Genomic DNA, 60,948 nt, shown 5'->3' with positions numbered 1-60,948 from the left:
CGGGCGGGGAAAGCAGCCCCAGCGCAGCGGGGCGCGGCGGCGCTGCCTGGGCAGGCGGGGCGGAGGGCGGGGCGGTGCCGGGCTCAGGGCCGCTGCCTTGCCGGAGCAGGGGCGCTGCCGGGCCGGGGAGTGGGGGGAGCGCGGGGGGCCGGTCACTCGCAGCGTCAGCCCTGGGCAGGGCGACACAAAGGCTCCGTAACGCGGTTGCCAGAGCGCCGCCGGTCGCCTGGTAACCGCCCGCTGCCGCTTTATCCGGGGGCGTCTCCTGGCTGGGGGCGGGGTGGAGCTGGAGTCTCTGCGGGTGCTTGCCCGTCGTGTCCCGGGGCTCTTCTCGGCTCCGCTCCCGCTCCTATGCGGGCTGCGGCCGCTGCGCTCGCAGCACCCTGGGCCCTGGCGGGCGGCCCCTCCGGCCGGTGGGTCGCGTCCCTCCGAGCGCGCCCCGGCCCCGCCGGCGCTGCTCCGGAGCGCCATGAGCTCGGAGCCGCCCCGCGCCTCGATACTCCGGGCCCTCTTTAAGATGGAGCCGGCGGCGGCCGCCTCCGAAGTGCTTTTGGGAGCCTCGGAGTTCGTGAAAGGTGAGAGCGGGGCGGGAGCCACCCCATCCCCTGCCCGCGGGGTCCCGGAGCCTCCCCCAGCGAGGAAACTCGCTGGCTTCTCTACCGCCCTCCCCCGGCTTCGCTGCCTGCCCGGCTCGGCCCCGGCCCGTTTGCCCGGCGGGTTTCGCGGGCTGCCCCCCCAGGCTGCCGCGGGCACCCCGGCGCTGCTTTCCCCGCGCTCCCGGGCGAGGCGCGGGGCCGGCACCTGTTGCTGCGCGCTGCTCGCTGGCTCGGAGCCGCTGCCGAGGGGCTCCCGGCAGCGCGGGGGGCCCGGCAGGGGCAGGGCCCGCGGGCGGAGCGCTCCGGGCGCTCCCGCCGCCGCTCACGCAGCAGAAAAAGGAGCGGCGGAGCCTCTTCCGCCCCGCGGTGACAGGCGTGCCCCGAGGCGGCGGCCGGCTGCCTTCGCTGTCCGACACTGTGCCTCTAATCTGTCTTTCAGATCGCTTGTACTTCGCTACTTTACGAGCTAAACCGAAAAGTACCGTAAATACCCACTACTTCTGTACCGATGAGGAACTAGTGTATGAAAAGTAAGTGTTGTGGTTTGCGTATTTAAAGTGATCACCTGAGAGTCTCCCCAACACGCTTCCATATATTCTGTAGAATATTTTTGCCCCGTTGGGTTACTTGCATAGAATATGAGCATGAAGTTAGTCCAAATGTATTTATTTATTAGCTGAAACTAGTTTAATAAGGTGATGCTTTAAAAAAAGACCCATAAAAACAACTGCAAGGCCAGTTAAGTGGCTTAAATCATGGTTGAGCTCGAAGAAGGATATCTGAGCCTTGTAAGATTTGTTTAGAACATGGAGGTCTATTTGGACTAATCACACTTTATTGAGTGGTGTCTTAAATAGAAGACTTATTTGGCATGAATAGATAAACAGTAGTTTGTTTTATATTTCCTGTAGTTTCCTGTATAGAGAGTATGAAGTTTACAGAATCATAAGAATGCAATGTTTAGATGTACTCTGGAAGAGCGTCTGCAACTTCTTTTATAACTGGTTTTATTAGAGGATTTTGAGATAGCACTTCTTGATGGCTTTTGTGTCTTTAGAACAGCAGAAAAAAATATTTTCTGTGTAGTAAAAGGTTCATGTTTGTAAGACACTGACTTCACATAGAAGGTAAAAAATAAAACTGGTTATAGTTGTGAATACTATTTAAGAACATAAAAAACATTAAACAAATAAAGTAATCACTCTGTGCTGTGGCTAAAAAGTTGGTGCTTTGGACTGCATTTCAAGACCAGCTGTTTCCTGTGTGATGATATATCTCTACCTGCTTGACCTGGAGTTGGCTGCAGCAGAAGTGAAACAAAAAGTGTGTTCCTATTTCAAGCATAACTTGCTTTCCAAATGATTTGAAGCAATTGTGAACAATAACCATTCTTCCCTCCTTTCTCCAGTGACCAGCACTGCTTCTGTGAAGATGTAAACCAATATTCCTTGGTTTTTAGCTTATTTTCTTTGCACAGCTTGTAGTTTCAGGGTATCTTTTCTAGAGTTTTCTTATCTTAAGCTGTGTGTTTTCTACTGGAGTTCCCAATGGTTCATTCTGAAAGCTGACTTTTGTAATGGGCTGCTTGGGTTGGGAGTAAGTTCTTTAATGATCATTAAGGAATTTTGATTGGAAGGGACCTTTGGAGTATCCCAAGGGAGGGTTGGCCTAATATTGAAAGCAGAACTCAATTGGGGAAGGTTCTGTGCAATTTGTGTGGTATGAAAGTGTTACATTTGCTTTAAGAAAGGAAACTTGTATCTCTTCCAGACTTCACTATTATGTTTTATTTCTTAATGTGCTTTTAGGAAGTGTGAAGGACTCTTAACGTGTCATTTGATGTTGTGGGTAGGAAGAGGGAGCAGTTCTGTACTGTTAGTTACAGATGGCTGTACTGACCAAGGCCTGTAACTGAGGTATTTGTGTAAGGACAGTGTCATATTTTTAAAAAAAAGTACTGAGAAATTTGAGAGGGTGTGGGGGAGAAAGTAATTTTCTTTAACTTGCAGAGGAAATTCTGTAGGTATATTCCTTACCCAGTGTTAACCACCTATGAAGGTGTAACCTGATACCAGATATAATTACTGGGTAATGGAAGGAAGCAAAGTTTCCTCTATTTTCTAGGGCACAACTAAAGACTTTGAACACGTAACTCCTGGTGTAGGTTCTGAATTGATGGTTCCTAATCTGTTTGGCCCATTTTAAAGTTGTTGTCCTGTATCTGATCCCATAAAGATATTCTCCCTTTTGTGCTCATAAAATGCTGAAATGTGATATGAAAATAAGTTACCAGGTAAGACAGTTACCAGGTGGTACCAAGGAATTGTGTAATGACCTTTTGCATATCATTGCTAAACTTTCCCCTGGTATTTGTATTGCAGCACCTCTCCCTATCAGTGTCTGCAATATTTGGTAATGGCTGATCTTTTTTTTTTTTTTTGCCCTCTCATATCTAAGGAGATTTATATGGTCTCAGGGAAGTAAAAAAAAGTGTTGGTAGGGTTACCATGTTATGTATATTTTTAGTATCTTTCTGTATTTGGAAGGCTAGGGGTAAGTTGAGGAATAGAATGCAAGACTCAGTTCTTGGGGAAGTGCTGATTTTACTATAGCTTCCCTTATGCTCATCACCAAGCTTGACATCAGTCCCTTGTGTTTCCCAGGCTGCACACAAAGTGGGGGGCCTGACAGGACTTGTCTGCAAGTAGTAGTGGAGTGTAACTTTAGTGCAACAGATCACAGGGTCTCCTCATTTCCTCAAAAGTGCAGTCTTCTTTCTGAGAAAGTGATTAGAAGTATTTGTTGCATGATAGCAAAGTAGATATTTGGAAGTGAGTTTCGAAATGCTGTAGCTCAGAACAGTGGTTTGCAGAATCTTCATGGAAATGGCCTCCTTGGGTGGTTCTTGTGGTCAGAATTCCACAGCCACTTATCCTTTTCAATCAAATTACTTGTTCAGAGGGTTCTCAGGAGGGGGATAGAAGATGTCTGCTCAGGCATGAAATCCTCAGCACCTGTGAGATGTGTAAGTAATTACATTAACAAAAATTGTTTATTGATTTAACTTTGCTTAGATGCATCATTGTAATGACAAGATAAAGATTCTTCATTGTACTTGGAAGTAAACTGCTTTTCTCTCAGCTCTTTCTCTGTTTAAATTGCTTTTCTTTGGGCTTCTATTCTGTTAGCTTGTTACAGAATTTTATTTGGCTGACTTTACAGAGGTGTCAGTTAGCTTTACTGAAGCAGTATCTGATCTGAAAACCTCATGAATATGTAGGGTTGGAGTTTCCTGATTACAGAGAACCTGTTACTGGATCACATAGTACTTAAAAACTCACTATCTCGCTTCCCAATTTTTTCCCCACTCTTGAAGAGACATAAGGAAGTAATTTTTATATTAGTACTATACCCTATTTATTAAACAGAAGAGCTGTAGTGCTAGATTTGATGGTTTGGGAAGTTTGGGGTTGACTTGCTCCTGTACCTTGTCACATGATTTATCACTAAATTATACACAAAGTGGGGTTATGTAATCTTGAGCACTTTAGCCTTCAGTTCTCACTTGAAGTTTTCAACGGTTCTAATGACTTCATAATGCTGTCTAACTTAAACATTCACACTAAAAAGATAATAAAGATGCTCTTAAAACCATTTAAGCCTATCTTAAATGCTAGCAGACTAGGAACTTGCTACTAGAACTGTCACTGTTTTAGTTAAATGTGCTGCAATTTAACCTTGAACCTATTATGCCAGAGAAATTATATACAAATGCCTCAGTTAAAAGAACAAGAAACCTGAATGGAACGATGCAATTCTGAAATCTCTTCTTTAATAGTTCTGTTCTGTAAGATTTTCTCAGAGTTTTTCTGAAACTTGAGGTTTTTCCTGAGAAAGTCTGCACTACTTCTTATAAGGGAACACAGTCTTTCAGGATAGTGTAGTACACGTAACTATTGCTTCAGAAAAATGAAGTTAATGAGAAACAATCCATCTTGATGAAGATTGTCATTTGGCAAATAGACAAACCTTGCCTTGGCAAGACCTCAGTTAATGAGTTAGGCACTAGTAAGAAGCTTTTTATTCTCTAAGAATAGCATCTTTCACGTTTCACCTTCCAGTAAACAGATCTGGGTTGAGAATACTACACTTGATTGGTTCACTTGGCTTTCACATAGTTTTATCAAAGCAACTTTTAATGTCCTTTTTATTTCTGAGTAGTTTTCTCAAACAAAGTCAGAATTTAAATACTGTGAAACAGGAATCTCATACTGATGATTTATAATGGCCTTCATAAATCATAATGGTTTTATTCAGTCATTTGTTCTGACTTTGGATCTCTTGTATAAACAGCTTTTGCAGCTCTAATCTCTGACATGGTATGAGCAGCAATAGAAGTAGTAAATATGATAGTCTCTGGAAATCATGCTTTTCACTGAAACATTCTTTCACAGTATGGTATGTTACTTGCCCATTTCACGGCAGTCTTCATGAGAGCTACTTCAGTTATGTAGCAACAGAGCAAAGACTCTCAAGTGCTTAGCGACAACAATATTAAATGAGTACTGTTTCTTCTACTGCGAGTGTATATGCAAAGAAACAGTTTGTCTTTCTTGTGACAAAAGTAAGGGTTAGCCTATCTGCTTTGGCTTTGGTTAAATGCTGCTTTTCTGTGGCTCTCCAGTAACAGTACTTGCAAAGGAAACCTGAACTTCTCCATCTTTCTGTGGCTTAAATCATTGGAAAGGAAAAGAAAACTTAAACTTAGCCTTGTTACAGTAATCAGAGCTGTCACTTCACACAGAAAGCCAGTCACATCAGTAATTTTGAAAACTTGACCTTGACTATTAGACAACCAAGACAACTTAGTAAGATAAAGTCCAAAATTTAAACAAGGAAATTTCCCAGCTTAATTTTATACATTATCATATCTGTGTTTGCTTTTTCATAAGTGCAAGATAAAAACATTTGCCAGTAGTACTGAGTTTTTCTTTTGTTTGCAGTAGAAGGGACCAGAATAAAACAGCAGCTTTCTAAGCTCCAGTTTTATGTTGGATGGGAATCTAGCTTGTCTAGGAAATCCCTTATGTGCATCTTGGCCTCTGTCAAGATGACTTTTTTTCCAAAGGGACTAGGCTTCTGATATGACTTGTAGGTTCTACAGGGCAACTTTTTATGGGAGAAACTCTTCATTGTTAATTTGTTTTTGATATCAAGGAGCACTGGATTAAAAAAACGTGTATCTGGAATAATTATTTTTATTATCTATTACTTAGATCTGTGAGTTGTTGGATTTTGAAGAGTCAGGATCTTGAGAGGATTTTGAACTTCCAAGATGAAATGGACTTAATACCTGGGGGTTTTTGCATAATCCAGGGCCTCTGCACTATTCCTGCCTTCAGCTATTTCCAGGGTTCTTTTTGCTGTATCATCCTTGGTCTGTTGAGAAGCACGCAATCCCTAAGCAGCATTAAGCGTTAGGAATTCTGCCTCGGCCCAATTAAGGAAGCTCCTAACAATCCACGTGTTACTGGCATCAGTGGATGAGAGGACAAAAAGTGCTCACCTTTTTTCATATGCTTGGGAAGTGGGGAGGAGAAACACACTTCAGGAAACTGGAGTTGGAGAAAAAAGCCTGAATAGGCAAGATTTCCCAAGCAGCAGTTAGGTTGTAATGAATGTGCAGATTGATCCTCTCTCATCCAGAGAATTTGTTGCATGTGAGAAGTGTTCAGCTTATGATTTGAAGAGGAAGTAGCTGAATAGTCAGGTGGCCACTTCTGCAGCAGCTGGGCCTCGTGCTGTTAAATAGCCAGGCTCAGAACAGATGCAGTAGGGCCCTTGGAGGGTCATAACCTGAATGTTCCTGTGTAGCAAAGAAGGAGGGAGGAGCAAGGGAAGAATGAATCACAATAAAAGAAATAGTCTCATTGCTCAGTTTTAATAGAAGCTGGACATTTGTAAAATGCTGAAAAATTAGCCAATTTTTGCAGTTAGGGAGCTGTATTTTTGTTATTTCACCAGGTTCTTGGGTTTTATCTTTTGATTTACGTAATTGCGAGCTAGGGGGGCTCCTGTTTTGGCAAGAAAGTGGCTTTATATGATTGCAAGTCTTCAAGAAGGCAAACTTCATACTTTAACGAGTGTGCTGTTACTTTGTGCTCCACTTCTGGGATAGGTACTCCAGAAAATGATTGCAGTTATTAAATGGTGCCTCTGTTTTCAAGTTACTAAACCAATGACTGAATAAGATGGCAAACAAGAAACATCATGCCCTGATGGGAAGTGAGTGGCAGTATAAAAGTACTGCTCTGTAGGGAAAAAGTATCAGGCATCTGGAGTAAAGTATAAGTAATACATTTTATTTTTGAAAGATGATATCCTGGCCTGATAGATTGACAGATGTTAATATGGACCTTAACAGATTAGGGTGATGGACAATCACCAACTGTATGAAATTCAGCAAGGGCAGGTGCCAGATTCTGCACCTGGAATGGGACAACCCTGGATGTAGAGGCAGACTGGGGAATGAGAGGCCAGAGAGCAACGTCACAGAAAGGGACCTCAGCATACTCCATGATTCTGTGAGGTTATCAATTCAGTTAAAAATCTGCTAGGCTATAATATTCCTTCGGTGAATGGCACCATTTTCTCCAGCACAAGGGTCAGAGATATTCAAATGCTTAGTAAAAAAGTGGTGTTAGCTTTCAGAAGTGCTGGTTCCGGCTTGAACTGACTCGTGGCACCTTCGTGTGGCATCCCCTGGAACTGCAGTTGGAGATTACTTGTTACTAAAGGGGTGTGGGCTGCATTTCCTTCACCATTAAATTCCCTGGAAGAATTTACAGTAGCTGTTAGTGTGACAGAGTAGAGCAATGGGCTGGCCTTTCTATGGGGATGACCATTCCTATGATACAGTACAGCAAATGCCTCAGATATAATACTGCAACAAATTACAGATAGGAAGAAAGGGTTCCAGGAGTTTTCTCCAAGGAGAAAACAGATACCAGAAACTTATGCTACTGCTTCCAAGTGGCATCATGATAGTGTTTTTGAAGTAGAGTATTTAAATGTTCAGCTAGTATGTTCTAGGGTTTTTCTACTTGGTTTGAGAAGCATTAGGATAGCAAATCCCCATGGGATGAGGGGGGAGAATAACTTAAGGTATCATCTAGGTACTTGATTAAAACAAAATATAATTAAATGTAATTAATACCATACCTGCCTTTCTGTTCCTCTGGTTTCCACCTCTGTTGTAAATAACTGTCTCTCTTAACTAGATTAAGCTTCAGAGGCATTCCAGTTTCTCTTACTGTTTTTCAGTGCTTTGTTATAACATCTAGATGTAAAAGAGGTGGAAGTAAAATAATATTGGATGAATTGTTATCAGTGACTATTTGCCTTTTCTTATGTTGATCTTCAGTTTTTGCCAAATGAAATTCTTTATTCAGCTGGTGACTTGGTGTGTCATTTCATCCCCATTCTCTATACCCTGCCCATTTCCCATGTTCCACTTACATTTACTTAAGATTCTGGTCTTGAGATGAAAATCCTTTGGGTGAAGCAGGATCAAATGTCACTAATTCAAGTATAAAAATGGCCTTTTGTAGAAAAAGTAATGAGGGTGCATAGGATTAAATCCCTCTGCTTAAACATGTCAGAAACTGTATTTAAGCCTAGAGATGTAAATTGAAGAAAGATTCTGTAGATCAGAGTTCTCTGACTTCAGTACAGAGCCTTGTATTATCTTCCAAAGAACTCTTTTGATTTGAAGATTTGTAAAGCACTTGTTTCACTTAGTCCCGTCAAAGAAAGGATAATTGACTTACTCCAATTTAAAGGTATAAAATGGAGAAAAGTTATGTTACATGCATTATTTTAACTTTCTGCCTCAGATTTCAACCACAATGTTTTATCAACAAAGGCAATAGCTGGTTTATACTGCCTCTATGGTAGGGAAATAACTTGGGAATTGACAGTGGTTCTGCGTATGGGTGGTAATGCTGATGCAGCAGGGACTGAAAGTGCATTTCCTTTGATTGTGTTTGTATTCTGAGAAATATTTTGTTTCTGCAGCATAGACAAGCAGGGATAGTACCAGAGTCTTAAACTCAGATACTTATACACCTTCTCCACTGTCTTAAGAGAAGCACAGGATTCTTAATGGCAATCAGTTACAGAGAAATAGTCAAAGATTGTGACATCTTTAACTTCAGGGCTGAGAAAAGCTGAATGGCTTCATTTTGTAGAAAGACAATTACTTCCTGGACAGACTCAAATGTATTTTATCCTTATACACACCAAAATAATAATTTGTCTTGTAGATAAATTTCTAAATTTATTTTCATGTACTTTTTCTACACTGCTGTTCAAATTTAATCATGTGAAAAGTAGAAGTGGATATAATTCTTCATATTGATGTACGTCTAGCAAATGAATTGTAATAAATCTTATCAAAAGCATGGCTGTACTTCTTCAGTTCTTTAGATGAACTGTATATTCAGTTATAGCTTTCAGACACTTTGCTCTCAATTTTTTTTTTGGTATTCTGTATTATAATAACTGTTCAATTCCATATTTTTCCACAATACCTTAAAAGAAATTTTTCCCAAAGTAATTTTAATATCATAAGTTTTGCTCTTCCATCCTATATTTAAGTGAAAGAATGCTCTAAAGTTGATGGAGTAAGATAGGGTGAGGGTGTTTGAGTCATGTGTTAGTGCAGCTGCATGGGAGAAGATGTTAGGAAGCCTTCTATATGACTTTCCTAGTAGCTACATTCACTCCAGTGTTGTTAGGACTCCAGTTTTAACTTCTTCTGTGTCTTAACTCATACTTGTCCTTAGAACGTTTTTATTTCATCTCTATGAAAAACTGTATGGAGGATTTTGTTTTAAAAAGAACTATTGACCATATTTGGCAGACTTAGAGAAGATGATGAATTCTGAAGTTAAACCCTACTTTCCTAGGGCTGCAGTTTTCTCTTGGTTTAGTTAACTTCTGTCCTACCTAAAAATTAAGTTCTAGTAGTTGAACAGCTCGGTCAGCTAGTTTTTCCCAGCTAATTAGCTTCTGTAATTAAATCATAATGTTTTGTGCTGAACTGAATCTTAACCAACACTTGTGTTGTTACTTGATATTGTGAAGTAGATGATACTGAATGAAATAACATTGGTGTGGCAGGAAGGCTCCTTGTTTCTTGTCTTAGAGAGTGAGCAAACTAATATGATTGTCTCTTTTTGCACTGGTCTGGGCTTTGTTGTTTGAGAGAATGTGGGGAGGAGGAGGTCAGTGATGTCACAAAAAGATGGAGCACTCCTGATTTGTTTTTGTGTCTGTGCAGAACGGGTGAAGCAGAAGGCGCCTCTGCAGATACATAATGCACCATGGGCTCAAAGCAAGGTTGACAAGAGAAGGTTGTTCAGATCCCTGTACAACCTCTCTGTGCAATTGCTTCCCAGTGTTTGATTGCTCTCAAAGTGGAAGTTTTCTTTTTATGTTCAACAGAAATCTATTTTGTTTTCCTGAAAAATAAACACTTTGTCAGGGGGGAAAAAGCTTGATAGGTACTGCCATCTATTCTGTCATGTAATTTCAGTACCTTTTTACTCCATCAAAGACTGTAAGTCCAGAACAGCTTTTTCCTCTGTGATTCCCCAAATAGAATGCATTCAGATGCCCATGGCTTGTTTTGTTTGTCAGTAGGCAAGAAGCTTCCTGTCTCTTCTATCAAAAAGGCTTAAGGTAGATCAGATTAAAGCAGTTTAAGTAGTAGTCCGTTCTCACTGTAATTCATAATGTGTGCTTCAACAAATTTGCATAGACCATCAAGACTAAGATTTTTATACACAACAGGAGAATTACTGGAGGAAGTCTGCAGGTTAAATTTTGACCAGGTTTGATGGAGAGGATGCTCTAGAAGAGGTTGCTGTAAGTTGCTTGCATAAAGTCTGCTGTTATTTGTATAGGTGCCTGTATAGAGAGCTTGCTAGGAAGAGCACTGTGAATCACTACGAGGAACTCCTGGTGTGCAATAATTTTCCTGTACAGATTACTGCTACTAGGTCTTACCTTAAGGCCAGAGATTGTTGTTCAAAGGTAACACTGTTTAAAAACATAGAAGAGAGAAACGAGAACAATGAGAAGTTGATATTTAGAATATAAAATAGATAATACATTGGAAGAGCAGCCTAGAGGCAAGAGGATTTGCAGGACAAAAAGAAGCATAATTAGATGTAAGGTATGTATGTAATACCTAATCTCTGAAATAGTGAAGAAAGGGATATAAGGAAATGAGCTTAAACTTCAGACAGAGATTAAGACTAGATGTTATTAAATAAATTTTATCACCCATAAGAAATTCTGTTTAGCTTATTCTAGATAGTAGGTAATGATATATTCTCATCTTAAGCAGTTGTTGAATCTTTTGGATGACATCAACATGGTTTAAATGTATATCATGTCTTCAAGTCTTCACTCTGGGGTTTTGGCCAAAACCAGACTGGATATCACAGGATAAAGAAAAATATTCTGTAGTTAGCATGTGTATATAATGGGAAAAGTAGCTACCGGACTATCTTAAACTGATGTTACAAATAAGTTTAAATTAATTGTTACTATTGCCCTTTTAAATTAATCAATAAAGGATTTATCTGTTGTTCCATGTGTATTGGCTACTTAGTATCCTTGATTTTCAGCTTTATCAACAACATGCATATTGAAATTTGCTTAGCTCTTTTGTATAAATAATACTGTTTTGTGGTTTTTTTCCAGTTTCTATGGAGATTTTGGACCATTAAATTTGGCAATGTTATACAGATACTGCTGTAAACTTAATAAGAAATTAAAGGTAAGCTTAGTTTAAAAACAACTTCCTATATTTTTTTATTTTCAAATGGAAATAAAATTAACCAGTTTGAAAGTGGTTGCTAGATGCTCACTAGCTAAGTGGTTATTGCTAAGCTTTAAGGATATTTTGTTCCAAGTTTTTTTTTCCCTCTGAAGAGTGAAAGAAAATATGCCCTCATTTTGGCTTAGGAGATGTGGCAGGTGACTGAAGGCTGTGTTCATCTTTTTGCATAACCTTAACACTTTCAAGACAATAGTAACAAAAGCTCCTGGTTGTGTCACCACAAATTAGGGTTTGCAGCTAATGAGGTGTGTATGCTGGCCTGAATAACTGAAAAAACAGGTACTCAAGGAACAAAACATGGGTCCTGAAATCCCACTGTTTAAAAGAAGTCTCAGTGGAGAAGGGGTTGGGGCAGAGAGAAAAACAGAAGGCCTTGGGACTATGAGAGCACTGCTTGGCAGCAGATAAAACATGGGTGTGCTATCAACACAGTTTTGATGACAAATATAAATCTCAGCATCACACTGGCTGCTGTGCCTAAATCCCAGCTCCATCCCAGCCAGACCCTCTGAGCATATGTACAGCTGCAGACTTCACTTTCTCCAAATACCTGTCAAGAAGTGATTTGCCACATGTATAAAAAATCTGTCAACTGCAAGAAATAAAACAGATGTTTTAATTCCAAAATGCTGATTAATATAACTTGTGGACAAATAATGAGGAGACCCTTCACTAAATATTAAAATCTTTTATCATATAAAATATTCAACCTGTTACTGATAGGAGATGGGACAGCAGATGTGTTTGCTTTGGCCACTGTTCAGAGGATCCCTTTATTGAAAATGACATTATTTCTAGGGTCACAATTGAAACCTTTAGTTAAGTAGATTCATGCTGCCTGCTGCTTTCAGGGGTATCCTGAATTCCATGAGTTCTTAAGTGGAGGTTCTGCAAATTGAAGGACTTGTAGAGTTGCTGCAAATTTCTTGAAAAAAGAAGTGCTTCTAGTGAAAATTTATATTGCTTCTTACTTTAAAAAGATACTTATAAAAAGTTAATCTCTACTGTTTGTAATTTTGAATGCCTGTGCTCATATTGGGGAAGCATTTGATTTGCCAGTTGATAACACCAGCACCTTATAAATACCTTATCATCCCAGTTTGCAGTGCCACTGCCCCATTCAATCACATGACCAATGGTTCTTACTCAGTAGGAATTTTTTTGACCTTAGTTCTGCTGTTTTTGACCTTATATTTGTGTTATTAAAAACTGGAGTGTACTTGCTCTGTGAAGCAGTTACTCCAGAGAAGAACCAGTAATCAACCTACTATTCTAACTTCACCGTGCCCGTGGGAACTAGAGATCAGTTCTGTGTTTTCCAGATTCAGATTGTGACTGTGATCAGTTTGGGACTGTAATACAGTCTCTTCAGTCTTGAACCTAGGTACCAGGAGTTTCACCCAGAAAATAAATAAGCAACTAATAAATATCTCAGGGTTTTTTTCTATGTTTCAGTATTAAACAGGAATGTGTCTGCAGTCTTTATTCTTGTTCTAAGACCATCATCTTGCTCATTGAATGAGGCAAGTGAATCATCAGAAGTGCCTTGGAAACATGGTGATGGAGATTGGATGTTATGATGAGAAAAAAACAAAGGAGCTAAATTAACTCTTTTAATAGGAACTATTAACCCTGATATTTGCAGGGTTGGTTTAGCAAACTGCATTGTCAATCTTAATGTAACTTTTCTGGTTTTTGAGAAGAGTGAATGTACTTGCACTGCAGGGTGAAGGGTACAGCTGGCCAGGACCAGAAGAGAGAGGTCTCCACTGGGACGAAGTGCAGTTTGTTGCTTCTGGCTTGCCAGAGGCTAATTCCAAATAGGTTAAATTAAACTCCTAGTGCCTAAGAGAGAAGGGTAACCTGATAGTGCAACCACTTGAAATTAATACCTGGTATCAAACAACTAAAGCTTGGAGTACTGCCAGTGTGGTTTAGAAATTTACATATGAATGGACTCCAGTCTGGCTGATTGGCACTACCCCTGGGGCAGGCCAGTACTGCTAATGTAAGCTCTGCTCTTCTAGCAGTTCAAATATGTGCCACACTCTCGTAATTTAGATGCCATCTGCAGTGGGTAAGTAGGCTTGTAAGACAGACCCAGGGCTGAAGCATGCCTCTGCATGTGTGTTTACATGCCTCAGAGGAGTGCATCTGCTGGGGACTGCAGGCCTAGCTACAGTGACTGCTGCTCAGCTTCCCTAGGCAAGAATTAGTCACCATTTGTATGCCTCAGCTTCTTGTGTCTGTCCTTCATACATGTCCTCAAGAGGCGTTCTGGGGCCTGAACCAGGGTGTTCACAAGTTTGTGACCTGGGACTTACCTGCCCTACAGCAGCAAAAGTATGGTAATTCTCATGTGGCACCAGGTGCTGTGTAAGCAGCCTGGGATGAATGTTACAGAGATGGGAAGTGCAGATTGGACTAAGGACAGAGCAAGAGCCCTGTTGGGAAGCTGCTGCTTACATACCCTTGCCTTAAGGGTCACACCCTGTGACCTGCTGCAGGAGTTGTTTGATCATGGGAAGTAAAAGAGTCTGCAGATTATCATGCGATGGTTGCTATTGCCATACTGCAACACTTTTGGGACCCTGAAACAATCATAGTGCTTAAGCCCAGATGATTTGGTGTGCTTGGTTGGGTAAGCACTTCATATACTTTTCTTAAGGAAAGAGTCTTCAAGTATGGCACAAAAAAAAATTATTTGCAAACATGAGAGGTTTGGTATGGATATGGTGTGTCAAATTTAAAAATTAGGCTTCTTTAGATAGGAGCAGGACAAATGAAAGTATAAGATCTCATTAAAACTAGAAAGCCCTACGAGCTTCCCTTTCAAATCTTTCAGCTGTATCTCTTTCTCTTTTGGGGGAGAAGTTCAACATGAGGCAGTATTCTGCTTTCCCCTGTCCTTTTGTGGGGGACTGCTGAAGAAGAAGGATGATGGTTTGAAATGTGCTAATGGCAGATCAACATTTTTGAAGTAAACTGTTTTAACTTTATGCTGACTGATTTTATTTTCTTTTTAAACAGTAAATATCTCTATTCAGAAGAGGTAAAGAATTTATTCAGATATCCATTAGCTGAGAAAATTTGAGGCAAAGTCTTGGCTGTGCCTTTTTTTGACCTTGTTGTGTTTGTAATTTTTCAACTGTTGATTGCTGTGAAGATGATTTTCACTATCTAAGTCAGTAGCAAGGAAGAACTTGTCTGTGCTGTTTTCCTTCTTGGTATTTGAATTCTGTTCAGGGCAGAAAACACTTGACTAAGGAATTTGGCTTCATTTATGAATGAAATTATTTTTTTTGTTTTTAAGTCTGATTTAATGAAAACTGCTTTTCATGAAAACCGTTGTGTTTTATCTGTGCATAGCCTTACACATTCGCAATAAATTAAGGAGCGGAAGTAATCAGGGAGTGTTGCTGGTATCGAAGATCAAAGGCAGGAGAGGAAGTGTACTGGCAGGCTTATAAACTATGGGGTTAATTTTTTGTATAGTAACTTTATTGCTGCTGAATCATAGTGGGATTTGGCTTATTTTTTTGTTTTGCTATAAAAAAACTGCTGGGCATACACAGGGAACTATAGTCATTGCAAAGCATCTCATTTAGGACAGCCTGGGTTTTGAGGAAGGGTTGCATGCACATGTTTAAATTAATTGTTTTGTATTAAGTGTGCCAGTCTTGTATTCATGTTACTTACATGGAACTTACTTCTCACTAGCTAGCTTTGCAGTTTAAAATAGTGTTTTAGGTGAACTGTAAACTGCTGCAAAGAACTTTGCTTTAAAATAAGTAGTAGTCAATAAGTTATAATTGAAGTTCTGTCACTGTTGCATAACTACTGTAATCTTATCCCACCTACACATCATGGGTGGAATTGCAGTTAGAGAACACTAAAATTAAAAAATTGAGGAGGGGGAAGAAAGGAGGAATCTTAAAGTACTGGGATTCATTTTGTCAAGTTTTAATAAAAATTGAATGCTTCACTAATTAGGTAATGACTTGTGCTTTGTATGTTTGCATATACACTGAGAGAGATGTTGCTGTTGGCCTTAAGATACAACCTCTTCCAATCAACAGCAAGCAGCTGTTTCAGGAGTTACAGTCCTATTTACACTCACTTGCATTTGCTCTCACTCCTTCCACCTCTGGAAGTTGTGCCTTGTAAGAGCAGACTGGAAGGAACAGTTAGAGCTGCGAGTAAAGGTGCTGTTCTGTGGGGTTGGGAGTGACAAACTCACTGTGCTGCCTGCATCAGCTTTCTCCTGAGTTGATCAGATGGTTGATCTTTTTTGAAAAATTTGATTCTGTGGTTAAAACTGTTGTAAAATTTGCAATAAGTTCACGGACAGGTTTCTGGAAGTGAAGTACAGTTGGCACTACAAATGAAACCCTGTTCTGCAGCAGTTACCTTATCTCCCCTTCCCAAATGTCAGCTGTGTCAAGAGTTAAAAACCTGAAGCTGGCTAACAGCAGCGCTGGTATTTGGGCGTTTTATACAACATGCAACTTTTAAAAACAGAAAAATGCTTCAAATAACCAGAAACAGAATCTAGTGTATCTGTTGATGACTTCCTCAAAACTGTAGGAGTGCTGTAAAAATCGGTCTGCAAAAACATCCAGGGGTGTAGCAGAGTGTAATGAAAGTGTGGCAATTCATGAAGTTTTAAAAATTACTAATGCAGTAAATTGTTCAACTTGCCAATTTTAAGTGACAATATTGTCTCTCTCCGGCTTTAATCAGTTTTGCTGCAGTTTGTCATTATTGTTCTTTTCTGGTGCTTGTTGGTTTTGTTTTCAATGGGAAGTTTGTCCACAGGATTCTGACACAGGCTTCTTTTCTTCATAAAGAAACAGATATGTGAGTGTTTCTAGTTTTGTCTTTGCCTAGCCTTTCCTTCAGGCTTTTCTCTTATACAATCTTTTTTTTTTTTTTTAATCTTTTAAAGTAAATTCTTGCTGTTGAAGGTTTCTCAGTATCTCTGCCACCCCATTTTAAAATTGTATAGATGGAAGTGTTTGACTTAAAAAATTACAGTAAGGTTGATTGCTTGACTTTTTCTTCTGTCTTCTCCACAGAATTGTGTGCTAAAGAGGTTTAACACACAGGATGATGTTTTCAGTTGAAAATTTCAATATCTTTAATCAGTGTTCATAAGCAAGTGTTTCAAATATTTAAACTTGGGGGGAAAAAAATCCAGATTTTTATATTGAAGATTTTGGTTCAGCTCCACTTTTTAGCATGTTTTTGTACAGCTAACCTAGAGATTTGCCCAGAAACAGTGGCTATTTCCCTTCACTATTATTTGTATATGATATGAGAAGATTTTTCAGAGTATCAGTAATTTTTGCTCCTGTAATTTTAAGAACCTCTTGATAAGAATTTTCTCTAACATGTTTTGCAGCTTTGAAAAAGTGATTTTGCTAAAGTATTCTTAAAGCATATTCTTTTCTTAGTAAATATGTTGTTTTGTTTGTTTATTTTCTTTTAAACAGTATTTTAGTCTCTCAAGGAAGAAGATTGTCTACTACACCGGCTTTGACCAGCGGAAGCGAGCTAATGCAGCGTTTTTAATAGGTTCATATGCTGTGAGTATTTTTGATCACATGGCTACTTAAACCTTCCTGAAGAGACTTCTATGTGTAAAATGGTTCTCAAGGGGTGCTCCTTTAGGGAGATGGGCAGATGGTCATTTCATTTGTCTATAAACTGTCTTTGAAAACTCTGGATGAGTTTCTCTAAAACTCAGCTGTCATCCCTAAACTCCATTTATTTTGTTATGTAGGGAATGGCTTTGGCAGATCCCCTGCATGCTTTTCCATAGGATACCATTTCCCTGAATGTTGAAAATCCAAATTGTTTTCCTCTAATTGACCATGTTAGGATGAATTGCTTGTCATGTCAGTAGTGAGATTCAGACTGGAAAAGAGAAAATATTTTCCCAAAGCCTTCTTAAAGTTACTAAACCAGAGGCATAGTGATTATTGAATTTATTTATTTTCTTATTTAACTTTCATAGCCTACCCAGAGTAATAGACAGTGTGCCACAGCTCTACCAGTGTTTGAAAGTTAATTGAGGAGGTTTGGTTTATTTGTCCTGGTTCCTTTTCCTTATAGGAAGCAGATGGACCAGACATATTTCTTTCTCATGATTCCTCTGAGTGTGTATTTTGGTAGTAATATCATTTATAAGATTTCTGTAATGGCAGCGAGAGAAAAAAAGCTCATAAGTTCTTAAGTTTGCAGTTTTTATGCAGCAAATGACCAGGTAATAGTAAACTACTATGGCATGTCCAGTTATTTCCTTGCAGGAGTGTTTTATCCTAATTTAAAAATTTAAATTAGACATCTCAGCCCTACCTGAAACATGAAGGGTTTGTTTACTGGTAATCTAAGCAGCTCTAGAGGGGATCTGTTCTGTATACTTCTAATTTGTAAATGGCAGGTGCAGGTGGGAAAAACACAAGTCCAAATTGCATTTGAAATACTGTGGATAAGTGTTAAGTGGACTTGGAAAATACTGATCTCCTTTTTGTTCTGTAAGCTTTTTAAGAAATATGACATGAGTTTTCTTGACAGCAGGTACATGGGGCCAGTATTGCTACATGTCATGTGCCTGTGTAATGGCATAACTGTGGGGAATTTCAGCCACATCATGACTTAGATGGTTGAAAACATAAAAAAGAAAATGTCAGAGAAAAAAAAAGTTCAGTATTAATTGAATCTGGGTTTTACAAGTAGCAGCGCCACATAGTGAGTGACAGTGGGGAAAGAGAAGAAAACCTTGTCCCTTGTAAAAACAACTGCTCTAAGAGAATAGTTAATATCTATGAAGTAATTTTTAAAGCTTTTACATTGCTTTTTACATATCAAAAAAAGCTTCAGCTTATCCAAACTATTCACACTGGGTTTTTTGTGCTGTTAGGGTTTTTTTTAATTGTGTATGTGGCAGAAGGAAAGCGCTCTGAAGATTCATCATATTAGATTAAAAATGAAGCTAAGTTTTGGTTGCTGACTTTTCATTGGTACAGATGAGTCAGAAAATGTCGCCTTGATTTTTCTTAATGGAATTCATTACTTTTTAGGTTCTGAAGGCATACTGTAATGTTTTCCTCTTCATTTCAATATCTTTCCTCCCTCAATTATTGCATTGCTCTTGACATCCAAGATTCTGTTGATTTTTTCAGGAGCTTGCTCAGTGTTTCTTTCCCTCTCCTCTTTCCTTTTGTGTTCTTAATATCTTTTTTCTGTTTCCTTCTGGTGTCTTTATTACAAGCCTTTATGGGCTGTGTGGACAGACAATGACCAGCATTAAGTTCAAAGTGTCATGCGTGAATGTCTTTGAGCAGACACAGCTTTGGAGGGCCAGAACTTCTGTCAAATAAAACCTGTGGTATTGGGAGAACATGTGGTACAAATTTGCCCTTAATTCGTTGATAAAATGGAAACTCATGTTTTTCCTGAGATTCCTGAACTACCCTCTAAGGATCTTTTGACTACAAGCAAGACTTTAGGCTTTAGATGTAAGCTGTTTTACAGTAACTCATGCAACATTAAAGTCTCTCAGTTGCAGCAGTATGTAACTATTTTTCCAATTTTCTTTTTCTAAAGTATGGGATTGACACAAAATAAAGGTTTTGTTGACTTCTGTTGATAGCTGAATCTTTTCTTTGTGTAGGCATGTCTTTTCTGATCTGTATACGTCACAGGAATTGGTCAGGAAGGAGTATAACAGGCATTCTTACGAATTTAGTGTGCTGGAGGAAGTTCCTCTCGGGTTAAAGACTTTTCAGGCTCAGGGCTGATTTATTTCTTTTCCCTCTTCCCCCATTCCTTTTAGGTTATATACTTGAAGAAAACACCAGAAGAAGCTTACAGGATGCTTTTATCAGGATCTAATGCACCATATCTTCCATTTAGGTATGTGAACACAAGAAATGAGCCTACTTCTGTGTTTTGAAATTTGCTAAAAATTTTGGGGTTTAGATTGCCTCCCAAAAAGGTGTTTCATGTCTGATACAGGTATTGTATGAAAATGACTGATTTCCAGAAAAAATATTTTTTACATCTCATGTAATTACTTGCTGTTTGTGGGAATGATAAATCATTTAGATTTATACAAGTATTAAGTAAGACTTAGTCTAGCAAACTGTCAGGTTTTGAAAATAGTTCTTAACATGTTTGTGATTTAGCACTTAAACCTTTTTTTCATAATGCATTGTTTTACTGTTTGGAATTCATTCAAATATTTGAAATTACCTAGGCCCTAGCTAGTGAGACTTATAGGATTGAAGGGGGTTTTATGCTGTTCTATTTTCTCTGTTTTACAGCACAGGTACTGATACTAAGGTTACAGAATCTTTTCAGTGAATCATAGATAGTTTCTATCAATCTGTCTTTAAACTCTGTACTAAGGTCACATTGAGGCTTGAATCTAAGGAATTTTAGCTATCATGCCTCACTAATAGAGAGACTTCCAAAGATTTTTCATGGTGTGGACTATGAAATGCCCTTATGCTTTATGAATAAGAATACCTCATGGTATTCTTATGCAAACGCTGGCAGTAGAATGCAACTGCAAGAAGGTCAGTATCCTCCCTTTTAGGGGAGTCAGCATTTTGCAAGTAGTGTTCACTGTCAGCCAATGCATTTGCAAATATAGACCTACCTTGTCTATATCAAATTCCTCTGATTCTTCAGCCACTCAGCAAAGGAAGATCAGATTGTCTCTTCTCATACTTTGCACAGAAGCCAGATACAGTATAAACTGCTGGGGTGGTAGATTTTTTTTTTAATGTCAAGACCAGTTTGACTACAAAATCTTAAACCCTCAGCTACATTTAAAGAAAAGGTATTAAATCAGTGGTAGCTTTTATTGAGATAATTTATACACTGATCTGAGCATTGATAGCTCTCCAGAACCCAAGAAGTTTACTGAGCTACTGGTATCCATATTTTTGTTCAGCTAATCATAAAAGATACTTGGTACAATGCATAAAAAACAATCAGTTATTCTAAACATGTTAGTGCTTTTTAACATCTCCAGGTTCTGTATAAGATGCAGGGGTCATGATCTACATTAAACAATGTCTTGTATGTGCCTTAGCATTGCTTCTATGAGGATCTGCTTCATGATCTTCCCAGGCACAGAGGTGGTGCTTACCAGCCTGCAGTTCTTTGGCTCTCCCTTTCTACCCTTTTTAAAAATAGGAGTGATGTTTCCCTTTTTCCAGTCACTGGGGACTGGGCCTGTCTGCCATGACTTTTCAAATATCATGGAGAGTGGCTTTACAACACCAGCCAGTTCCCTCAGGACCCTGAGGATGAATATATCTCATCAGGCCCTATAGCTGAATAGCTGTATCTTGTTGACCAACTAAAGAAATTTACTGTTTGGAATTGTAGTAAATTGATTTGTCTTTAGGATTTTCTCACCCCTGCCAAGGTGAAAATTAAGGTGTGTAGAAGAGAGGTTTTGTCAGAATGAAGAAACTTACTTGTCAGGTACCAAAATGGTAAGACAGAAAACTTGGCAGGAGTAGTATGTTTGCAGAACAGTCTCACAGTATACTGATAGTAGCAGCAATGATAAGAAAATGTTGTTTCTGCTTGACTGGTAAGGACTAATGAAAGTAATTGTCTCTGATTTCTTGTCAGGCTGATTGGAACCACAGTAACAAATTTAATGACACAAAACAATTTCCTGTTAAGTGTTAATTGATTATTCATAGGCAATCCTTGTGAGTTTGAATTAATGAAATTTTATTTCAAAATAGAATAGTTAGCTGCTCTAGAATCATCAAAGGAGGGATCAAAAAACCAGAAGTCACAGCAAGATTTTCTGGGGATAATTTGTGTTTCCCTGGGAAGAGTATACTATCAAAAAACATTGAAGAAGCAAAGTCCAGAAAAGGGAATACTCTCTGGGTTGGCAAAATGATTACAAAAGATTAATTGTTTAATTTCATTTGTCAACTTCAGGAGGAAACAGCAATAAATTTGTGCTTTGCAGTCTTTTTCCAAGTGTTTCAAGCCCTAGGTTGCTGTGAGAGAAATTATTGTCTGAAGCTAAAGTTATGGGGTTTGTGGTGGGCTTTGTCTGGCGTGGGTGGGATCTGGTATGTGTTTGGGCTTTTGTTGCTCTGTTTGGGTTTTTTATGGCAAAGCTTTTGCAATGTTAGAGGGAGGCATTCTTCTTGAGCCTTGCTGTCTCTAGAAGGAATATAGTGTTGGGAGCTTTATCTAGAATAATTAAACATCCTGATTTCTTGAGCATTCTTTCCTGCATGGTGGGGGGCTGGATGTTTCTTTGGGATCTGCCTTGGACTCTGTCAGCTGTTGTCTCTGGATTAGAGCCTGAACAGATTCTGTTACCTGCAGTGTAGTTTGTCCTGCTGGGGAAGATGGCTGTGTAATCTGGCTGTACTGGAGGGAAGACAAAGAGAGGGAGGAAATAAAATGAAGGATTGTGATAAAATAAGAAGCTAGATGAGAAATGGGAAGTCTGACAGGGAGAGGCTATTGGTGTATGGAGTTCACAGGTGGAGGTTGGTATACATGCAAGGATCTCAAGAATTACTGGTGCTGGGAGAAGGGCAGGTACATCTGATGAGAGTCTACAGTGGGACAATCTAGATTAGTTGGGAATAGAAGAAGAAGTAATTTAATCATCCTCCCTGGTGTTTCAAAGCCTTTGAGACATTTCCCCCTGCCCCCCATTCCAAGACATTTGGACCATCTCTGTTGCAAAATGTAGCACAGTACAGAGGCTCAAGCAATTGAACCTGTGCTGGAAGCAGTAGCCTTAGGTAGTGTCTGCTTGGCAGAAACAGGTGGTGCTGTGAGGAAGTTCGCACGCTTTCCTCACCTTTAGTGTCTTGAAAAGGACTAAAATAACTCTTACTCAAAACATAACCAAATGTCTTACCTCTTTACTCATGTTCTAAGATCTATAAAGGAAATAATTTGGAGATCCTAATCATTGCTATTCAGTATTGACTGACTTGAATTCTTGCAGCCTGGAACTTAGATATTATATAACTTCTGAGGTATAGGTCATGTCTGTTTGAATAGTTTGAGTTTGTCAGTGAGCAATGATCAGTTAAGTGTTACAACTGGACTATTTAACAAGTTTGTTAATTTGATACCTGAAGTGTCCTCTATTAAAAAAAAAAAAAAATAGACAAATTTGAATAGGGAGAAGCTGCAGCATTTTCAGATTCTTTGTGGAACACTGAGGTAGGTTTACATGAAGTGAGCACTGAGAAACTGATCTACTTTTATGTAGCTGAGTGACCTCAAAAAGCCCTAATCGGCTTAGGTCTTCAGCTGGTATTTCATTTAAAGACAGCCTCAGCAAATACAGTTCGGGGGTGGAAAAAAATCAGATTGCTCCTCTTACAAAATTAATGGATATTTGTTTTGTTTTGTTTTTTTATAATAGAAAAGCTAAAGATAACTTGGCAGGATAAGGCACTGCTGTCTTTGAAACACTTTTGTCTTATTTTTGGCTGATTCACTGTCACTTGGTGACGCTCTAGTCTCTTGAAGATCTTATGCTGTATCTTCTCACTTACATTTAAAAAACAGTGCTGACACCACTTAAAATTGTCATGAATACCAGTTGCCTACTGAGAAGCAGAGTTTCAGATTTTTACCTCAAACTACTTTGTATTGATGAAAAAACAAATATATTTCAATATTATTGTGTTCAGTCTCTAAATAAGGACATGAATTTCTGAGATGAATTTTGTTTTATAGCTTCTGGGGTTGTTTATTTCTTTATTGGCAAGTGCTAGGGAAACAAATAGTTTTGTTATTGACAGCGTTTAGAGGTTTGGTGAAAGGGAAAGCATTATGCAGTATTGAGGTCAGCTACAGCTGTGAAATCGGATGTGGGATACGCAGCTCTGTAATGCCAGCTCAGATTCTTACTAAATCTGCATCTCCTAGAAATACTCACGTTTTTTCTCATTTTGAAAGTGAAGAGTTCTGTCACTGTTTGAAAAGTAAGGTGGCTATTCATTTGGGCATAAAAGACTCAAGGATACTGTAATGAAACATGTGATCAGTACCTACTTTAATGGTGCACATCAGGAGAAATGAGACATTTGAGACGTGGATGCTGGAGGCAGTCCACGTTAGCAGCCAGCGTCTGTGTGCAGGTCACTGCTAACAGCTGGCTGTGGGAACTGTAGCTGAGGATACTGTACACCTGGAATTGTACATCTAGGTCAGCTTCACCATCCTCCCTCCCTCTTTTGTAGTGTTTCTTATTAATGGATTAGAGATTATGTGGGTTTTCCCCCCAGCATAGTTTTCACGTACAGCACTATCAGATGCCTTATCAAAGACATAATTATATACGTGCTGATAAAATAAAAGTTACATTCTTGTTACAATAAAACAACATATAAAGTAGAACCTGTCTGCTACAACTATTCATGTTTCTCTAAATATTTAATTTTGTGGTTTGCACTTATTGATTTTATTTCTGTCAGCCCTCCAGAAAACTGGTGCAGCTTTTAAACCCTTTCTGCTATGTATGCGTTCCCATTAGGGCCCTTAATTTTTTTGCTCACAAGACTTTTTTGTTTGCTAAAAGAATTTTGTGCTAAAATGATCTGTTAACATGTGATATTCAAAATAATAATGTTAATCCATTATCTGTCAAAAATGTATTGTCTGTAAAATTCAGTATATTAAGTTTTGATATGTTCTGCTTATTCAATATAATGAAAATACTTTATGGCCTCTCATTTTTAAAACTTCTCTGTTGAATTTGGATATGGAAGATTCATACACACTTCAAAGTTCCCATTCCAAAACATAATGGTTAAGTGTGTTTTAATAATCTAGAAATTGGAAAGCATTTTTAGATTGGCCTGCCTGCAATATGACAATACCAAAATAGTAGCTTTTAATTTTCTTAAAACTATTTTCCATGAACACTGCTTGCTCAAAACTGCAAAACTTACTCTGCTCCTAAAGAATAGGAATTTTCTACTCTTAAAGTACTTGAGATTGAAGGAGCATATAAAAAGCTTTGTACTACTTATAGGAAGTTTTATTTTAAAAGGAAAGTTTTCAATGAAAGATTGAAATTTTGAATCAATTATAGATTAAATATGTATCTGTCTGAACCTAAAATTTTACTATTCTGATAAATTGCAGTTCTTAGGACTCTGTCTAAGATAGCAAAGAGAAAAGCTGTAAATGATTCCCCTAATGAGTGATAAGGAAATAATCTGCTCAGACAGAGTTTTGTTAAAATCAAAGTGGTTTGAGGCACACTTCGAAAAGTAGATTTTTATTTTTCCACAATGCTTTTTTTTGGTGGTGTGTGTTTGATGGTGAGTCTTACTTTCTCTTTTACTGACAAGTTGTAATTTTCATGTGGTATACTGAGGTTAAGTAACTTTAATTATATCAGGGTAACTTTTAATCACATCTGTAATGAGGCATCAAAATGGAAGCCTGTAAATTAGTTCCAAGCTATGAGTCTTATTTGCCTGCCCCTGTTAGTGTAAGTGTAACTCAATTAAGACTTGAATATTGGTTAAAGCAAGCTGTGCTTAATTTGCTACTATCTTTGCACAATCCAGAGGGGATGCAAACCTTCCTATTCCAGGATAGCATAAATAATTTTGTAAAGAGCATGTAGTTACCTGATGTAAAATATGCACTTAAAGTAGCTTGCAGTATCTAACTGCATTTAGTCTGAGCTACATCTTGGGTAGGGGAGTACTTTAGCCCGAACAAGCTTCTAAAAAGGTATCTTTGGACTTCAATTTTGAGTTCTCCAAGGGTATTGCATAACTTGAATGTATTCTGTTGTTTTCTGACTTTGCTCTAGTTCTTAAAATAATTCTGTGTATATTAAATTCATTTGTATTAAATCTATAGGGATGCTTCATTTGGGAACACCACATACAATCTTACGGTCTTGGACTGTTTACAGGGAGTAAATAAGGTAATAACATTTTTTCTTAGCAAAACAGGTTTAAATTGATTTTTAAAACATGAAGAAAAATACTGTTTAAATAGATTATGAAACCTGGTTTCAGAGCACATTTGTGAATGAATAGTGATGAAACCTAAGTTACTGAGGAGTGTGTTTGAGTACTGATGGTGGAGCAAGGTTGCACTTTGACTGCCTGGCCTGGCCTTTGACAACTTTTTGAACTTCTCAAGAAGTGGAACATGAAAGTGCATCAGGCCTAGCTGGGGACAGTTCTTCATGCAAGACACTGTGCTGGGTCTGCTGATAGATCATTTATTACCACTGGTGAGAGGGAATGACAGGTTGATGAGGTCAGTGAAACAGATACCTAGGCATCTTAAATCTGTGATTTAACCAGAACAGTTTTTGCACATACTTGGCTCCTGCTTTCCCCAAAACACTTGGTTCAGTGTTTGACACTGATCTTTTCAAAGTTTTTTAAAACCAGTGAAAACTAATGTATCTTACTAGTGGTTTGATGTGTCACTTTAAGTAGTCCTGAGCTATTAAGCTCCAATATTGTTCTCTTAAAAAATTTTACATCAGTTCTTAATTGGGGACCTTTAAATTTTGTTGGTCATTTCTCACTGTTCTTGGTGAAGGGAACAGGCTATAGGAACAGTGCTGTACAGATACTTTATAGACCACTTGTAATTCCTAAAACAAGTGTTTTTTAAAAATTGGAAAAAGAGAGATCAAGCTTAATATTTTTAGTTCTGTGGGGGTGGGAAAGGAGCTGTCAGTTACCAGCAAGACTGTAATTTGTGAGGCACTCTACAGATCTGAAGATCTGAAGTAGTCAGTGCAATCACTGTAATTTATCTGCAGCTAATACATCAAAAGGACGGTGAGAATCAGTTTTTCCTCTTTGTTCTCATAAAATTTATTATTTAATTTTTGTCTAGTTCACCTACTGAGGTAAAAACACTTTGGGCAAAAAACATATGCCTTGATTGAAAGTAGTCTTAGTTTACCTGGATAAATTTGGTGTTTGTATGTATGTATGTCATATACATGTAATTCAGGGGGTCTGCAAATTGTGGAGTGCAGCTGGCTAGCCATGCCTCAATGAAATACATTTTTCAAAATCAGCTGTTCAGACAACTTGTCAGTATCTTAGGTTTCATGACAGGTCCAGTCACTGAGCCTATCTTGTCTATAACAAAGCTATTTTTCATTTGTCCTAAAAAGATGGTCTATATGTAGCAAACAATGGCTGTCTGATTATTGGCTTTAAATCACAGATCTGTGATGTGTTCTTATCACACTTTAAGTCCAGAATTTTGTGCAATACCTATGTTTTTCAAAATGCAGTTGGTTCAGTATAAATATATGCTGCAGAAATGTCTTCCACAAATTTGGAATAAATATTGGCTATGCATTTCATATTTATAGAATTGTTTTCAATATGCAAATCTTTAGTAAAAAAGAGGCATAATTAATAATAATAAAAATAACCAAATACAAAACTTCTTTCAGTCCTGTAATAAATACTGTCTTATGTAGGCTAGTGGACTTTATGGTACCTGTGAAATGTGTATTAAAACAAATAATAAAATACATATTATACATGGGCACTGCATTCTGTATATGCCATTTTGCCGAGGTATTACGGTGGTAAAACCAGAGTATCATACTAAGTGCAGAAAATCAATAAACTCTCAGTGTTCAATGTTTTGTTATGTCCAACTGCATGACAATACATTTGGCATAGGACTCATTAAATGAGTGTATGACAAAAAGGGAATTGCTTTTTAACTTGTCATCTGCCTTACAGAAAAATCCCCACAAGGTGGGGTGTGTAGAACCAATGTTACAATTTAAGTGATATGCAACAGCCTTGTGTCCCATCCTCACGTCTTTGGAGGGGAGGTAATGAGCCTAACATGTTTCAGTGACATTGTTGGAGTTTTTGTTGTCTGTGTTGTTAATCTGTGCAAAATACCATGTTGTCTTAATGTAAAACCTTCAATAAGCCACAACCACAAACATTCAGGGATTTAGTTTTGCTCAAAAAAGTACTGTAAAATGAGATTATATATTGTATTTCAGTGTAAACTGACACCTTGTTGCCTTTTAGGCCTTGCAGCATGGATTTTTTGACTTTAAGACATTTGATGTGGATGAATATGAACACTATGAGGTTTGTACATTTAATAATGCATTGAATGTGTCTGAGTTACCTAAAATAAGAGTATTCAGTATTCCCCAACTTAAAACATACTGGAAACGCACTTTAATTTGAGTAAAACCCAGTGTTCATATATAAGGTATGTACATGGAATCCTATATGCTCTTTTTGAAGAACATGCAGGATTACTGTCCTTGCAATTTCAGTGCATCATATCATAAATCTACTGTTTTCTTGTAGCCTTTCTGACCTCTAGGACCTCTGTCATGCTTTCCCAGCCTTCTGCCAGGATACAATCCAAGTTTCTCAGCTGACCCACAGAATGTTTTCTTTCAGCACTTGTTAGCTCCTTCTTCCATTCCTGTTAGTCCCAAATATATGACAATTTTTTTACAGCCACATAGATTTAAGTAGATTTTGAGGGGTGTTTTAGTAAGGATGCATTATGTGGAATTCTAGTAAAGGAAATACATCCAAAATATTTCCCTAATGAAGTCCCAGAAAGCTAACAGATATATTTCACTGTTCTGCCAACTTTCCTACAACCTAGATATAGGTACTCTGGTTGGCTCTAGATGCTTCTAGGACTTTGTAACATGCACACCTTTATCTGCTGGTAGTAAAAAGTTATCCCAAGCTACATTGCTTTAGAGAAGCTTTAAAATATGCCATGCTGTCAACTGGGCTGTGTGCAGAGGAAATCTCAGGCACAGAAGGTGTATGTACATCTGGTCCAAAAGAGTTGCATGGTCTTTGTCTACCAGGTCTCACTCCAAGGAAGGGAAAAGGTTTTTACTGAAGTCGGTGACAATCATTTAGTTTATTGGACATTGCCTTTGGAACACCTATGAATTCCTGTAGCTGTATTGGTTAAGGAGAAATACATGTAAACTAGAGGTGTACTAAATTTTATTTGATTGTATTTGATTATAAATTGAACTCTCTTTTTAAACTTGTGTTGCTTTACTGTAGCCAATCTTCTTCCACATTATTCCACTCTATTGCAATTTGCAGAAAACTTGGAAGTAATGAGAATAAAGTTGCGAAGTTTGAAAATCTCCATTTTAAAAGCATTTCCTATAGTATTTCCTGTTCCTGTATTTCAAGGACATACTGAAATGCTTCATAAATCTTCAAGAAAGTGAAGAGGAACAAACAGTGGAAAAAGTTAATTGACAGAACATCTATACAGTAGATGTCTGCAGCAGGCAGTCTGTAACACAAATCTGCCCATTTCACTAAGCTTGAAAGCATTTGTAGGAGGATTTCTGTATCCTGCAATGTTCCATAATGATTAAGTTCAAAAATTGGTATAGCCTTTGCAGAATTACCAAAATTAAATGAACAGGAACTAAAATTTAAAATATGAAATTGCTGCTTTTTGCTTACTCCATGTGCAAAAAGAAAAACTTGTTCTAAAAACAAATGGTAATTTGGAGTTCTGTATGTAAAGTAGGTGTTAGTCTGCTTGAAAAAGAGTCTTAAAATAATCGACTAAAGCTATCCCATTATCTTGTTTAAGGCTTAACATTATTTTAGCATGTGCAAAGTACATACATGTGAATGACGTTTATAGTATGCTGTTTGCTGAGTTTAAGAAGTAAGAATTTGGAATCATCTTTAATTTTTTGTCCATTTTTTGGTATGTCGTTTTTTTTTTTTTTTCCCACACATCATGGTCAGCTTTATGTTTAGTTCTGTCCCGTGCTATATTTCAAGGACTTTAAATGTTACAGGTTTTTGCTATGTTAGGTCTTCAAATGTGTGGTTTTGTAGACAAAAGTTGCATACGACTTAAATGGAGCAGGGTAAAAGGAAATTTTGTTTCATGTTTATAATTCTTTCATCTTACTATCTTATCAAGGCAGCTAATTCCCCTTTTGTTGGACTGGAAGTAAATTACTGATTGGGCTTTTTAGTAATAATGATGTTTGCATGTACTGTCGAGCATATGCATACTCACATATACAGAGACACCTGTAGTTCATATTAATAAAAATTGAAATTATTCGCCATGACCCCTGTAACTATAAGGAACTTAATCCACAAATAAAACTGGTGATACAAATACAAAAATATTTTTAGTTTACTAAACAGGACTTTTTCCCTTAAGGGAGTAGGGGTGCTGCAGTGCTGAGATGTCAGTCTGTGATATCTGTGGGGGGCAGGGGTCCTGCCTTGGCACCGAGGTTTGTTCTCTAGTCCTTATGCAACCTGGGTCATTTCCAGGAGTTTCCATTGTGTAGGGACATTGGGAGCAAGCCTAATGGGCTCAGCTAAGCAAACAGTTGCTGAATTGATTACAGTGATGTCCATTATCAGAACCTTTCACTCATTAGGATGTTCTGATGAGCTGAGAGCTAAAAACACAAGCTTAATAATGCAGCTGAACCGAGTGGCATGTCCTTAAAAGTCATGCTGAGAATAACTGCATTGCCAAACAAGGAATGAGCAGTCTTCAATTAAAGAAAGAAAAGAAGGCAGTTTGGAGCTACAGTTCATGTTACGTATTTCCAAAGAAGCTTTCATTTTCAGCAGTGACAGTATTTGAAGAGCCTTTTTAGGTTTTCATTTTAAAGTGAGCATGAAATGCAAAATGTCATAGTTTGAAAGTTTATTAAAATCTACTCTTTATTTAATGTACAGTTTTCTTCTGTGATTACTGGCTCATCAGAGCTTATGCCAATATGTAAATTTTATTTTCTACAGGGAAAGGGTAATTGTTTTGAAGGCTAATTGGTTTTTAATTTGTTTTTTGTGAAGTGGATTTTTTAGCTAGTGTCTCACAAGGAAGCAATTTTCCATAATTTTTGATTAAAACATAGAAGAATGGTGGTGTTTGTCAGTGTTATTAATAGGTGTCCTAAAACACTGAATCCTCTCAAGGAGAACTGTCTTACATAAAGATCTTTCTGCTTTTATTGGAAAACTTAAACACATTTTGTTTATATTTCATTTTATTAAGATCTGAGAAGCAGCTTATGTTTAATTTGTCCTATATAGTTAAGCTAGCTAATTACATTTGAAGTGTCTCATTTTAATGCCACAAGAACACAGTAAAGAGTAAACTAAAATCTTGAGTAATTTTTTTTTACCTTGTATATACAGATATTAAAATGTTTTTCTCTTCTGAAATTTTTGTAGCGAGTGGAAAATGGTGACTTCAACTGGATTATTCCAGGAAAATTTTTGGCTTTTAGTGGACCACACCCGAAAAGCAAACTTGAAAATGGTATGGTGTATGTTTTAATGCTGTGCTATAATCTTATTTTTCCAGCATATAAAACCATCACAGCAAAAAAGCAGAAGGTAGTGGAAGATTATAGATCAGTTTTAATCTTCAGAAATAATCATCCAGTGAGCATTGTATATATGCTCATAGAATTTAATTCAAAAAGTTTTGGAATTCTTCTTTGCCGGAAGAATTTCAATTGTTCTAACAGTCAGTAACTTTTCATCCTGTGACAAAGTGCCTGAGAGACTCAGGTCCCTTACTATCCTCCTGGGACCTGGCACCTGATACAGTAAGTGTGCAGAGCTAAAGGTGAGTTGCATTAAACACAGACTTATGTTAAGAGTTTTGTGACGCAGACCAGGAAAGACTGTTAAAAGGAGCTTGCCTTTCCTACTGAATATACATTACCATCAGGGTTTTTTAAAAATTTGACTATATTATTTGTGCCATGTCCTGTTGTTTATGGGAGCATATTTTCAGAATATCTCCCTGCCCTCCCCATTCCCTTCTTCTGCTCTCCATGTTTCTTTTATAACTGAAATGCTGCCAAAGTGTCCACTGAAAATTTAAGCAAAATCCAGAAAGAAAATATTTTGATTGCTTTGGGTTTCTTCCCCAATCATTGTTGCAGCATTCTTGTACAATATTTTCTAAATTTACTTAAATTATTCCATGGAATTTGGAAAACCTGTGTTTTATTTATAACATATATAACTGAAAATTATTAAATTAACACACATAAAATCCAGTTATGGAACTATAAATAATCCTCTCCCAGGTGATTGCAGGTACACATTACAAAGCTACATTTTCCTCGTTATCTTGTGACTCGAATTGCATTTACTAATGCATATATGACTTGTCCTGAGCATCTGTCTTGTGGTTGGTCATTGACCTCCCTCCCTATCTCCCCATCTTCATCTCGAGGATCCTTTTGTCTCTTAACTCAGAATCAAGGCAATAAAGCTCTCTTACTTCCCAGTAGGACAGGAATATTTTTGGTACTGCAGTTTATCCTTTGACTGTCTCTCTTGTCCATAATCTAGATGAGCAATCTATTTTCCATAAAAACAGAGTTTCCCCTTCAAGCATGCTTTTATTCTTTGATCTGCAGCTTGACTCTAGATAAACAGCTGTTCTGAAATGCTGAATTCATGTATGTCCTCAGCTTTATGTATAAATCCCCTTGCAGAGAATAATGGGGGCTTAATGTGAAACAGTACAGTGTTTCACATAGATTCAGTTTTAATTTTTTGTCTCCTAATACTTTTTATAATAAAAGTGGTCTTAATGAGCATTTTTTGGACAATTTTTTTGTATCACTTAACTTGTCTATTCTGAAAAAGTATTAAAGCATTTTTAGTATTAGTGTGTTTATTATTCGAGAAGTTTTCAGGGGCTATTTTGATTTTGAACTTCATAAACTTAGGACATTAAATGATTGTGGCTTTATTTTTTTAATAGGTTATCCTCTTCATGCGCCTGAAGCCTACTTTCCTTATTTCAAGAAGCATAACATCACAACAATCATAAGACTAAACAAAAAGATTTATGAGGCAAAACGCTTTACTGATGCTGGTTTTGAGCATTATGATCTGTTCTTCATTGATGGCAGCACACCAAGTGACAGTATAGTCCAGAGGTTCCTGAACATTTGTGAAAATGCTGATGGTGCCATTGCTGTACATTGTAAAGGTATGCACACCTGTTCATTTCTGACTGAAATTCAAAATAAGCATAAGTCCATAGAGTATATCCCAGAAACACAGGATTTAAGAACACTTTCAGATTGTGAATAATAATGCTTTATGGTTCTTGACTAAATATATGCCAAATATTTGTTATTTTCCTGTGTATATGTAGTCCTTACATCCTACACTGTTATTTGCAGGAACTGACAATCTGTTGTTCATTGTTCTGTGGATTTTTTTTTATTATGACTTGAAGACTTGAGATTTAGTTGACGTAGGTTTCTTTTTTGCATTATGCTTTCACAGCGTTATGATAATTGGCTAGGAAATGCAAAACACTAAAAGGTTTTCTTTGTGCTTTTTGACTGTTCTACATTTTTCTGTGGAATATGAATTCCACATTTCAAGTTGATGTGAGTTATTGTGATGCCAGCATTTCAAACCAGCCTAATTCAGCAAACCAGCCAGAAAATGCACAAAACATGCTTAGTCAAGAGGGCTTAACAAAGGCTTCTAAGGGTTCAACTTGATTTATGTTTAGAGTTGTGTAAGGACATTGTGGGGACAAATGTCTTGCCTGATCAGAAGCAAGAATAGTACTATTCATAATTTTCCCATGAACAATAAATATGCATATCAAAGATAAACAGGTTTATTTTCCAACAAGTTGTTACTGTTGCTAGAACCCAGAAGTTCTGGCATTGATAAGCTAGGCATCTGCTCATTGGCTAAATAAGAGTATAAACCATTGATGAGCAGGAGGTTGTTAGTAAGTTATTCTCCAGGCTTAGCTGCTAAAGGAATATGACATACTTGGTAGTGAGTTAGAGATGTGCTTTCTACACTGAAGTATTTTTGGTCTTTTGTCTGGCCATTTAGTAAGCAAATCAAGCATCTTGTTCTTTTTAGTTTTTATACCACCCTAAATAATCCTCTACAGTATTAAATCAACAGTTAACTCAGGCCTAACTCAGTCAGAGTTATATTGCAGAGATGTTCTGAGCACAGCTATTACTCTGCTTGTCTCAGATGAGATAGAAGAGCTGATTGGAATGAGAAGTTTGTATATTAGCAGAGTGTTGGAGGAAAGAAATTAAATCAATGCTTTGCCTTTTAAATGAGTCTTCAGAGCTTGTCTTCCAAGCTACAATTATGGACCCTCACCAGGTGTGAACATCTACCTTCATCCTGCCTAAATCATATTCACTTTCAAAAAAGTCAGAGTTAGTGGTTAAATATAAAGAGCTGGTAGTGGTGTATAGAATTGTCAGCAGAGATGTCTGGCTGCTTGGGGAGTTTCCATTTGGATAGTTGTTGATGCATAAACAATAGTAAAAGCTAATTTCTCTGTGTCTCTGTTGTCCCCTTAAAAACAGGATTAGTTTGGAATTGTTGGGCAATGGGTAAAATTTTTTTAAGCTATTGATATCTAAAATTATACACTGGTCAGCAGTCATTGCTGTTTATACAGATAGCAGTGAATAGTTTTATGTGCTGGTTTCACAGCAAAACAGACGCAAAAAGAAAAACCCACTGAGTTGCTCTCTGTTGAGATGTGACATATTTTCACCATAGGTTTTAGGTACTTGTGCTGGCCTCTCAAAGGTGCTTTTTTTACTGGTATCATAAATATAAGTTGGTATCCAGTTTGATCATGGCTTTTAAAAAAATATTGGCCTTTTTTTAAACAAAGTTTGGAGTAGAATTTTACAAGTACCAGGAGTGATCGCTGTTACAAGTGTTCTTTTAAACCTTAACTTTTCCAAAGTATGAAAGATTTGTCTCTATATCTACAGCATTGAAATTGAATTATGTGATAAATGGGGCACTGAATCAGAAATTATTTCTTCAAACACTGATATGGTGAATAACATTGCATGGAAGTTTTCTTACATCCCATACTTTTATTTGATAATTCTGGAATGCTCATCCCTTCATATGTGGCTGTTGATTCTTGTGTTTCTGTAGCTGGCCTGGGGAGAACAGGAACACTGATTGCCTGTTACATCATGAAGCACTACAAGTTCACACATGGTGAAGCCATTGCTTGGATAAGAATATGTCGCCCAGGCTCTATTATAGGACCCCAGCAACACTTCTTGGAAGAGTATGTGTATATATATATATATATATGTACCTTCTTTGCTCCTCTCCATCCCTGTCCATCTTGCACTGTTTATAGGATCTAATTTGTCTGCTGACATTTGTAAGTTATTCCCTGTTCAACAGATTTAAGGTTAGTTAATAGGGGATTGAAATCTGAGTTAGTCAGAAGCAGTCAGCTTCTTTGGAGTTCTGTGCATTTTGTCCCCTTAGAGGGGCACAGGGCCTCAGGACTGAATGCTTCTGTTCTGGGCAATTTAAAAGTTAGTCACATGTGTTGGAAGTGGACAGATATGGACAAAAGATTAATAGGATTTATTAAATATTAACATCGAAAGAAGAGTCTTTAAATACTTTATATATCATCTGTGGCTCTTAAAATTAATCTTGAAACGGTACCATTTGTATGTGTGGTTTTACTTTATTGTAACTAAAGATTAAATAAGTACTTGATAGAAAGCTTATGATCTCCATCAGATTCCTTGGCATGATGTATGAAACATTTCACATTTGGAGCTAGTAGTTATAGGCAAACAAATGTATGGTTTTAATACAGCTTCAGATTTGATCCTGCCTGGAAAGAAATGACAGTGATCTAGACAGTGAGTTGAATGTCAAAGTGGTTTCTGTGTTGTGCATTTGCAGTTGTTGTGGTTATGCTGATATATTTGAGCTGATGACATGGTGATATTTACTTGGAGGCGTTTTCACTTTTATGGGACAAAACATTTTAAAAAATTCCACTGCAAATAGGAAAAAGATTTCCTCAGCTGCTCTAGATAGTGTGTAAATACTGTAAAAGATGCACCAGCATAGGATATTGGAGAGAAAGAGGTATTACTGTAATTCAAGAGAAATAGAGCATGAATGAGGGCTTTTATTTATTTTCCAGTGCAACTAAATGGACATGCCTCTATTTGAGAGGTAGCTTGTTATTATTCAAGATACTGCAGATCACAAACTACAGGTGTTCACTGGAGCCAGATTAGGCTTCTTCAGACAGTGTTGATGATTGGATGATACGCTCTTAAAAATGGCTTGCACAATAGAGCTGTACATGTATACACATGATGTATATAAAAACACTGGTTTATATTATTTTTTAAGTTGTGTTTTAAGAGTCTTTAAAATATGATTGTAAAATCCTATTTAGTTAACCTCTTTCCCCAGAAGGATTTGAGAAAATTAAGTTTTAGTACTGTTATGACTACAGACTACTATGGTGATTCTGAAGGGGTTTTTGTTAAGTTTTGAGGTTTTAAAATTTTTTGTGATAGACGTGTAAATTTTTTTCCAGATGATGATGTGCAGAAGATTCAAATGTTGGCAGTTGTAAGCATGTCATGTTTTCATATGGCTTTTTATATGTATGCAAATTTGCTGATGTGAATGGCTTTGGTTTTGTATCCTGAAGGAAGCAAGCAATGTTATGGCAGGAGGGAGATCTCACCCGGTCAAAGCAGAAACAGCAAGGAGTCGATGGAAATATTAACAGAGTTCTTTGTGGCTTAAATGACATTTCCATCAGTGACAGTCTGAACAAAGCACCAGACTTGGATCAATTCAAGGAGGTAAGTGTTCTTAGGAAAAATTTCAAACAGATTGAAGCTGAGCTTTTAATAACTAGCTATAGATAATTTCTAAATATTTTTAGGACATAATTAGAACAAATTTCCGCTTAACAAAAAAGATCAAGTAATATTTAAAACTGTTTCAGGGAATTTTTCAAGCTTCCAAAAGTTTGCATTATTTCAAGTCATTGTCTCAGGATTTTCAGTTGTTTTCTTGAGCATGAAGGAAAATAAAAAGTCACCTTTCCTCCTGGAAACCAAAAATCTGCTTATTCCAAGTTTTTAACTAATAATTATGCAGGTGTGTATAAATGTGCAACAGATTCTTGAAGTAAATAAATGCTGGCATTAGGCTTGAGCATCGTGAACTTTGAGGTCAGGTTCTGCAAGAGGTCAGGTTCTTCAGAAATGTGAGTGTGTTTGTACAGAGGCACATTTCTTGTACCAGCACTATGCAGAGTAGTGCCGTCTCTGCAGAACACTAGAGCAGCCTTCTGGGTTCTGATCTTTGTGAAGGGAGACACTCAGTGCTTTCAAACTCCACTGCTCCTAGGCTTTGATAGATTCCCTTGCTTGCATGCTTTTATTTCCCAGAATGATTCTGAAGACAAAGATGTGGAAGCTCAGAATGGGATGACACAGGGAGATAAGCTGAACGCCTTAAAGAGTCGTAGACAGCCTTCTGCTACAACTGGAGCTCTGAGGTAATTATACCAGTCTGAGGTCATCTGCAGTTTTAAATTCTGTCCATGCTATCAGATCCATGTGGCAAGTACATGATCTTGTTTAAGGCAGTGGTACTACCTGGTCCACTTTCTGTGGTGGAAACTTCTCCAGGTATGTATCTATTAGTTGCACATTTGGTTTGTTAATCTTTTTATTCTCTCATTTTTTTGTCCTCTGCCTCCCTGTTTAGGGATGCCTTTTTATTGTGTAGCAGTAAAAGATAATGTAAAAAAACACTTCAAAATTTTCAAATTTATATCTAGTATTTTAGAACTTATGACTTGAACAAAATATTCTTAATCAAAATTAGTTGTCTTTCTACAATTACTTTTCTGTACTCCTTATAGAAATTGAGAATTTTTCAGAACCAATAAAAATGTGAACTTTGAAATTAAACCTGAAGTAACTTTCTGTTCTTTTACTGTAAATTAAAACATTGATTGCCAATAATTCTAACTCTTATTTTTATATTTTAAGCCAACCTGAGACACACAGATATGATTTGGCTGGGGGGAAGGGTTTTTTATCCCTGGATAAAGCTTGCTGCTTTTGTTTCTTTAGGCTGCAAGACATGAAACTGAACACCTGGTCAATATCACAACCGTTCAGGTACTGACTTTAAAATTCTAGTTCTAAATTTATATCACTTGACTAGGGTCCTAATTTTCAGTGGTTTAGATCATTGCAAATCAATTGGTGTGATCACTATTTCAAACTTCTGAGCATGGGCAGGTAACAAACCTTTTTAAACAGCTGCAAATTGCGTGCCTTACCCCAGTGAATCCAAAATACAATATGTCGAACAAAATTTCTATCATTATCAAGCATTAATACTGAAAAAAGCACATTTTTTCAGTTTTGTGACTGAATTTTTGAGTTGGATTTTTCCAGATGGCTAGCATTGGAAATGAATGTTTTACCCTTTCTTGGTGCGTAATTAAAGCTGCTCAATGTCATTTTCCTTCTGTGCTTGTAGTTGGAGATCTGTACCCAAGTTTTTTCATCCTTTAAGGTCTGATTGTTGTATTCCCTGATCCAGGGCTAGCAAAAATTAATTTTTTAAATTAATTAATGTGGACAGCCATAATAGTAACAATTTGAGTAGTCCAGTGTAACATACATACAGCTCATTATCAACACATGAAGGATTTTGTCATTGAGAATCCCACCCTAGAAAGAGCTGCATGTTCTGTGCAGCTTTGTGAAAAATTTCATTTGGAAATGATGCTGACCTCATGAAAGCTACAGTTTTGGATTTTTCTACTCATACTTGCTCTATAAGCTCAAAAAGTACTCTTAATGAAGTTCACATTTAGAGTTTGAAAATTTATGATAAAATTTACAATAAATCTATAAAAAATGGACACTTGGCCTTCATAAATTATCAACGTAAAAAGTAGCTTGTAACTTTTTAATAAGGTGCAGCAGGGGAAATACTTGGAGTGGATATCTGGAAAATTTTTTAAAAAAAATATGTTTAAGCAGGCAAACTTGAGTTTTTGCTGTTGAGTTCTGAGACTTGAGAATTCACACTTATTTTAAAATACCAATCTATGTACTGATAGATTATTTGTGTTGGAGATGTATATTTTAATTATAAAATCTTGCTTCTCACTGGAACTCTGCACTCTTTTTAGACTGAGTACTTCAAGTGGCACAGAAGGATCCATATCTCCTCTGAAGGCCTCCAGAGTGATGGCAGTCACTACACCATCTGCAGAAAGAATAAGCAGGCTTTCCACATCCTCAGGCTCTACCCTTAAAAGGTTTTTTTTCCTTCTCATTTTGGTACAAATGCTTGCAGTATCCTACAGTGGTTGTCAGCACATCTGAAGTGCTTGCTCTTCTTGGCTATAAGGAGACTTGGATTTACTTACAGTGATTTGCTGTTCCACTAGCCAAACTTTAGTTGCCTACAGATTTAAAAAACAAGCAAAATCCAAAATTTGTCATAATGGCCTGAGAGATTGTGTCATCAGAAACAGTGCTGTCTTGTTCAAGTGGGTTGTCAAGGTTTCTTTCACTTATCTCAGTTTATAGATGTTTTGTGGATATTCCCACTAGTCTATATACTATTACTCTCAGAATATGGAGTGGTAATTAATTTTTTTATGAACCCTTGATTTATTACTATTTAGCTCCATTATAACTATTGACCTAAGTAATTATATATATATATTAAATGACACTCAGAATGATTGATGCATTTTTAATAAGAATGTGCACAAATATTTGCCTGAACAGAGTAACCAGCTTGAGGTATTTCAGGACATCCTATTTCTAGTCTCAAATTTTGTCATATTACTCCTTGGTTACTTGAAGTCTTGTATCACAAAACTGATAGCAAGAAACAGAGGAGGAGTTCTTAAACTGTTCCATGTGCACAAACTACTTCAGTGTAAATCAGATACTACCTAAACCTTTTAACACCACCTCCTGCATGCATGTATGGTTTGACAGAGGTGAAAGCCGGTCATGGTGTAGTGCTTGAATAAGCAAAACCTGCAAAGTCCTTACAAAGAATTCTGCTTTTCATTAATTAGGAGCTAGAAATGAACCGGTGTGCAAACGCAGATTATTTCAGAACGGTGTGTGTTAGTCACCTAATGTCTTCTGAATTGTGTGTTACATTTTTGTATTTATCTCTACATACCTTGTGAATATTTTTTTCCCTGCATGTGTTTTCCATTCAGCGTTTCCATAAACTCCAGACTAGCCAGTTCTCTAGGGAACCTGTATGATGCTTCAGATGGTGATGAGAGCAATATGACATCATCGTCCTCTAGGACAGGTTTTTCTGTAAGCCATATCTCCAGTCACCTGAATGGCAGCTTGCAGCTGCCACACAGAACAAACCATGAACTGAACAACAACTTATACAACAGAAACAGCATTAGTGGCAACAACCTGGCCGGCCCAAGCAGTTTTCACAGCACCGTGACAGACGAGTATGCACCAGCCTTCCTTTATGAGCCTTACAGCTCCTCCAGCACCCTACCAGAGGCCATTCCTGTAAGTCATAGTCACAACAGCACTCTCAGGCAGCTCACTGATGCTTTTCTTCCTTGCTTCTGTGAGCAAAACTGTTGCAAAAAAAATCTTAACTCAGCATAATTCTCCAGCTTCCTCTAATGTTTCTGAACAGCACCTTTGTCTGTTACCTATCATTTCAGCTGCTTTTTTCCCCTTCTCTTCTAAGCATCTGTTACATGGAAGCTTCATGAACAGAAATTGTGCCTGAACTTTGCATCTTTTCTGATAACTTTTTTTATGGACCTTCTTACTCTTTAGATTTTATTTCAAATTATCCATAACACAGTCTATAAGTTAATTATCTGTCTTCATCATTGTGCAGTAACAGATTTTAATAAGCCTTTGTATGTATCTTAGTAAACAGAAGATAGAACATCCTTAAAGATAGGGCTTATTTGAGCAGTTAGTGCTCTTGAGTTGAAACCTACTCCTTTTCTAACACCAAATGTGGAAACTATTATAAGCAAGATTTTTCTGATGGTCTCACATTGAAGCTTTGATTCCTCAACAGCTTTGCTGCCTTGGGCTTATTTTGTGCTCTTTTTCTGTGTAAAAGAGTCTGTATAAAGAGGATGTACAGAAAAACAAATGCAACTTGAAAGTGTTTCTATACCAAATGTAGAGAGGAGACACTAGAGAAGCTTCAGTTATGAGATCAGAAACAGCTTCATCTATTCTAGGGAAAAATAATCATATCTACTACTATAAATCGAAAACCAATTTAAAATACCTGATTTCCAAGGATTTGATAGCCTACTAATTATAAAAAATAGTACACTGTTTTTAATAGATTTTGCTTATGATTAAGGGAGCCTGTCAGCCTCTCTCAACTAGTTCTGACACTTAGGTTTTTTATTTTTTTTTTAATGGGTGGGAATAAAATTGGCTTTGTGTAAAATTAACTTCAGAGTATTGCACATCGCTCTTCTGTTTCCTTAGCACTGATAAATTGTTTCATATAAAGTAGTTCTGGTGTTATACCTGCTAGTGGTTTTGGGTGTGGTGAGTCTGTCTTAGAACAGCTAATAAGATTCATTGCATGTACCTAGGATGTCCTGCCAAAGGTCATTCATGGGCTGTGTTCTTTTCTTCCTGCAGAAGTGGAGGACCTACCCTCTTGTTAGCAGCTCGGTTGTGGCACCACTCACAGTTCAGAAGCCACATCTCTGTAGCTTGGGAGTATGAATTGCTATTTCTGAGGATAGATGACAGTAGGAAATAAAATCTCATTATTCCATTGTGGAATTAAATTGCATGTGTGACTGAAATGTAATCTGTATAAACAGAACATTGAAGTTAGTTGAGGGAACGTGATTCTGTATTCTCTAACTCAGTGAGTTCTTCCTACTGTGGTAGAATCTGCTTGACTAAAGCAGCTCTTCAGAATACCTGATGCTTTCAGACTCCTTGTTTAAAAAAAAATAATCCGCTTCTTATCCACTACAGTTTATTTGGAAATAAATGCTGATATTCCATGATCTTAGAATCACTGTTCTGCACTGAGTTTAAAATTGAGTTTAAACTTTACTCTAAACAGCAGCAGTAAGTTTTTGCAAGGGATTTCTTGAATGTTGCCACATCTTCACCTCTTTATTTTGACTCTGTTTTTCCCTGCTGCATGGGATTGTAATAAACTATAATTGAGATTTTTTTTCAAGTGAGATATAGAAACTCTAACAATTTTTCTATGATAAAACAAGTTCTAGAACAAGAGGACTGTTCTTGTTTTACTAATCCAGTTTAATTTCTTCAGACATAAAGAGAGAGGTGAAAAGCTGTGTATCAAGCCAGGAAGGAATGTTTGTTTGAGATACATTGATGAGTCTTCCATTTGTTCATGCATTCTGTTTGCTCTGGAAAGTCATCCTTTTTAGGTGTTCCCAGTCTTCAATCCAATATGCTTACAAAAACTCAGTCCTCAGGAGTTCAGTCCTCTGCTCCTGTTGAGTATACTGGAACTAAAAGTCAGTATACCACCAGTGGGTGGGAGCAATCACTCATCTGAATAATAAGTGGAAAATTGGCTGATTTTATTTTTTTTTTAATGTCTCACTTTCAATGCTGCCTCATATTTAATGTATTGAACAATGATTCTTTGGAGAGTCAGTCCATTCCCATTCTTTTCAGTTGTTTCTTTTGTGAATTATATGCTGCCAGCAGTATTTTTAGAGGGGTTTTTTTCATATTTTACTTACAGCTACATATTATGCATAAAGCATATGCATGTAAACTTACATGCAGCATCCTAAGGGGAAGAAACTCCTTGTAACTGTAATATGACTTAGTCATGAAAATAAGCTGACATCATTCACAATAGGCCAGAATTTACAAGGGTACTAAATGACAATGTAAAGCATTACAGAAACAGTAAGTGTGTTTTCCTCAAGCAGCTTTAAAGGTTGAATGTAAATATAGCATCTTAAAAGCTAAGAACTGTCACCTCCTTTGGAGAGGTAGTTGCTGTAACTTAATGCTACAAATGATTTTTTACAGTGAAAACCAGGTTAGTGAATTTGTTCCATGGGCATAGGACCAGAAATTAAGTATTGGTGACGCTTCAGGTTTCTTTTGTATCTAGATAGTTACAAAATTGTAGGGTAGTGCTGTATTTCTCCTTCATCTCATAAACCCTTGAGGTGCAACATAGTTGGCTTTGACACAAAAATTCCCCAACTCTGTGTGGGGAGAGGGGGTGGTTTACAGTGTAACTTCCAGACTTGTAGCATGCCTTTCTTTATTAGACAAGGGTGACTTAGGAAAAGGGAGAAAAACAGGGAATGTTGGTTACTGTGTAGTTTAAGGAAAAAGAAAGGAGTATCATGAACAGGTGAAATAGGTGGAATAGCCATGTTGACAGCATAGAGGTGCTTACAGCTGTGTGCATTGCAGTGAAGAAGGAAATTAATTGTTGTCTCTTTGCAGTAGAACTGTTAAATTACTTAAACCATTAATTTAAATGAAATATCTTTGGCATAGTGTAAAGTTTTAGGTTGAATGGAGAGCATTTTTAAAGAAAAAAAAAACCTTTCTAAAATGCACTATTCTCCTGTTATAAGAACATCTTTAATTTTCTTCCTACCTATCTTAATGACTTAATAATGCATGGAAGGCTATAAGGGATATAAAGAATATAGCCTTTGAATAATTCTTGGCTTGATATTGCTTGTTCTTGAGGAGTAGAGGTCATACACAGTCAAATGCAGCAAGATCTTTAAACAAGAATCTATCTCCAGTCTTCTCTGAAAAGGGAGGTGAGCTAAAAATACTCTATTTTATATATTATATATACATAGCAAAGTGCAGGTTTTTACCTGTGAAGTAATATTCTTTCAATATAATAATGGCTAAAAAGTGTTCCTGTTTGCAATGTGTTTCAGATATGAAAACATGTATTTTCTGATTAATGCATTTGCTTCTAAATGTTCCCTGTAGCCCTTTGCATCTCTCTCTCACAGAGGAGTGCACTAAATTGTTACCCATTTTATGCACAATTGACTGAATGCAGTCACTGTGATGTCCTGAGGTTTAAGATAAGAGTAGGTTTTTCAATCATTTAATCTCTGAAAGCTTTCTCTCTGTTAGTGAGCAGCTCACTGGTAAATATACAGATGGTTTATTTTGAGGGCAACATAATTTTTCTGAAAGATTAGTCCCACTGATTGAACAGAGTCATGCTTAAAAATATTTCACTTTTAACCTGAAACTTTCTGTATCACTTTATTATGTCAGTGTTATAGCCCTTTGTTGTCTTATTTTCTTGTTGTGGAGTTATCTCATGCTACTCATCTCAACTTGATTTTCTTTTGATAAGCTCAAAAATCCTTTTGGAAAGTGTTAAAATTATTTAGTTTTTTTAAATAATTCTGATCCAGAAAGCTGCTATGCAGTGCTGTCCTGCTTATAACTATATAGCTTCTTTTATTTTCTTTGACTGCAATGCACTGGGAGCTGAGGGGGGAGGGGGGAAAGAAAAGGACTTCTTACCACTGATGATAGTGACTTCTGTTTATTCTATTTGAGTCCCATGTCCTGCATTCCTGGAGGGATTTTTGGTTTGATTTGGGATTTTCTTTTTGATGTGGAACTCTGTGGAAAAACATCATCTTTTTTCTTTTTGGATGGTTGGTTGGGGTTTTTTTTTCTCCTTCCCTTCCCCTCCTCTTCTGGGACCAATTAACCCATCAAGGAAGATTGGTTTTTCCTTACCACTTCAGCCCCTGACATGCAGCTGTTTTGCTTTTGGTGGCACTTACCAGTGGTCTGAAGCTCATCAGCAAAATATGGAACAGTATCAAGCTACCAGTTCTGGCAGAATTCTTTTAAAAACAGGATTCTGTTTCATCATTTCCACTTCACTGCCTTAGATGCTGAAATTACTTGAAGTCGTGACAGCCCAGCCAGGGCTTGTTGCAGTGTTTGTGTTCTTTCTAATTGGAGCACATCAGGTGATGTACCTGACAGAAGTCTATTACATGTCCTGTGCTTTGTTTATTCATTTAGCCCATCAAAGGACTCTTGAATTGTACTGATTAATTCCTTTTCTCTTAATTGCCAAAATCTCCCTTCCCTGAGTTAGATATCAAGCTAACCAGCTGTAATCATGCAGTGCTTTTATTTTAGAAAATCACCTTATCACTCTTACTTATCTATCTCCTGAGTGGTTCAGGAGCATTTTGAAATGGTTAGCACAGCAATTTTTCAGTTCTAGTTAAAAACTCATTAGTGAGTTTTTCCTGCAGTATGGAGAGAAGGTTATTCACTGGTCTTTTTTTTCCAATGTTTTGTAATGAAACAGCATTAATACAGCTGTTCCACATGCCACTTAACAAAAACAAAAAATAAAAAGCATGACTGTAACTATTGTCTGACATGTATTTTTCTCTGATGGTATTTGTCCTTCATCAGTGCAAGCTTATAATCCACTTTATTGTGTTTATGCTGATGAACTAGAAGAAAAGCTTGATTTTTCAAAGAAAAAAAAAGAAAACTTGCTGTTCCAGTAAATAGAATAAATATTTTATTTTACAAAGTGTGTGTTTTGATTAAACCAAATGTCTCACAATAACATTTGCCGGATTACTCTCTTCACCTATAATCACTCTTAAGGTACTGCTATAAGATTTTTGCTTTGTTCTTACAATAATTCTAAATCCAAATATCGCTCTTTAAAATGTATTTTTATTGGAGAATATGTAACTGGGTAGTCTTAAGATGAGTCACCTTTTGCTTCTATAGCTGTCATGGAAACTGGCAAGATGGAAACATTGCCAAAAAACTGAGACGTGTTGGCAGTGTTTTAAAATTCATATACATCATCTTTACCTGTAACGTGGTTTTTCTTAATAAGAATTACCATTAATGAAGATAGGTCAGGCTTTGCAAAAACCAAGCACTAGTGTATCTTGCTAATGTGCAAATTGAGCAGAGCCACAGACTTCATGTGTGTGTACGTTTTCCCTAGTGCATCCTGAGTTAGTGGCTCTTGTGTATTCACAGTGGTTCTTGTTGCCTGCAGCAACACTCCTATTGCAGCAGTGTTTTAGGGGAGTTGATGCACAATTCCAAAAACTTAAGTTTTGCAATTATCTGGGGAGAGGGCATGTTCCAATCCTAACAAATAGGCCTGAATGCTGTGGGGTTATTCTGTCCTGAAACAGAGTTCAAATTCAGGCTGGCTTGGTCCTGCAGTCCCATATCAGCAAATACAGTTCTAGTTCCTCAGTGCATTTGGTACTGATTTTCTCTCCTGGAAAGAACAAAGCTTTCTGTGCCTCCTCTTGAAGAAAAATGAAAGTAATCTAAGCAGTTGTTTCAGCATAAACTTTGATAGATATCCTTAACTGTAGTAAAACCATCTATTTCTTAGTTCTTTGTTTAAATGTCTGTTACTTGGGTATCAAATGGCAAGCCTGACACAGCATGGGACCACTGCAGGAATACACACTGAGATTTCTTCTCTGTCAACTGATTTTATACTCTCATCTTGGCAATTCAGCAGTCAATTTTGTTTGGGCTTTTTCCCCTTCTATTTTTAACTCTCTTTTAAATAAGATTTTATTAAATCCAGCAAATTACTTGTAAAAATGGATTGGTGGGGGTTTTTTTTGTTTTTAATGAAACTTTTGGAAGCATAGGCCATACTTTGATTCATGGCAAATGTAAATTTTAAAATAGAAAGCTCCTCAAAATATTTAAAAGAAAAGCAGAGAAAAAACCACAATTACAGGCTTTGAAACTTTACAGCCAATCTCTGTAGACATGTGAAGAGATTTGAACATGAATGACTTTTCTGAAAATGCAAAAAAAAAAAAATCAAAACAGCAAGCCTCTCCTGCTATATTTAAATTTTTCAAACTCAAATGTGAGTCTGTATACTTTACAATAGCTCAGTTGTTACAGGTATGACCATGTTTTTAGTGATAGAAATTTATGTGAAGTCACATAGATTAATCTGAAGAAACAGGCTGTTTAGATTTAATTATTTCCCTGTATTCAGAAAAGATTTTAAGACATTAGGAAGAAATCATAGGGATGTGAGGTAGAGTTATGATGAGGGTGGAAACACACTGGAAAAGGTATTTCTCCATTTGAAAGTAAATAAACTGTACATACCCATCTGTAACAAAAATTACCAAAACATGCTATCCTGTTTCCAAACAATATATGCTGCTGGATATTTGGGGGTTTTTAATGTGTTTTCTTGATGGCTTTTTCCCTTATTTTTTATAACTTGGATGGCTAACAATTTTAAGAATTGCAGTTTAAACTTCAGAATCTTTAATTAATGGTTTGCTTCTTTCATTGAAATCCCGATGTAGAATTCCTGATTACTGCTGTCTGCTCTGGTGTTCTCAGTTCTTTGTAACTAACACTTGCTGGTTTTAAGAGTGTTAAGTGCTTTCTGGTCATCTTTCATCTGTGCAAGCTTAAAGTAATCTATTACTGTACAACATATGAGAGTATATAACCACACTTCATGCCTTTTAAAAATGTTTGTTAATCAGCTTTACTTGGGATTCTGCTTTGATGGATCCATTTCAAAAACTGCACTAATTAAGTGTAACCGTCTTTCCAGTTGTTAAAATGCACTTCTGAAAATGAGAAGCCTTTGAGGATCATTAAGAGAGGAGAAGTTTCAAGTGCTCATTAATGAAGGGCTATTCCTTCTTGCTATTCCTTCTTGCTCTTACTAAAACCAGACCTTAAGTCAGTGGTATTCAAATCTATATGCTGACAGCACTTTTTCTACCTAGGAAAAGAATATCCAGGTGGTCTCAAATCTTCAAGGTGTGAAAATGCATTTAAAAGACAACTTTGAAAATATACACTGAGACTTAAAATATAGGGGGAAAGTAGTTGTGTGATATTAGTTAGAGCTAAAAAGCTATGTATAAATGTATTATGCACTTATACTAATGGGTTTCATTATGGGTGCCAAAGAGCATTTTCTGTAATGACTAGTTAGGAATAATAGGAAAATTGAAGGGAAGACTGTGAGGGTCTAGTCTGTCTTAGGAGTCATGTTGGTCTCCAGTAGTTCTCTCTAATTCTGAAGAATTGATGCTGTTTTAAAATACATTTGGGGGTTTTACTTGCTCTTTATTTATAACCATACTAATCTGGGACAGCTCATCACTGTACAAGACTTATATTCATCAGAATGACTTCTTAAACACATCTGTATAGGAGCTAATAAAATGACTGGATACTGTCTAAGCTGATTAACTTTTTAATAAAACTTTAGACTTCAGTAGAAACAGAAATGTAAATAAATAGAGTAGAGCAGGTTATGATTTTCTCTAAATTATACTGACTTCTTACTAATCCAGATGAACCATTTGCAGTGCTTCATTTTCATCTGGTTTTGGTAGTCATACATAAACTGATGCATCTGTGTAATTACTGATGTAGCTTTTTCCCTCAATAATGAACTATATCATGTGTTTCCTCTATCATTATCTGAATCAACATCTAAGCTGACTTTTACAGTAGCAGTTGGCTTCTCATTCAGGATAAATGGAAACAATTCACTTACAGTAGCAGTGGTATTTTAAAGGACTTGTAACACTTTTGTTAAGATTCTCAAGAAACTGGTTTGGAAAAGTAAGTGTAGATACAGCAAAGTTGATGGACTTTACTTAGATTTTAATTTCTTTTATTTTATTCATCTTTACCTATGTGGAGATTCAGATGTCCCCCCCAGCTCTGTTCGTTTCTTTTTCTCCTTTCTGTACTTCCTCTACTCCTTAAGTGAAGAATATATGTTTTATATATATAAATAAAACCTCTCCAGTAAGTTTTAATCAGTTTTTCTTCTCTGCACAGTCCCTTCGGTCTGGGTATGTTCAGTACTAAAGCCTTGCTACTTTGGTGAAACCTGCTGAACTCTTCAAATAGATGTCCTTCATGATGGAGAAGAACTGAAGAAGCTTCTCATTAAAAGGAGGAACCTTCAATACAAGATGTATTAATTCCTTAACACCAAGAGGAGACTTCTTAACAGGCAGAAATTTATTGTTAATGACTACTGCAGATGCACTGAAGTTGAATTTATGGAAATTACTACCCCTTGTTATATACAAATTTAAATTTTTTATGTTGAGACAGTTTGAATATATTTCTAATGAGTTTCATTAAGACATTTATTAACTTGTGTACAGTGTTAAAATATGTATTAAGAGAATATTTTGGTAAACTATATATAAAAATTATGTAAAAACTAGAATATATTTTAATTTAGGGTCTACTTTGCTACAAAAATGTGTATTTTAAAGAATTTGTACATGTTTATCAAAGATATAATTTTTTTTATGAACAAGAGATTTTTCTTGTTTTATGGGTCCATTATTGCTTAAAGCCTAATGTAGTTTGCTTTTTTACTAATTGGTCTTCTGGTAATTTGATGGAAGTCTAACTAGTGAGAGATTTGTTATTACAGTATCAGCTAAAAGCACTCGATAGATAGTCTGCTTTCCACTTCTGGCTGCTAACGTTTCTTAAGGAAACACAATGAAAGAAAAATAAAGGGAAAATATTTGTTGAGATGTGATGTAATTACATCTTCTACTGCAACAAAGAAGTCATTTATGCGATGACAACGCTCTTTCAGTTTCTTAAAGGATTTATGTTTTGTTTTCAATGTGGAGTGTTAACTTTTGCTATGCAATATATGCTGCAAAAATGAAGGCAGACCAAACTGAAGTTGGTAAAAATTTACAATGAATTAGGTAGCACTGCATACTTGCATGCTTTTAAGCAGCATTTGGCAGTATGTGTACAATTTCCTTAGCAACACACAGTATATGTTGGTCATATATTAAATTTTTATCTATCAGTTGGATGCTTTGTAAACCTGTACATTTGTTGTTAAGCATATGGCTGAGGTAGCCTCCTGTTTATGAAAGGTTTTTGTCATAGTAAAGATGTTCTTTACTCTGTGGAACATACAGGTCAGTCAGATGTGATTAGGAACGAGACTTAGGATGAAATGGTGTTACAGGGAGGTACTAAAGATCATGTGTAAAATTATCAGAACTCACACGTGCATGGTAAGGAAAAGAATATAAGCAAGTGTGAGGATTTTATTTGCCCCTCATGTACAAGACAGAAAACAGATTTGTAACCTGTTTGCTTTTCCAATAGCTGCAGAAACTTGAAAATAAAACTTAATTGAGTTGTCAAATTTTGTTCCTGAAGACCCATGAATACCCTGCATTTGCTTTGCTACTGAAGTTAAGTGCTACATCATTTTTTAAAAGATGAGATCACAAATTGCTATGGAAAGTTGTACTGAAAGTTCAAAAGCAATACTGAGAGCAGCTACAAAAATCAAAATCACTGAATAAAATTTACATGCAATACTGTACATTTTTGCAACTGTGTATATGTAACATATACACACAAAGTAGCATATGTGTGTATATATACAATATACTGTATATGAATTATAGATTCATTAGGTAATTCTACCTCTCATAAAGAATTTTCTCATTTACTTTGTTATAAATAGTTTTCCTTAATAAAATACTGATTAATTTTTAAATGTAGATATATATATATATATATATATACAGCTAATTGATAATAAAATGCCTGTATAAGCCAGCTTCCTTGTTTCTTGGTTTTTTCCTAGATCTTTTGATGATTTTATCTCTAACTGAAGATAACTTTTCAGTTACCTTCTTTCCTGCAAACCATGTAATGTACTTAAAAGTAGGATAACATTGCAAAAGGCTATTAGCAAGATAGATACCTCTTTTAACAATCTCTCTAAACCTTCTTGTTTATGTTTATGCTTTGTATAATGCCAGGCATTTAATCAACATGTTGATATTATGATGATGGCATTGTATTTCAAAATACAGTGATTTCAAAGCTGTGTCTAAACTGAGGAATCTTTTCTGCTTGAGGCCCCTTGTTACAGGTGTAGTATACCTTGACTTTGCATATGCAACAAGTCTCTTAGTCCCACCAACATCAGGTTCTTTGTGTGTAAGAATCTAAACAATTTAGCTTTCTTTTGCTTTTTGTCCTTCCTTCAATTTAAAACTAATCACAAATTGTTCTAACATTTGTTTAACCCTGTCGCTGCTTTTCAGCAAATTTGTTGCATTGCATGATTATTTATCTATTATTTATTAGCCTGTCAGCCTCTCTTGCAATAGATGTGGACACTGTGTAACTGTTACACAGCCACTCTAAAGGAATGGGAAAGCTAGGAATACAGTGGATGCTTTCCAAGTTGCCCAAATTCTGGTGACAGTCTGATCTAAAAAAAAAAAAGGCTTCTGCAACTGCATTTGGATGAATAATGGATGGTGATTTGGATGTGCAGAGTAAATAATATGCAGGAAGAACAGCTAATTAAAAGGTTTCTACTACGTAGGAATCAACCTCTCCCTTGGCCTTTTTTTAGATTTAATTGATTTATTAGATGAAATACATAAATACCAGCTTATGTACAAATTTTTTTTATTCATAAATAAGTCAGTATTCTGCAACAATCAACTTCTTAACAACAACAAAAAAAAATTGGAATAGTGAAAGGTCAGAAAGGTCTTTTAGAACCTTGTAGCTTTTAAGAAATAGCCTGAAATTTATTTATATATCCTATGTTCACTTGTCCTTGAACTTTACCATTTTTGTTCCTTCAGACAGGAATATATCTGGTTCTGGGAGAAAAAGTTGTAGTGCACAAGATCTCTAAAAACATGAATCGATGGATAAATAAATCTAAAGGTCTCCATGGGGCATAATATGCTGTGGCTAACATCTTATGAAACAGTTAATCATCATAATCTCTTTTTAAAGTATGCTTTATGAAGCTTTCCAGTTAGGGAGGTGTTTCTTGTTACAAATTCAGAGACTATTTTTCAATTACAGTACTGCAGAAAGAGGAGGATTTTAGTTTCTATAATAACTGTTCTTTACTGACAACTAAACAATGAAAGGCCTCAAAAGGTTTGACACTTGATTAGATCTACACTGTAAAGTGCAGCAGGCAAAAAATATGGTAATTAAGGGCCTGATCAAGTAAATCACTGAGGCATGTCTTTAACCTTAAGCACATGAGCCATCTAATTAATTAAAAGTGAACATAGATATTCATGTTTGTAACGAATCTACCTTTGGATCAATATTTCTGTCAATTGTTAACATGCGCCTTTTTTATCAAATGAAATATATGTTGTATTGCAACGTCCATTAACCCACACAATTTGACTTTTTTAACTTGAAAAAATTTATATTGCAACTATAACTACCTCCTAATACATTCTTTTGGTGTTGCTGTGTGTTAGCATCAGGAGTTAAACAATATCTAAAAATGCCTTATGAAGGTCTCTGGTACAGACAGTACCTTACGAGCTGTGATTGCTTGCTTCTGTAGCCTATACCTAACCTACCTGCAAAAGCAGTTTTTTTCTTAAGCTCATCAAAAAATTAACCAGCATTCTGTATCTGGAAAGCTTTTCAAAGTAAATGTAAGTTCTCTTACTGAGTTTCTTATTAAGTCTTGTCCAGGTTAAGGACAGCTACCATTTTGTCCCTGTTTGAGTAAAGCAGGGTAGTCTTCCTGAGAGAATCCCATGACTAATTATTCTACATCTGGGAATGGATTGTTAATGCCTGCTCTTCAATCAGTTTTTAGTCCACCTCAGGAGCTGTTGTTCACCTGTCCAGGAACTAATTTTGGAGCGAGACCATTTCAAATACTACACAGATCCTGTGTGCTCACCAACACCCACCAGTGTTCACCTCTGGCAGGGTGGCAGTGCAGAATTTCCTGTGGGTTGAGACAGGCTGAGGTTTATGAAGAGACATAAAATGTTCAGACTGAGAACCAGCTTCCTCAAATAAGGACTATCTTACAAGGATTCATCTATTTATTGTGTTTGTAAGATTTCATTTGGAAAGTATATTGTTGTTATAGACCCGTTCTAAAATTAACTGAAATTGCAGAAGCATACTGAGCTTACTCTTAACCAAAAAAAGATCAGAAAAAAATCTGTTTAGAAGTGAGTATCAGGCAGGAAAATTTCTACAGTTTATGGACCGAATTTCAGACAGAAGTGACTGATACTGGTTTAAAACCTTGCTCCAAATGAAAGTTGTGCAAATGGGTTAGACCCAGAATACTGGTAAGGCAGAGAGAGAAGAGTCAGACTGTGTAGTTGGAGTATTTCTGGAGCATGATAGGGTTTGGCTTTTTTTTTTTTTTTTTTCCTTCTTGATTTAACAAGTTGAAAATCTGCTGAATAATTCATGAAGAGTGGAAGGGCTGAATCTTCCTGGAATGATATACAGTGTACGTACTGTGGCACAGGAGAAACTGCAAAGCTTTGTATCAGTTGCTGCCGTTTCTGCTGCCGATTGCAAGGTGCTGCTGCTTTTGCTGTTTTCACAGCTACGGAAACCTCAGTCGTGCTCTGGTCTGCCAACAGCCATTTGCCTCCCTATGGACCAACCTTCACCAGCTACAATCTGTGGACTCTCTTGCTGCCTACCTGCCTTGGACACTGCTGGTTTTTGGATCCTTACTGCAAACAGCATTTTCTGGACCTTAAAGCTTGTATGACTGAAACCTGCCTTAGAGTCCTTCAGCTGTGCAGCCTCCCGTGTGCTCGGTGAGGACTCCTGCAGCAGAACTTCCGACCCAGACAAGGATGGGATTTACAGGGCAAAGTCAAAACTGAGCTGCATTCAGCGAGATGCCCAACGCCTCTTCCTGGAGTGCTAGCTCGCCTCTGCTGCTGCTCTGGGAGGACTCCTCCGGGACCCGCATCTTTCTGTCCCTGCTCTATGCAGTCTTAGCTATCTCAGGGACTTTATCCAATGTGATGGTCATCTATTTAGTCTTCTCCTTCAAGAAGCTGCAGACAACCAGCAATGCCTTCATCGTGAATGGCTGTGCGGCAGACCTGAGCGTGTGCGCCCTGTGGATGCCCCAGGAGGCTGTGCTGGGGCTGCTGCCCCCCAATTCCTCCTCCCTTCGCTCGGCAGAGTACCGGCTGCTCCGAGGGGGGCTCCTTGGCCTCGGCCTCACCGTCTCCCTGGCCTCGCACCTGCTGGTGGCTTTCAACAGGTACGTGCTCATCACCAAGCTGCCCAGCGTGTACCAGGCCCTCTACCAGCGGAGACACACGGGCTGCATGATCGGGCTCTCCTGGGCCCTCGCCCTGCTCCCGGTCCCGCTGCTGCCCGGGCTCTGGACCCTGGGCTCAGCCCAGTCGGACGGCAGCTCTCGCTACACCGCCCTGCTCCTCGCCCTGGCCGTGCTGGGCCAGACCGCGCTGCTGCTGCACTGCTACCTCGGCATCGTGCGGCGGGTGCGGGGCAGCGCCAAGCGGGTCAGCGTCCTCAACTTCCACCTGCTGCACCAGCTGCCCTTCCCCGCCGCGCCGCCGCCGCCTCGCCGCGCCCAGCGCCGCCTCAGCAGCGTCTCCGTCCTGCTGCTCTGCTGCGTGTTCCTGCTGGGCACCCAGCCCCTGGTCTGGGTGAGCCTCCTGGGCTTCTTCCTGCGCCCGGCGCCGCCGGCGCTGCAGGCCGCCAGCTGGCTGCTGCTCTGCTCGCTCTCGGCCCTCAACCCGCTGCTCTACACGTGGCGCAGCGAGGAGTTCCGCCGGGCGGCCCGCTCTGTCCTGCCCCGCGGCGAGGGCCCGGCCGCCGCCCCACGCCCCTCAGCCGCCGCCGCGGGCCCCGCCGGTGCCCCGCCCTGCCCGCAGCTGCCGCGGCGCCGGGGCACGGGGAGCAGCGCCAGCGCCGCGGCCGCGCCGCGCTGAGGGCCCGGGGCAGCGCCGGGACCCCGGCGGCCGCGCGCGGGAACGGGCGCGGCCCCTCAGGCCGCTCCGCCGCCCCCGCCGGTGACCACCGCCCGTCGGGCAGCCGAGCCGCCCTGGCCCCCGCTTCTTCCTCTCCTGTTGCTCCTTTGTGACCCCACGCACTTCTTGCCCGCTCCCCCTTGCACCGCACGGCCAGGCAGCGCCGGGTGCTTTCCCGAGGCACCGGGACGGACTCTGGGGCGGGATCTCCCGCCCGCCCCCTCAGCCCCGCTCCCGGCCCGGGGCTGTCCGTCCCCAGGAGCCGGCCAGGACTCCAGCCAAAGCAGTGGATTTAGGAATCTGGGATAACCGGTAAATATGGCACCGCACGTAACTGTTGTTATGCTCTAAAAATTTCAGTATGAGACAGGCACCTAGACAGCTTTTTCTGAGACATATGCAAGTTTGTTTTTATAAAATCAATGTAATTCTTTCAGCATTTAAAGTAGTTCTTTGAAGTGAGCTCCCTGAACGCAAGGTTCGTTTGTGAAGAGCTGGCAGGTGTCTCAATACACACACACGCACACAGACACTGGGAGCTGCTTCCTTTCCCCCATCATACCTGATCTCTGTGCTCCATGCAAGACCCTCCTTCAGCTTTCTCTGGGAAAACTTCAGGATGATGCTGTCTGTGGAAACTGTTAAAAACAAAAACATATGCACCTTTGTGGTGATCTGGTTTGGATATTTTGTTTTGAAAGCTTTTTAAGGCCTGTTTTAACAAAGGTCTCTGCCCATGGGCACTCGATAAAATACAATGCAATATGAAAGGTGGTGTTGTCCATTTAACCTTGTCACCTGTTCAGCTACCAGTTTGTTGTGTTTCTCATAAATATATTATTGCAGAAATATGATTTCACAGCCTCTGCCAGATACAAAATAAGAGATTCTGTGTGGCATTTGGAAAGGAGACAGCTCCTTGCACCAAAACTGTGGTGGTGAGTGCTGCAGGCCCATTCCTCCCAGGAATGGTCTTAAAATCCTTGTATTTCCTTCTCTGTTGCTTGACTTCCTCCTTCTCTTTTCCAATCCAGTTGCTGTTGTTCTCATGGTGATGATACTTAGTGCTGTGTTTGCCTTCTGGCACAAAGGTCTGTAAGAAGGTAGCTGTGTTCTGAATCCATGGGCATACACAAGCTGTATCACCTAAGTTGTGCTGTCTCGAGAAGAATGGACCCATGGGAACCTAGGAAACTTTGTCACAACAAGTTTGTTGCATTGGGTGACACAAACTTAGAGCTCTCATGAGGGTAGTTTAACGATGGGATAGTAACAAGGAAAAGACACGCATGATAGGTAATAATATAAAAGGCCCTTTGGCCATATTTTATAATGCCCCACACACTTTGCTTGCTTTACCTGCTGAGTTTGATTTTCCACAGAAAATGCTTTAAGAGAAAGGGAATTTTTTTTTTTTTTTCCCAAGACTAAGACCTGTTAGGTATCTGTGATACGATGATATATCTAAAAAATCCATACCAGTATTTTGTTTCCTGGCATAAAAAATCTCCATAATCACAGAAGAGATACTTGTTAAGGTCAGGATTTGAAAAACACAAAGAATGAAGGCCTCAAAAGGATTCTTTTTTTTTTTTAATTGACATCCAGAAAATGTATGAACATCTTGAAAACAGCTTTAGCCATTTGCAAGCACCTATGGGAAAGTAAAATAAGTTTCCTTGAGTCTGAGTTTTACAGAAAGCTTCTTCCTTCATATTGGAGACAGTGTTCCTCTGAGTGGTGGGACCAGAAAGATGCAGAGGACCAGCAAGGAAATATTGAACAATTAAGATATGCAAGATTGATTTTATTTACACTGTGCATGTATCTTGGAGAGTGAAGGAGCCACTATATCCTTGTTGTAATATCTCATCCTAATCACAGTGGCTGTGCTTTAGCTGTCTTTGTGTGGCAAATGGAGAAGGGGAACTGCTTCGACCTCATTTATCCCAATACTGGAAAATATGCTGGTTCACTTCCAAAATACAGTTCAACCAAGGGCCACCTGAGGGTAAGACCCTGTTCAGCTACAAAATAATTCTTAGGCTGGAACCCACAGAAGAATGCATATTGTATCTCCCACCATGGCTAAAGGAACTCAAGACGCTTGTTAAAGCTCGTTCCTGGGCCCATAAGCAAAGCAAAGCAAAAAAAAAAAAATCAAACTCTAAAATAAAAAATTAGACAATGCCTCTCCCCTGTTTTTGGCTATGGAACACATTAGTCTGGAATGAAAGCAATAACATTTTTCCAAATTCAGTGTCCAAACCATCAGATAACTGGAACTTCTGGGCTTCTTCCCTTGTAAAATAGCATGCAAGTTAAATCTGAAATGCCTGTATTTTATATAGACAACCTTTAAAATGCAAACATGTATAAAAATGGTATGATGTACAAAACTCTAGACAGCTATCCTTATGCTATGCATCAATTCCAGAAAACACCTGGAAATCCCTTGGAAAGTTTGATGTAATTACATCTGACTGTAAATCTTTGACTGTTTTAATATACTCAGGTGACCTAAATAACATTACACAGGAAAAAAAAAGAATTTAAAGTAATTTAGAAAGAGTATTTGTCTCAAGATCAGTTTCTCTGAGAAATAACTGCTCTGAAAAGTCCTGTATACCTTGTTCTACAGCCATAATCTTTGTATTTCCACCTTGTAAATACTCCATGGTAAATTGCAATGGAAGCTCGGCTTGGCTCAAGTTCTCCTGGCTCTGTGGCACTGCTTCTTGGTTAAGGAAATTGATTTCATTCTCAGTTTTTGTCATTCTATGCTTTAATTTACAGATGATTTATATATGTCCTCTGCTAGTTTAATGGTGACTTTTCTTCAACGTAAATTTCTGTCATGCTCAAACAACTAATTTACAGACGCAAGGAATATGTGCCAATTGTCCTTTAAAATGTCTCAACGAAACACTCTTTCAAGAGGTGTAAATGAAGATGATGGAAAATCCTGTCAGCAATTGAAATGAGGTTGGCTTGAACTGAGTTGCTCCTTTCTTCTGGTGTTGTGCCAAGCAAGTTGTCTGAGCATGGCCTGAAGCTGCCCTTCCTTGATTGGCTGGCATTGACATGTATTAGCTGGCTTCACGTGCTTTAGATGGGAGGTGAGAGCTCATTAAATCATTGAATTTATTATGCAGTAGTGATACAGTAGTGCAGATCAGCCACGATGTTCACGTGCAATAGTTGCCTATTCCTTTGCTATTTTCTCAGGGCTTCTGGAAATAAGAGCAGGTAGGAGTTAGTAACAGCCTGGATGAATTGTGGTCGGTTGCACTGATGTGCTTGAAAAGTGCCATTTGGTGTATTATGGCCCAAATAAATCTGCCACTCAGTTTGTGAATTGCCCATGCAGAAATACATGTGGGACCTGCTTTTTGAAAGTAAAGTTGTGATGCCTCAAAATAACGTCCTGAGGCATGGGTTTTTTGTGAAAATTGCTTGCAGAGGGTGTTCCTGAAGTCAGAGTTTGGATTCAATCTTTTGAAGTCACCCTTAATTCAAAATAGTTATAAAAAGCCTTAGAGCTTCTTTGTGCAATTAGGTACCTACAGCAATATGAGTCTCCACCAAAACTGGGCAATCATTGTCCTCAAAATAGGTGTGTAAAAAAGTACAGGCAGCAAGGTGAAGCTGGGAAATTATGTCAAGGGGAGATGAAGAAGGCAGGACAGGGGCACTAACACTTTGATCCTGAGAAACAACACCAAAAAAATCTGAAAGCCAGAAGAGGCCTGGGATTATGATAAAAGTAACCATCTCAGATTCTTTGATTCTTTGTATGTAAGAAAATACAATTCTATGCTTTTCTTAATAAATAAAAACATGCGCTTGTATTCTCAATTTCTTCCTTTAACAAAGCATTCAGTACACCAGCAAATTTTCTTTAAACTCTGAAATCAAAAAAGGTATGAGTTACATTAGCAGTCTTGTGGAGACTGCATTCAACAGCAGTGCTGGACTGACAAGCAGAGATAACATTTTAGCTAACCTCCAGATTCAGTCAGCCATAAGCACATTGTGAACCTTTTTTTCCTAACTACCAAGTTGATGCTATTTTTAAAAAAACCCACATACAGATTATTTTCAAATGAAGACATTTAAGTGTAGCATTTCATTAAAGAAAAAAGTGACAACATATACTTTAGCTTTCTATTTAATCTTAAATCACATAACTAGATTATTGCAATATTCTTTAAATTCAGAAGCCCCTTTCTCAAATGGCAGCGAAAATAGCTTTTCTCGTGACTGTTTAACTTCTAAGAAAGCTACTTTTTTTTGCTCTTTTATGTCAATCCTTCCCATGCACTGTCATCATTTTACCAGGGTAATAGTCTATTTTCTTTCCTTCTCTTCCCCTTTCTTCAGTATCTTCTGTAATTTTCTTCTCTAAGGGAAAAGTTCTTGATTCTGCTGATCAGGGCACAACTCCCTGAACTGGGTAAGTTTTGGGAGACAGTTGTAAACTAAGACTACAGAAGTGATGGACAAATCCCATACACTTAAATTTCTGTTTAGAGTGAGTAGGTATTGAAGTTGGGCTTTTACTGTGCAAAGCAGTGGACAAATTTTTGTCTATATTCACAAATATTTGCATTTGAGTAAGGTTGTGTAAAAAAAGGATAATATGAAAGAAAAATTTAAGAATAGTTTAAAGGCTGGAGAAAAAACCTTTTTGGCTGAAGAGTTCAATCATTGTAACTTAAAAGTGACATCATTAGAGAATAAGCACATTTATGCAGGTATTCAAACCTGCACATTTATGCAGGTATTCAATCTGTTACCATACATGGTGATCTAATGATCTCTTCTGGTGTGGAAAACACGACCTTACAGGAAAACAGCTCTGCTTGAAGAGAGTGGGCCACCTTGTCTGTTTATTGTCAAGGAGTTCAATATGGTAAGGGTCCCTGTGCAGTCTGCCCTACACTCAGTCTGGATGGATGTTCATGAAAATAAAGAACTGGAAACAATCCTGAAAACAAACATTTGTGGCTGCTTTCTTGCCTGAAGCTTTGGGTCTCTGAAGAGGCATAATAACCACTCCAGGAAGGTTAGCTGTTTGGAGTTCAGGGAAAACTCTAGGATGTCTAACCTGCAACCCCAGACATCAGGCTTGTCATCAGTTTAGAGCCAAGCTTTTGAGTTGTTCAGAAGGAAAGCAAACTGCCAGGAAAGGAAGGGGAGCTCAAGCCAATCAAGGGAGCTGTGTAGCACCTTAGACTTCACCATGCTGAACTTTTCCTCTTGTAAGACAATGGGTTGAAATAATGAATAATAAAAATGTGCCTCTGCCAAAATTTTTCAGCATCTATTAAATGTCTCTTTTTTTCTGTACTTGTATGAGATTCACTCCTGCTTCCAAAGTTTTCCTACTGCTCTAGAATTGAAAGCTGATGAAAAGCATAATTAGTATTAATTACTAAAGAAACGCAAAGAAAGGAAAAATAAATCTCATCCTTACTGGACAGAATCAGCTCTGGTGGTTCAAGAGCCAAGGCACACAGAACAAGAACGGAGCTGCTGTTATTGAAAAGCTTCACTTAATACCAAAGAGGCCTTGTGTTCAGGCTGTCTTCACCTGCTTGTGGCAGTCTGAGGGCAGAATTAAAAACACAGGTATGCTTCAGGCAAGAGCTGCATCCCTCCTGATCTGTTCTGAAGCTGATGATGTGATGGAGGTGTAATGTTAATCACAGAGCAACAAAGTGAGCATTAGCAACGGAGGAAAACTGTGAAAGGGAGAGCCTGAGAGACAAAGATGATGTATTGAAAAATAGTTCTATAAAACATTGTGCAAACTTTGCTTCATGTGTGCTCCATATCCTCTGTTTTCTTCTGACCCCCTTTGTCTGCCTTGCCTCTGTGCACCATGATGCTGAGATAGCCAGGTTCTCAGCCTGGAACCTCTGACAGTGAGTTTGATGTAATTTCATTAAATACTGTTTCTGTGATTCTCTATAAACTTTGCATCTTCCATTCTAAGGTTCAGTGAGATGGCTGTAGCAGTGTTGTCGCTGTGGAGACAGGAGCACCAAGGTTTGAACAGAGTTAGTAACCAGATATATTGTGAAGATATGTGAGTAGTGCTGCTTCATATCTATGTTTGAGTATTACTCCTTTGTCTGCTGTTGCATTTCACCCATGGACATCTACACATACTGGAATAGCTTCATTTCAGGAGTGTCCTTTTCCACAAAAATATCTCTTTCAATTAATCCTGTTTTTAAAGGTATTGATAAAATCTTGCAGGATTTGACATGTTCAGCCATATTAGCTCCTCCAGTGAGCATAATTATGTCCCTCTTTCATTCAACAGAGCATCTCCCCTTACTCTAGATTAGTTTTTCTCAGTTTGTGGCATTATTTCTTTAGGACAGATTAAATGAAAGAGTTGGTAGGTTGCAACATGGGGAAAAAAAAGACAGCCTCACTACTGCTTGTATCTGATTTCAACAAAGACATTTTTACACCTTTCACTGGTAGCTAGTGGCTACTAGCTTTTTTTTTTTCTGTATGCTAATTAAATCAAGGCAGTAGAACTCTATTGTGTTAAAAATAGAGATAAATAGAAACATAAAAAATTATTGTATAGAAAGAGTAAATATAAGATCT

The 60,948-nt window shown here is 37.9% G+C and overlaps 2 protein-coding genes across 4 annotated transcripts; both read left to right on the top strand.

Moving 5' to 3' along the window:
* Positions 1–293: 293 nt before the first annotated feature.
* CDC14A (cell division cycle 14A) lies at positions 294–50,011 on the top strand. Of its 3 annotated transcripts, XM_084211375.1 has the most exons (17): positions 294–575; positions 1,036–1,126; positions 11,370–11,445; positions 17,004–17,096; positions 19,349–19,428; positions 25,414–25,480; positions 27,591–27,653; positions 30,786–30,873; positions 32,341–32,571; positions 34,536–34,674; positions 36,085–36,241; positions 36,836–36,945; positions 37,529–37,576; positions 38,605–38,733; positions 39,661–39,979; positions 41,099–41,211; positions 48,326–50,011. In XM_084211375.1, exons 1-16 carry the CDS (start codon positions 470–472, stop codon positions 41,183–41,185), a joined length of 1,884 nt encoding a protein of 627 aa, XP_084067501.1. In that variant the 5' UTR covers positions 294–469; the 3' UTR covers positions 41,186–41,211; positions 48,326–50,011. The 3 variants fall into 3 exon arrangements, with proteins under 3 accessions (XP_084067501.1, XP_084067502.1, XP_084067503.1); XM_084211376.1 differs by lacking the exon at positions 41,099–41,211; XM_084211377.1 differs by lacking the exons at positions 39,661–39,979; positions 41,099–41,211.
* A 3,197-nt stretch (positions 50,012–53,208) lies between these two features.
* On the top strand, positions 53,209–54,279 carry GPR88 (G protein-coupled receptor 88; the record flags this gene model as incomplete). Its single annotated transcript, XM_084211099.1, has 1 exon — positions 53,209–54,279. The coding sequence occupies one exon, from the start codon at positions 53,209–53,211 to the stop codon at positions 54,277–54,279; it is 1,071 nt and encodes a 356-aa protein (XP_084067225.1).
* Between the last annotated feature and the right edge of the window lie 6,669 nt (positions 54,280–60,948).

Source organism: Fringilla coelebs (assembly GCF_963513975.1).
Source record: "Fringilla coelebs genome assembly, chromosome: 9".
Classification (NCBI taxonomy): domain Eukaryota; kingdom Metazoa; phylum Chordata; class Aves; order Passeriformes; family Fringillidae; genus Fringilla; species Fringilla coelebs.
The sequence above is the reverse complement of the archived record's forward strand: the minus strand, read 5'-3'. Positions and strand labels throughout refer to the sequence as shown.

Bases quoted from the DNA above. Each gene is read 5' to 3' on its own strand.
- CDC14A (XM_084211375.1), top strand. From the start codon at position 470: ATGAGCTCGGAGCCGCCCCGCGCCTCGATACTCCGGGCCCTCTTTAAG. The intron at 576-1,035 runs GTGAGAGCGGGG...TCTGTCTTTCAG, and splicing joins AGCCTCGGAGTTCGTGAAAG to ATCGCTTGTACTTCGCTACT. The intron at 25,481-27,590 runs GTAATAACATTT...GTTGCCTTTTAG, and splicing joins GTTTACAGGGAGTAAATAAG to GCCTTGCAGCATGGATTTTT.